The following is a 72,089-nucleotide window of genomic DNA, read 5'->3' on the forward strand; positions in this document are numbered from 1 at the left end:
GTTCCTAGTTCAGCTTGCAATTCATCATCCAAGGGGAGTTAGGTAGCAGAATGCCTAAGTTTCATACCTACAAGGACCAGGAAGAAAAAACCGGAGACCCGCAGTTCAAGTCCTTCCTACTACTGACTTGGGTTCCCTGCCCAAGATAACCAATGGGAGATACATAACAGGGGTGCATGGTAAGCCTCACCCCTCTCATGGAGACAGGGCTGCTAGGAGGCATAATGGTTAGGCCTCTTACCTGAGATGTGGGGATCCCAGGATCAATTCACCGCTCTCTGCTAGAGAAGGAGAAAGGATTGGAATGGGGGTCTCCCACCTCAGAGGTGAGTGCTCTAAACTCATTTCCTCTCGCTTCTCCTCTCTCCCTCCCCCCCATGTGACTATTTAAGTATTTATCCACAGTGGAACAGTCATTGGGTGATAGGGAGAGTGATTCTATAAGGTGGGAGACCCAGGGTCCAGTTCTGCAGCTCCAGTGAGTCTTTCATTAGTTATCCACAGTGGAACAATTTCATCAGGAGAAATTATGTTAGACTATCCCATAGCTCTGTGGTTTGGGCATTCTCCTGAGATTTGAGAGATGTAGGTTCAAATCCTCCTCTCACCCCCCTCCACCCCCGAGAGAGAAGGGGAAATTGAACCCTACTCTCACCGATCACAGGTAAGAGCTCTAATCACTGCACTAAAAGTTACAAAGTATGGCCATGGCCGCCATGGCCTCCTCCTCTGGCTGGATTTTGAATGGGACCTGAGCTGGTAGGCAGCCTCTGAGCATGCCTACCTGATTGGGCCCCACACATGACATAGGCAGACAAATGTCTGTCTTTCCCAATTCATGAATCTGTTTGGGGGCTTCGGTGGGAGACAGGTCTCTGGGTGCCTAGAGAAAGGTAACAGCACGTATGCCTAGAGGCAGAAACATAGGTACCAAGGGAACTTTTACTTTGAAAATGGGTGTCAAATGAGTTTGTTGTCTACCAGGTTCGGAAGGAGTTGTGTGGATGACAGTCCACCCAAAACTGAGACTTAGACACCTAAACTCGAGACAGGCTGCTTAATACCTTTCTGGATCTGGGCCTTCATGTATATAACTAAAACTAGAATGTGTGCTTCATAATTATGGTTCTGTGTGAAACAGGGCATAAAATTGAAAAGAAAATGTGTATATTCGCTATTGGCGAGAGCACATGTAGCTGTTTTTGAGTTTTTGACTGCATGACTGTTATGCACTGGTCATAATATAACAATTTTAATACTCATAATTAATTTTTAGAAATTATTAGTACAAGTGCAGAGAAGCTGAGAACAAAAGCAGGTGTCAAGCACTGTACAAACATAGTCAGAGACAGTCCTTGCCCTGAAGAGCTTACAACCATCTATATAGACAAACAGACAAAGAGTAGACGGGGAAACAGAGACACAAAGGGGTACAGTGACTTGTCTGTGGTCACACCTCAATTGAGTGTCAGAGCTAGCATGAGAAGTCAGATCTCTTGTCTGCCATGCCAGTGTCTTATCAATGAGACCACTCACGAGGCGTTGTATTTAGTTTACAATTCATTCAAACAATTCATTCTAGTCTTTTAATAGCCTTGGCTTTGTGGGACACAAAACAGCTTGTTAGTTTCTTTCAGGGGCACAATGGGAATAGGAGCTGCAAGAAATTTGCCTTCTAGAATCCCCTGCAAAGGGAACAGACCTTACTGCAGTTCATGTGCTGTTCTGTGCACAGGGACAGTACCCTGCCAATGCTCTCTGACATGCTGTTCACCCCAAAGAAAGCTAGGTGGGGCAGAGAGAAGACAAGTTTTTGGATTCTCCCATCACCACACAGTCTGCAGAGGGAGCCTATGTTATGCCCTCCCAATGAAGGGCTTGTTTCTCTGGCATGCCATGGAGCGCTGGGGCCCAGTACCTACTGGAGCCTCCCCACTGGGGGCAATGAATTTCTGCCCTATCCTCAACACAGGTCTATACAAATAGGCACAACCTGGCCCCATGTGTTGCCTCTCAACTGTTCTATGCTGCCTGACTCTCTCTCTGGCAGTGGGAGGCTGTGGGAGAAATGCTGGACAGAAGGAGGAGGAATAGAAGCAGCCCCTGCTGCCTGGACTACAGCAGTCACAGTGGCTCTTTATAACTAAAGACAGAGACTGCAGCAAAAATCTCTTCCCTCCCCGCAGCTGGGTAGAAATGTGGGACGTCAGCAAAGCTGTGGAAAGGCATGATGGTGGTGGTACGGAGAGTGCAGGGATTGTGTGAGCAACATAGCCAATGAGTGCAACTGGATGCTTATATCCCTGTTGGCCAGTTATTTGTTTCTAGTCAAACAATAAGAAAAATGTGAACATGCCCCTCTGCTTATTTCTGGCAACTGTGTGTTGAATTTTCTCTTATTGTTTTACAGTTGTCTAAGGAGAGGCTGCTGACACCATTACTCTGGGCTCTTGCCTGGCCCCGCTCTGAAGCACTGTGTGAAATTCAGTGCAGGTCAGGGAGCAGTACGCAGTGCACAGCAAGACTCATTCCGGGCCTGATTTTCACTTACCTATTTATTCCATCTGCCTCTGGCATCATGAAGGGGCTCTAAAGTAGGTGGTAACAGTCCACAGAGAGCCTGCTGGACAGAGCCTTCTTGGGTGGTCTAGAACCAACATAAGATCTTCATACCAGCCATGCTTCCAGCTGTAGTGCAGGGGTGTATTGGGAATGGGCCACAGACAACAGAGTACTATTATCTGCTTCCAATGGACATAACCAGAGTGCACAGCACTGCTATTACCTGCTTGCCAGGGCTTATAGGGGGCCAAGGGGAATGGAGCATAAGTTCTATCAGCCTTGAGTCTGCTCTACCCTACACCAAGGGGCAGGGCCCCAGGATACAGGGAGCATAGAGGTGGCTTAAAGCCACCATTTCCCCTCTTTTGGGTGCATGCTGCAAGGGCAGAGATGAAGTAACAGAGATTTGGGTCTGGATATTTCTGAAAAATATGCTTGTGCAGTGAAGGAGAGTGCTGGAAGTAGGACAAGAAGCTGCAGCAAGGAGGGGAACGGGAAAATATATTTGTATTTCAAATATTTGTACTAATTATAGCGTGAAACCGGGAGTGTGGGAGGCAGTCAGCAGCTCCTGGTAGAAGAAGGTGGGCAGAGCAAGAGGATTTGCATTTTAAGTTTGTTCGTGAAAAGATGGCTTAAAAGAGGAATGGGATGGGAAAGCACTGATGGGAAGGGCAAAAGAGGAACAATCTACAGACTTCTTAAAGATACGTTCACTTAAGCTTTAATGCACCACTGGGGGAGGAGTTGGGAGTATCTATCTCCATACACCAGCAAATGACATTAATGAATAGAGATTCACTTTAAATAAAAGTAGCAGGTCACTAAATGGAGCTTTCCAGACCCTCAGAGCTCTGCTTGTTTGTTGTTCTATTTCACTAACATCACAATTGCTCAATTACTAAACAGAAGTTACAGAGCTGTCTTTTTCAGTGATGCATCTGATGTAGCCAATCAGCTTAGAGAATGGGGTTCTGGGAGTGCTTCCCTCCCTCCTGGTGGTAAGTCAAAGGGCCACTGAGAAGGATGCAAAGCAGTTCTGCAAAGAGAAACAGAGAGTGTATTCTGCAAAGAAGAAGATGGAGCAGAACTGAAGAGGAAGAATTTTCAGGCAGTACAGCAGATACAGATAAGGTAAACTACTGCTCGGATCTGTGAAAAGTTACAAAAAATCTGGGGACAAAGATTCATATCTTGAGCTGAAGTAGAATCTGGTCTCTGCATTGTTAATAGCAAGTGCTCATTTACTGCTATTTTTGTTGTTAAGTATAACAACCTGCTTGGCACTTGTAGGGAAGAGTCCAAGTTGTAGGAGAAGGAACCAGGAGGTCAGTCTGTGTGCACATAGCTAGAATGCTAGCTGCAGTTACAGCATCTCTGGAATTACTTCTTTTTATTAAGAGCCAGTTTAGTTTTACTATCTTGGAGTCCTTTCATATGGCTATCCAGCATATGGTACATGAAACAGTTAGGCCAGATGAATGTAGGGAATCAAGTGCTGTCTGACTGTTTACATAGTGTAAATGGCAGCAAAATTGGAGAGGACACATGTGTTGCTGATCAGAGGGTGAAATTGTCATTAAAAAGGGTCTCCCTAATATATGTGTGCATATAGTTAAATCTGATTCTAACAGGAGTGCAGAGGTGCATAAAATCACACATGCAAAGATTTGGGGCCAGACTCAATAAGGCTGGGTCGACAACATGTAAAATTGCCTCTCCCTTTCACCCAGGCAGGGACAGCAGATAGTGTTTCCACTGCCACTGCACGACAGTTTTTCTGCTAGGGGCTGGACAAGGCAGCTGTGAACTCTGCCTCCCTTCTCCCACTTACCACAGCAGGAGAATGGTTGAAGCCACTTTGCACACCTGTAAAGACAACTGGCTGATTCTGCCATGGAGGACCTCTGCTGGGTCCTATGGTAACACCTGCCAAGCATAAACTCGAGCTGGAGGTGGCCTGCTGTGCTCTTTTATAGTTGCATTTGGAGTTCTAAGTGCTTTTCTGAAGGTAATTCTGTTGTGTGTGATTGTGTGTCTGCCCTTGATTGCTCACTTAAAATGGACTCTTCATAAATCTAGCCCATTAGTCAGTCTGAGGATGGATTCTAGACTTCTCTGCATATTGATTGTAATAGCAACCTGTTCCATTTCCCTTCAAGTACTCTCTCTCCTTCAACCACTTCTCAACACACTGTATAAAAGGGAAGTATTCATACCAAGGCTCAACTACTGGATGCGTTACTTAAAAGAACAAAATAAACTAGCAGCAATTTCCTAGCTGCTGCAGCCTCTTTATCTTAGCCAGGCAGGGTTGAGCGCTACATTATTTGTCAAATATATCTGAAATACAATAGAATTCCCTTAATTGCATCCTAACAGATAGAAAATTAACATCATGATAGATGATTAATTAGCATAAAAGCCAAGGAACAAGTTCAGTGCAAACTTCTTCAATGACTCTAAAAGACTGGGAAAATGACTTACTGAGTTGGTTTAATTCTCATGCTTGATCTGCTATGGTTTACAGGTGTAAGCTGGTTAACTAACATACATTTCCCACTGACTGTCCCTCTGTTCCACTTCCCTACTCTGCTTTGGGTAATAAAGTTAGATTAAATATACTTTGATTTTGAGTATTATGCTTTTTTTTTTAATGTAGTAATACTTAGACTCTTGCCACTAGGTTTCTCTAAATCTCCAGAATGGGGAATTTTCAGCTGTGCTAAAAAGTCTCTCATAATCTTTACTATGGCACTAGTTTCTAAACAGAACACAGACTGTAACATTCCAGGAGAGTTGTTAACTGTGCCTGGAGTACAGAGAGAAAAGTAACCCAACAGGAGGAAGGTTTTTACTTGAGGAAGGCTACCCTTATAAGTCTTCATGGATATTTAATATTTCTAGCTGTCTGTGTTTCCATTTCACTATTCTTTCTGTATTTTGCATTGTAACATTACAAAAAGGCATAGGTGCACACAGTGTGGGATTACAAACGTTTCTGTATTGGTTGCAATTCTGTTTCTGTACTGAGCTTGCTTGACTTATTATTTTCCTGTGTTTGTTAGGAACAAAGTTCTATATTTGTGAAAGGAATCTCTTCCCCTTCTTCAGCTTCTCATCCTCGCCGCATCTCCCAGCAAAATGTATTCCTGCAAGCCTGAAACCTGGCATAATCACTTACTAGACAAGTTTCTGTTTCCATCAGGGTGCTAACAAAGAGAAATCTGCTGCCCATCAAGTTTTTTTGAAGTATAGGACATGCACAGTAGATAAACTAAAGAACTGTTTCACAGTTCAGTCAAACTAGACTCATGATGTGCTAATGATATTCTGAGTGCATTAAGGAATGACGTTTGCAGTCCCAACACTGCAAAGTATCATAATACTTTCTCTTGTTAGATAATTTCATCTTGGTATAAAACTTTCTCCTATTTCTTCCTTCACCCTATAAAGTCTCCATGCATTCCCCCCATGCCTAGAACTCCCCTGCTAACCTGTTCCACCATGCTGCTACACTCTCTCCCTTCAAGCCTCTCGTAAAATCAAACTTCTTCTGTGAACTCTATATATCTTATTCTTTTCAGTGAGAAACAAACAAATGTCACGGGGGGAAAAGTTCATCCGTACCACCCATATTTCTTCAACCACACTCTAATATATGCCTATTGTCATTAGCACTAGTCAAAAAATGGGGATAACCAGGTCTTTTATGTGACAACTTTTGTTGAAATTTTTATTTTTGAGTGAAAGGGAATTAAGAAAAATGATTCTTATTTTTTTCACTTTTGCTGTCCCTTTTCCTTTAAAAAAACAAACTAAAACAAAACGGGAAAAAACATTTTTATTCCTCTCAATTAAAATCAAAATGAAAAGATTTCATTGTGAATCAATTCTAAATTATTATTTTTGTCTGTTTTAAATTTTATAAACAACAAATGGGAAAATGAAAAATTCTAACTGTCCTTTTCGTCTACTTACAGTGCAAGTTTTCTGGGGGTCTTTTATCTCCATGTCACTCTGTAGAAGTCCAAACACACTATTGGTGCTCAACATATATTAATCAAAATCATCTTATGGTAGGAAAGCATATGTATTAGAACTGGCTGAAGTTTTCAGAATTTTGAAATATTTGATATTTCAAAATTTGAAAAAAAAATCACAATATTTGTGCAATTTTTGTCTCCTAATTTTTGGACTCACTATAGAGCTGGTTGAAATAAAATTATTTTTTAAATAAAAATGATTTTTTTTGTTTTGTTTTGTTTTTTCAACTAGTTGTATTATGGGCACTGTTAAATTATTTAATCATTCAGACTTTCCAGATCAGGTGACCTTTTTTGAAGATCTAATATTGGAAATAAATGATAGGCACATATTTTGCCTTTTGCTTATATTCTATATCACACTGCACTGGATGATAAGGAAGGATGAAGCTACAGTTGTGAAACTTAGATTCCTAAAGCTAGACACCTATATCCATATTTTGGAATTTAAGTATGCAGCCTGATTTTAAGAACACAAGAACATAAGAACGGCCACACTGGGTCAGACCAAAGATCCATCTCGTCCAGTATCCTGTCTTCTGACAGTGGCCAATGCCAGGTGCTTCAGAGGCAGAGGTGCTGGAACAATTTTTATAATGGGGGTGCTGAGAGCCATTGAACCAAATTGTAAACTATATAATGGAAAATATAATGGAAACTACGTCAAGCAGCAGCACTACCTGCACACCCAGTTCCAGCACTTATGTTCCGAGGGAATGAACAGAACAAGTAATCATCAAGTGATCCATCCTCTGTTGCCCATTCCCAGCTTCTGGCAAACAGAGGCTAGGGACACCATCCCTGCCCATCTTGACTAATAGCCATTGATGAACCTATCCTCCATGAAGTGCTGAGTGCCCATTACAGCCAATGAAGTTGTCTATCCAAACTTTGGTGCAATATATAGGGCCTAATGTTTTTCAGAGGTGCTAAGCTCCTAGTTTCCAATTATTTGATTTGGAGTTGTAGGCACTCAATATTTCTCCAAATCAAGCCCATACTGAGTTTTGGGGAAATTTTCACCCACAGTGGGAGTTTTTGTATACTTGTGTAACCCCTTTAGAGGGGTGGTCCTGGAATACCACATTGAGCCTCTAGGGGACTTGCCCTGGACTACAGCAGCTATGGTGGCGGAGGTTCAGGACTCCACTTCCCAGACTGCCTTGGATATAGGGCGGCGATAGGATTGGCTAATAACACTACCAGTAACAATTATAAGCCAGAACTCAAAGACAAAGGGTTTAGTTTTACTTTTGGCTTTGTTTAGAGAGTTATCATGGAAAGAAGCATCATAGACCCTGCTACCTTCCACATTGCTACCCAAGGAAAGACTTTGAGTCCTTTTGGGATTTCTGGGACATTGAATGGTGTCAGCTCAGCAGAGAACCAAAACCCAGGAGGCTGACAAGAGTCATGGTCAGGCTACCAAGAGCCAGCCTAACTGCACACTGGAATCCAGACCAGAGAGTCACAAGGACCATGCGCTTGATTGTTTGTTTGAAAAGTGTAAATTGGGAGTGCTTTGTTCCAGGTGGGCCTTGAGTGGGCCTGACTGTTATAAAAGGCAGTCAGCAGTGAACCAGCTGAGCGGCGAGCAGTGGAGGCTAACAGAGGGAGTTTGCCTGGGATCTGTCCAAGAGGAGGTATGCTAAGTGCTGCATAGGTAGAATCTCCTTCCTTAGAGGTTTTTAAGGTCAGGCTTGACAAAGTCCTGGCTAGGAAGATTTAGTTGGGGATTGGTCCAGCTTTGAGCAGGGGGTTGGACTAGATGACCTTCTGAGGTTCCTTCCAACCCTGATATTCTATGATTCTATTCTATGATTCTATTTAACTTTGAGTCTGTGTCTTTCATGCTTTTCCCAGCTGAGAAAAAGTGAGAGGAAATATAAAAATATTTTAGGTCCTATGTTGTTATATACATGATGGAAGGCTGGGTGGCTGGGTTGCTGAACATAAATATTTTAATTGAAGTGTTTTAGTCTCTCCAGCAGATCAAATCTGGTTATATGCACTTGTATGTCTAGACGCTTCCCAGGTTAATTAGGTTTATAATGTAGAGTCCCTAGTGGATTTCTTGAGTCTTCTGCTCATCTCCCTTTTGTGGGAGAAGAAGGCCCTAGATAGGATATGTATTTTATTAGCGTTCCTCTTTAGCAATCTTTGCTAAACAGTAACTGAGGGCCTGAAGGAGGCCCATGACATCAATCTACAAATATTTATTAAAAGTGTAAACACCAAGAAAGGAGAGGGATTATTTATTCTGGTATACAGACATGTAACTCGAAGCAATGAGCTGAAATGCAAAAAGAACATTTAGGCTGAGCATTAGTCATTTCAGTTATACCATAAATTGCTCACAAGTAAAGTGTTGGAAGCCTGGTCATTTGGGATTTTTTAAAAAATAAATGGTACAAAATACAGGAAAATATACGGCAAGGAACGATTCTACAAGGTAAACTGGATCTAGGTACTCCTTCTATGAGTTTGTGGTTTCTCCTTTGATTGTGTTCCTTCACATTACAAAACATTTGTCTAGTTGCTGCACATCAGGAATCTTGATGAAGTGCCTGCGTTTGAAATAAAGATTTATTTTTCTGGAGTAGCATTTTATAAATAGCATTATTTTGAAATCCAGTCATTTCATTAGATATTTGTAGCTGTCTTTATAGATATAGGAAGAATTTGCCATCTTGATTTTACTGTTGCTTAATGCATATTTTTATCATGCTTAAAGAAAAGCTCATAAATAGTATTTGATTATTAAAAAGGATGCTGAACTTTATTTCTGTGTAAACTGCATGTTGAACAGCTGCTGGTGCCACCTTCGTACTGTCACCATGTTCTTTGTTGTTGGACTGAGAGAGAATTCATGATCAACCTTCTTTGCTGTTAGCAAATATCAGCTTCTGCCAAGTACCTTCTGAGCTAATCCTTGAAGTGAATACAATTTTTTCTTGCTCTGATGATCTGTCAGATACATCAGGGTCAGATCCTCAGCTGGTGTAAATAAATGCAGCATATTTAACCAACATGTTGTTCCAGCCATGATGTAGGGGCAGATTCTGCAACCTGTCTGAGTGTTTATTTCTCTATTTTTATTTTATATAGATGTAGTCATGTGAGTCGTCCCAAACACTTCAGTGGGACTACTCACTTGAGTAACAGTTATATAGCATAAGGGTTGCAGAATTTGGATGAAAGTCCGTTTTCCTGAACATGCATTTTGAAAGGGATCAGGTAAGAATGTCAAAAGATTGGGAATATTTTATATTCCTCCTTTATTCTATATTTAATAACTTATATTCTGAACGTTTGCATAATCTTCATCATCACTATCAACTGTGTTCTGAGATCAGCAGGCTGCCTTTGTGAATCATGACCTAATTATATCATCTTTTTCCAAGTCTCTTGGGTCCTGATCACCTCACGTGGGATACTCAATTACCTCAACTCCATCTGAAGTCATTTAGAAGTTCAGGCTGCTCAGCACAGCTCAGGATTGAGCCCGTAAATAACTTCAGACTGTGCTTCCACTGGCTTGGTACCCGACACCTTCTTCAACAGATTTTAAAAATAAGGTGATAACAGCAACAAAATCTGTTGCACACAAATTTAGGCTACTTGGACTGTTCACAACTACCCGGAGTCTTGTTCTAAATATTCAGACTTGTACCTTCTTTATTAACAATATAACCCTTATGAAACACTAACACCCTCTGTCAGTGTGGGACTGGAATAAAATTGTCACCAGTTTTTGGCTGGGTGAACTCTTACTCCATTGTAGATGACCTCGTGAATAATTCATTCCTCATTACATGTGTATGAGGCATTATTTCTTTTTAGAACAAAGCTCTGGAATCACAGGAGTCAGTGGAGGACTGCGTGGCTCAGGGTATTGACACTGAGCTATTGAAACCACTGGCTCAAACCTGGTAATGACCAGAAGTCATTCTCATCTTATTATTGTTTCCTGCTTGTATAAAATGAGTTGGTGGTATCCAGCTAACTGCTAGCAGGGACCACATCACAAAAATCACAACCACAAACATAATTGCTGGTAGCCTGAGTTGAGAAACCAAGGACTGAATCAGCATGGAGATTTCTCGAAGGATAAGAAGGTAGTTCAGAGAGTTGAAGGGACATTGTCAGGGCAGTGTGGGAAAGCTTAGGGCTTGTCTACACTACTTAATTCAATGTAACTTACATCCCTCAGGGGTGTGAAAAAAACCACCCCTCTGAGTGATGTAAGTTATATCGACGTAAAGCAGTGTCCACACTGTGCTATGTTGGCAGGAGATGCTCTCCCACTGACATAGCTTCTACCTCTCTTTGGGGTGGAGTAATTACATCGACAGGAGAGCGCTCTCTGTCAGCATAGTGCATCTTCACCAGACCCTCTACGTCGGTGCAGCTGCACTGATGTAGCGTGGTAGTGAAAACAAGCTCTTACACTGATGTTGATCACATATACATATTAAAGTATTTATATTTGAAATAGTAAAGTGTATAAAAAATGGTTCCGGGCCTTCTCTTAAAATGGTTCTATAACTTCATTCACAGAGGTAAAATGTAGCCATCTGAAATCAAGTGAAATAGATGATGGAGGAGCTTTATGATTACAAAGTGTTCAGTTTGGAACTGAGATCTGGCTGCACATACTTCCAAAAAAGATGGAATGACATGTTCTTTTAAGTCTGCTAGCTACATGCTGCACTCGGAATGGTATGTCTGGTTGGATACTTGTGTTCACAAGCGTTATATGTACCTTGTCCTTGAATGACCAAAGAAGGGGGTGGTTTCTCTAAAAGGTTGAGGTTTCAGAATTATTCCTTCACTTCTTCATGAGCTCCTGTCAAAAACAAGTGCCAGGACTTCACATAAAAACAGCATCACACAGAAGCTGTTTTAGGTGCATGGGCTCTGAGGAGATTGCTGCTGCTGTGTGATCTCAGAAATTTTTCAGGTAATTCGGGGCATGTCTACACTACAGACTTAAGTCGACCTATGTTGAGTTGACTTACAGCCACTGCAGTAATTACTGCAGTGGCTGATGTCTGAACTACCCTTCTTCTATCAGCGGTGCGCATCCTGACAGGGAGCACTTCCACTGACTGAAGAGAGGCAGTGTAGGGGTCTGAGAGCCAGGCTTTTCAGCTCCACTCAGCTCCCTGCATTCAGAGGGGAACAGAAGGCAGCCACCCAGGCTTCTCACCTCCCCATTCCCTGACAGGAGCAGGGGAGCAGCTTCCAGGGTTTCTCAGCTGCCTGAGATGGGAGCCAGGAGGGTGCAGCCTGGCTGGGAGTGGAAAGCCAGGGCCAATCAGGCTTTAGTTGCCTAGCTTTCTTGTCAACCTCACGGTTACACCAACATAAGCCCTACACCTCCCGTGGAGGTGGAGTTATTATGTTGGTGTAGCAGGTCTCTTACATCAGTGGGACAAGGCTGCAGTGTGTGCACTGAGGCCTGGACTACACTACACAGTTAGGTCAAGGTAAGGCAGCATATATCGAAGTATATACAAATTATGTCAGTGTACACACGACAGCCCTGTCCTGCTGATGTCACTTACATCTTTACTTACATTGGCTGTTGGCCAGGAACAAGGAGAGGAGAAACCTGGGAGGATGCTCCCCACTCCCGGCTGGGAGCAGGGAGCTGAGCAGAGCTGAAAGCCTTGTATCTCAGACCCCCACACTGCCCCTCTTCAGTCAGTGGAAGTGCCCGTGGCGATGAACACCACCACCAGTAGAAGGGTAGTGTGCACATCAGCCACTGCAGTAATTACTGTGGTGGGTGTAAGTCGTCCTAGCATAGGTCGACTTAAGTCTGTAGTGTAGATATGCTCTGACATAATTAGGTCAATGTAAGGCAGCTTACGTTGACCTAACTGTGTAGTGTAGACCAGGCCTCAGAGATCAGACTGTAAATGGCAGCATGAGTATCTTGTAGATGTGTGGCACCGATCTTTTTAAAGATAAAAAAGTAATTAACATTATTAGTCCTTCCTTTTCAGTTATGGTCCCTTCTTTTTCTTGCCCCTGCTCTTCTATTACTGTCATTCATTTTAAGGGCACACTACATTTCTATGTAAAAACAAAATGTAACAGAGCAATGCAACATATAAATGTTCATAACTGAAATATGCAACAGATGGGTTATATGCATCCATGTCGCTTTTTCCTATATTCCTATAATTATTAATAATTTAAACAGTATTCCAAGAATAGTTCAATGTATGTTACTAATTCATTATTGAGTTTTTCATTTGTGGAAATTTCCTTTAAAAAAACACTACAGATGGTACTACAGCATTTTGTGACACTTGGAATAAAACGAAAAGTATGTCACATCATAGTTTTTAGAAGAAGGGTACATGTTATAGTTTAAAAAGCCAGCTTGGAATCTGCCTTTATTTTTACTGAGGGGCATGCCCCATTCCATTGAATACTGCGACTCTAACAAACTGTTGATGTACATTGGTAGAACATTAGAGAGGCAATGAAGCCTAGTAGGCTAAGCATGAGACTGTGTTTTAAACCTAGTTCTCTCATTGTCTGTGTGGCCTTGAGCAAGTCACTTTTCCTCTTTGTCTATCCCCTACCTTATAAGGAAATATAGAGCTTGCTCATGGGTTTCCACTTGAAGGCCAAGATTATAAAAGGTGATTAGTGCCTCAATTTTTGGATGCCCAACTTAATGGGACCTAGTAGTCAAAGATTAGGTGCTCAGCACTGAGTCCATGCTCCAGTTACCACCACTCTCCCTGAAATCCATGGCCAGAACACAGTTTTAGGTAAAGCTAGGAGAGCCTAACTGGATAAGAGGGGAACATTTGTGGGAAGAGCTCAGCAGATTGTCTGCCTCAGTAAGTAGGGGCCTAGAGAAGCTTTTAAATATATACATATATTGTTGAGGAGAAACACTTTAGAAGTCCATACAATCAGTGCCAGTGCAGGAGGTCATCGGTCAGAAGAAAAGCCTCCATCTTTTGAAGCCTTTAAGAATAGCCCCATGAAAGAATTTTGATGAAATAATTGTGTTAGAAGATCCTGTCCTCTCAACACCTGTGGAAGGATATGGCCAACATGGCAAAGGTCAGCACCAAGGCGGAAGGAGGGGGACAGGTCTTCTTTAAGCTGGAGGCCAGAGAGGTGGGAAGGAAGAGCTGGAGGCATGGGTGGGTTGGGGAAGAAGAGATGGAATAATGGTTGTGAAGAAGAACTGGAGGTCTTGGGACAGATCACCTGGTCTTGTATATGTTGAAGAGTGGAGGAAAGCTGGATTTTGAGGGAAGAGAGAGGACATAAATCCTGGAGGCATGGGTAGGTGGGAGAAGAAGAGATGGAGGCCTGAGTGTGAAGGAGAGAAGAATGAGATAGGTATGGAGAAAGGCAAATGAACTGGAGGCATGCATACAGGAGGGGGAAGGAGCAAGAGGTAAGCATGGTTGGGAGTTGAAAGAAATGGAATTTAAAGCTGTGTATGGCTGAGAAAAGTCAAGAATGCACAGATAAGTAGGACTGGGAGAAGAGTTTAAGGTGTGTGTGTTGTGGAGGAGAAGTTGTGGAGGGACGCATTGCAGACGTGTGGTAGAAGGTAAAGAACTAGATATTTAGGGGTAAGGAAGAGAACAGCTGGGGGTGTGCAGTGTGGATGTGTACGAGGAAGAAGAAAGACAAGGTGGGTGAGGTAATATCTTTTATTGGACCATCTGTTGGTGACAGAGACAAGATTTCCAGCCACACACAGCTCTTCTTCAGGTCTCAAAAGCTTGTCTCTCTCACCAACATAAGTTAGTTCAATAAAAGACACTACCTCACCCACCTTGTCTCTCTAATATCCTGGGACCGACATGGCTCAACTATAGTGCATAAGAGGAAGAAGAGCAGAAGTCAGAGGCAAATGTCGAGTAGAATGGAAAATGACGCCATAGTGTTTGTGTGGAGGTGGTTGAAAAGGAGTACTAGAAAGGGAGAGGCTGCAGATGGTGGTTATGAATGGGCGGACCCCAATGACCAATATTTATCTAGCCCCTCCCATCTGAGGAAAACCTTCCAGCTCCAAAGCTAAGAGAGCCCAAAGCCTATTTCTCACATGGCTGTAAAAGATCTCAGAGTAGGTCGGGGTAGGCGGGCAAAGGAGCATCCAGGGCAAAGGAAGTCAGATTTTAGAAGTACCCTGTGGAGCAGCCACCACACACTTGGCAGTGCCAACCTGCCTAGGGAAGAAGCTGCACAGCAGAGGAATGGCATGCCTGCTTTCATGGGGCTTGGGAGGGAAGAGGTAGGGCCGGGGGAGGAAGTGCACAACCACTTTTCAAATTCATTCCTTTATTACCAAACTTGGCCTGTCGTCTGCACACTTACTCTCCTCTTTCATGTAGTCCCAGTGTATGGCTAAGTCACAGAATTAAAAGGTGCATTTTATTTTTCACAGCATGTAAAGCAACAGCTTAGCAAGAAAAAAAATCTATTCAAGGTCGCAGATTGCAGTGAAAAACTGTATTTAACCTACCATCATGAAGGTCCTGGTTTCTTTGGCTTAATTTGAACTCCTAAGGTTCATGAGCAGAAGGCAGATTTTTTTTTAAAGAACTGGTTCCCACAGGGTAATTTTGAATATTGTGGAGAAATAGCTAAAAAAATCTACTTCAAAGATCCAATTTGTTCCATAATGAAATCACATTAGCTTTCAAAGTTCAAGTCTACTTTACATTTTAAAGACATTTTCTTAAGGGAATATTTACTAGAAATAAAGGGCCTCATTTTTTTTAATCACTTACACCAGTATACTTCTCATGTATATAGGGATAAGCAAGAAAAGTCTGGCTCCGGGTGATTAAGCTTGGGTTATAAAACACTGAAGCACACGGAGTTAGATCTCCCAATCACTGTTAAAGTCATTAGGAGGTGTAAGCACAGTGGTGAAATATGTTTGGAATGTATATACTTGTACTTTATATAATGGCTCACAAGATAGACATGTTGTTTTGTAGAGACTCCTGTAAAGCTCCGTATTGAATAGTTTTTTTTTTATTAATTTGTTGTATTTCTACAGCATACTTGGCAGTGTACGCAAGACATAAGGCGATGTGCTCCCTGCCTAGAGGCACAGCTTAGGATGTCCTGGGACACTTGAAAGTACAGTATTATAAATGCCTGTACCCTATTTTACCATAATAGTTTAGTTTGCCTAAATAAAGACAATTCATCTGAATACGGAAGAATACTTTATATAACCAGAATAGTCAGATCTCGTACTAGGGAAGAACATTTTGTCGTGCAGGTGTTCTATTTCACAGCAGCTTGTTAGGGCCGGAGTGTAATGAGCTAGCCATTGACTTCAGTGGAACTATTTTCAAATTGAGGTACCACTCAGTGTGACTAAGGGGCTCACAATCTGGCCCTTAATAAATGCCCTTTAATAGCCCGATTTTCAAAAGAGCTCAGGGACAGATTTTCAAGTGTTCAACACCTGCCGTTGAGGCCAGAATTTCAAAACTTTCTCTAAAAGCTCTGTGTGAAAATGCATTTGCCAAGATGCCTGTTTATCTTCTTCCTTCAGTTTTAAAAGATAATTAGCCAGATCCTCTGCTGATGTAAATAAGCACTGTGCCACTGAAGCCAGCATGCCAACCTCAGGATCTGGTCCAATATTTTCAAGAGATCAGCTATCATTATGGCCACAAACCCAGTCAAATTTACATTTTATTACAATGTCATTTAAAAAAAAAAGACTGAAAAGACACTAATCAAGTCTGAAAACCTCCTCTAGTTTTTGTTGTTCACTTGTCATTGTTGAAAGGATGTTTAGCCTGAAATATCTGTTTGCTACTAAACCTTGAAGTGAAATATTGCATTATTCTACCTGCCCAAATCCCATGGGACCCAGCAGATTGATTCTTCTCCACCAGGGCTGCCAAGTGATTTCATTCATTTTAGAACAAGAGAATATGAAAAGGGCCATATAAATGAGCTAGTTTCAATTACAGGAAAACACATACCAACATTCAGCAACCAGAGGAGATTTATAATACATAAAAACTTTAAACTACAGCATTCTCACAAGATGCTGTGGAGGGAAAAAAACAGCATGCCTAGACTAGTGGTTAAAAGATTAACCCTTTGACACTGAACATCAGCAAGATCATTACAGGTATTAATTTTCCAATTAAAATTCTCTTTTGGGAAAAGAAAGGTCAAAACAACTTTATTAAGATTCCAAGACATATTTATTAACATTTGATTACTTGAAAGTAGTTCTCTTACTTTAAATCATGCAAACTTGTGAAATTTAATTATATAATATGTGTAAAAAGAAAATAATCTGGATCAACTCTTCTCTGAGCATCTCAGTTCACTGTAAATGCACGATCATGCCTACTTAAAGTCAATAGTTAATAACAAAAAGGTTGATTTTTTAAAGAGAACATTGATCAGAAGATGGCTATTGGAGCTGACTAAAATTTTACGGAAAAGTGCTTTTCTTTAAATTTTTGTATTAATATTTCCAAATACAACAAATGTACCAAAATACAAGATTCATCATAATACACAAGGTGGATAAGGGGAGGGAAGGGGAAGCGACATACCTACCTTCAGGATCTACTTTAATCATAGGCCCCTAAAAAGTCAGCCCAAATTGCTTTGAATTTTCTGGGCATTCCCCTTCTGCAGAATGCTAGTTGTTCATTAACTATGAGGTTAGTCATATCACTGACCCAAGCATCAATATTTGGTGGGGACCAACTTTTCCATTTTTTCAGGATTACTTTTTCAATTACCACAGATGCATGTTGAAACTATGCTGCCTTGTTACCATATAATCTCCAGATACCAGGAATATATCCAAGAATGAAACTTAAGGGAGAGGGCTCCAATTTAGCATTCAATATCAAATTGATCCTATGACCTACCGCATACCAAACATTCTTAATACAAGGACACTCCAAAAGCATATGAGACCATTCATTTTTAGTATATTAATTTTACCACACAAACTGAGGTTTAACAAACTCCATCTCCCCAAATCATTAGCCATTTGGGCAGTAAGTGGTTCTATATTTATCTTAAGGTTGTCCTGAATATTTTTGGGAATCAGTATTCCTAAATATTTCATATCAGAGGATTGCCATTGACACTCCTAATTTGAGAAAAGACCTTGGTGGGCATATCTGTTAATGCCTAAGATTTGATTTACCCTGATTAATTTTATATCTTGAGAGGAGATATAAATTTATATTATATATGAATTATATATTATATTATATTATTAATAGTGATTACAGGGTTAGGAATAGTAACTTGGAACTAATCAATTCTACTATAACTGTGGACTTCTTTCATCCACTAAGTCGAATTTGTCACACAGATCAACCAGACAAATTTCACTTCATCCACCACTGGCAAGCCATTGGAATGTCACATTTCCCTCCTCCATCCACCCCGGACACTCCCATTCGCCATTGTGAATACCCCCAATGTGGCCCTCCCTCGGGAAAATGCCGCATTGCCCGCCTCCTCCCGCCCGCCGCGCTCTTCCAAATCTCGCCCGCGAAATCTCCCACGCGCCCTTCGCGTCGCCCCTGCGGCGCGCCAGTTCGCTGCACGCTGCGCAACTCGCTGCTCGTGCCTCGCTGGCACCACAGTCTGCGTTACCGCGTCCACCGTCCACTGTCAGATGTCCGTCAGTCCAGAGAGGCAGCGGCGAAGGCTCTGCGCGGGCGCAGAGAGTGTGAGAGTGCTGCCAGATGGCTCAAGCAGCGCGTGAGTGCAGTGATCATGGTGGCAATGGGCAGAGTTCATGGTGTGGCTGGTGGGGGGCAGTGGGACACTGTGCAGACTGGTGGGACCGGGATGTGCTGCAGGTCTGGGATGACGTGAGTGGCTGAGACTCTTGGGATGCGATAAGGCACTTTCCTTGAACTGTGTGACTTGCTGTCCTGAAGCCCTGCCCTGCCAGGACACAAGGATGCGAGCAGCTCTGACACTGCTGCCTGGGCGCAAACTTGAGCCCAGACTTTGAACCACACGCAGGCTACGGTCAGTAGTGAACCCTGACTGTGCCACAAATCTACCGTGGGGATTGCTGCAACTCATCAGCCACGTAAACTTTGATCACTGTCTCTCATGCTTATCGAATCCCGATGTCCAGGTGTCCAATGCCAACTGCGCGCGGTGGGGTGCTAGATGGGGATGGGGGCTCAATCCTGGACTGGCACCAAACCCCCAGCCACATTACCAACAGCTCAGCCAAGCCATCAAGCACCAGCCCAGCTTTCAATGGTGCTGCAAACTGGTGCACTTTACTGGGGTGGCCACATGTTCAGACGGTGGGGGGGCACAGTTCATGTGGCACGTGGTGTGAGGAGCTGCTCTGTTTAGCCATTCTCAGGGCAGTTCTTTCTTCACCCGTGCCACAAAATTTCAGAGTTGGGGAGACAGTGGGCTACCCAATAATGCCTAGAATGCTCCTGGCACGCTATGCCCCCGCCTTGGAAGCCTGCCTGGGCCGCCTTGGACAACAGGCTTCATTCAACTACCGAATGGTGTGCAGAATGGTGGTGTGATGGTGTGCATGGACTGTCTCAAGGGGGATTCGGGGACCGAGTGCAGGGAGCGATTCTTAGCGAAAGGCCCTGCGTGCTGTGCTGCTTATGATGTGCTGCTTGCTGCCGCGAAGCCAAGGCGCAAGGAGGCTGAGGCAAAGTTGTGGTGCTTGCGCGAAATATTGAGGAGCATGGATGCTGAGAGTGTGCTGCAGCGCGATCAGGAGCCGATCAGTTCAGGAGGCTTTGAAAGCAGCGCAGATCAGGCAGGGAGGTTTGTGACTGTCCACTTGATTTTTTTACCTGATCATAACTGAAGTTTTTTTTTTGCTTCCTGGGACTAGTAAAATTTATTTTCTGTTTTAGTAATTAATTATAAATCTTTTCATTTTTTTACTTTTGTTTCTTCTTCGTCTTTGCATTTCTGAAGCATTCTGTTTTCGTGATGGGACACTGCATTGGTGGGTTTGTGTTTTTGTGGGGGGTGTCTGGTGATAGGGGTTAGTGTGGGAGTTGTGGGTTTTGGCGGGTGAGGGGGGGGGGGTGTGGCTGGGGGTGAGTGGGGTGAGGGGTAGGTTTGAAGGGTGGGAGGGGTGAGGGGGGAGGATGGGGGGGGCGGTCCAAATGCATGTGAATCAGGGGGCAAATGCATGTGGGGGGGAGCCTATGCACAGGACCCTACACTCCAGCACCGGGGGCACACCACACAGACAACAACTCCAGCACAGTACACTCTGTCTCCCTGTCTGTGTGCCCTGCACCCCTGCCTGCCTGTCCTGGGCTGCCTGTGTGTGCCTGCAGTGTGTGCCCCAATCCCCCCCCCACACACAAGTCTTCTCTGCCTGAGAAACGTGACGGAAACAGAGAAAACCTCCACATAATTTTTTAATAGCAGACAACAGGGGGGGATTTTGGATTTGGGACTGGGTGGTGTTGAAACTTGGATTTGGGACTGGGGGGTTTAACGTGTCTTGTACATTAGCGCTCTGCTGTGCTGCGGTCTGTGCACACTACGTTCCCCGCCTGCTTCTCACTCGCTTTTGGGTGGCCCCTACTCTTCTCACTTCTTTTGGAGTTGGCAGGACTGCACTGCCTTGGGCTCTTGGGCCCTGCCCCTGCCTGTGGTCTTGCCTCCTCCTGCCTGTGGCAGGGCGTCTCCGTTGCTCCTCATCCCTCAGCGCAGCTTTTGGTCTCCTGCCTGTCTGCCTGCCCCCACCGCCCAGGTCTGTTCCCTGTGTGTGCGATGCTTCCTCCCTCTTCTCTCCTCTGCTGCTGCCTGCTCCGCCTTTGCTGCTCTCTCTCTGGCCTCTCTGTCGCTGCTGATGCTGCTTTTTGGAACATTTCCAAGTGTGTCCAGCCTCTGCGCCTCGTCGGCGGGGCATGGTCTGCGGGGGGAAGCTGTGCAGGGCGAAAAAAGGGGGTCCGTGTGAGAGCCGAAATGTTTGCCAAAAACAAACACCAACAGGTCAACTTCAGCAGTCAAGACCAAACAGGAGAACCAGTCCAGGAGGAAAAACAGGGAAGAGAGTTCAGGAGATCTCGATCTCAAGGAGCATTTGAACTTGGCGCGGGGCACTGGACAGCGCACAAGCGCTGCATTGCACTGAGGAGAAGTTCTTGCATCCTCCTACAGTACAAAGTCTTTATCAGTGCTTGCTAAGACTCTTATGCTGCTGTGCTCGCTGTAAAGGAGCCTGCTGGCAAGCAGTAGAAACAAAGCAGAAAAGAGCAAAAGAAGGCCCCATCTCTGCTGCCTCCCGATGCACCCTGTTAAGCTTGTCTCTGGCCTCTGCCACGTGGCTGTGGCGACTGTTAAGCGAGGTCATTCTTATGCAAAAGTAAAACTCCGTTAAGCGAGGCTCAAAAGCTTGCAAAGTAAAAAAAACCATGCACCATAGTAACAGTACACTAACAACAGTAGTAGTAATTAACACTTCTACTTCCACACACAGCACTTCGCTCTTCGCACACAGAGAGAGTCAGGTACACACATGGAGCACAGACCAGGACCCAGAGCCCAGACCAGGACCCAGGACCCTCCTGCCCATACGTAGGGTCCCCTCCCCCTGAGGATGGATGACATGGTGCGCAACGGAGACCCAATAACCCACCTCTCCCAGCTCTCTCTTCCACCTCTTGCTGAGTGCTTCCAGCTGCTCTTGCTTTTTATTTTATCCCCAGATTGCTCCCATTGCTTTGCTGCTGTACCTGCTGTTTGTTTAGTTTTGTTTTTTTAAATATTTTATATATATTTATATTTTTTTTTTAATAAAAAAAAATTTAAAAAAAAATGTTTGTGTGTTTTTAGTGTTTTTAGCCCCCTCTTCCCCCTGATTCCGAGTCCTCCCGCGGGGGGGGGAGGTAGGGGGGATCTGTGAGGGTGATGAGGAGATCCTGCTCTGTCAGGAAAGGGGGGTGGGGAGTGGTTCGATGTCGCCTGCGCCTCCCCCTTCCTCACCCTCCCATCATGTCCATGGAGGAAGGGTCCTCGGACGTCATACTTCCATCCTCCAGTCCACTCACACACTGGTGGGGCACTGGCAGCAGACCAGACTATGGTGGCATGCAGTGCCTCGGGAGATGGGCATGGCTGGGTTGGGGCTCCGGCTGCTTGCTTGCTCGACTTTTTTGATACCCTTGTCTTAGGTCCTCACTTTCACGGCACACTGCATCCGCTATCATCTGTGCTTTATCCTTCTTCTTGGCTTAGCTTGAAAGGTTTTCTTCGTTCCGCTTTGTTGAGCGCGAGAGCACAGACACAGACTCCCCACGATCAGATCAGATCCTGGACTTCTCCAGTCCATGTCCTGGGGGTCTCTGGGGCCTCTCTGGGATTGCTCTCTCCTGCTGGCTGCTGCTCTTGAGCGCTGCGTGCGTGTGGGTGCGCGCGCCGCGAGCAGAACGTCGTCAGATTCAAATTCAACAAGACAAAAAATGAATTCAAAATTTTCGCGGTCATTTCTGTGTGGTGTGGCTGGCCAGAATCAAGCTCGGACTGCTGTCCAGAGAGCAACAGAGTGTGTGCACGGGGCTAGCTGCCCCGGAGCGTTACATTCACACCAAGCCCACACCAAGCCTAGCAGCTAATAGTAGCGTTATTACTCCTGCCGGGGTGGAGTACCATTTCGAACCAAAAAAAACCCTCTAGTTCAGTTAAATGGCTTTTCCTGTGGTGGGCGGTTGAGCGTTAGTTCAATATACGCTGATAAATTCGAATTAAAGTCCTAGTGTAGACCAGGCCTTAGATACAAATACAAGAGCACCACTGGCATATAGAGCATAATTTTATGCTCTGTTTGTTCCACCTTGATATCACAAATATGTTGATTTGCATGAATGGCAATGGTTAAATGTTCTAGAACTAAATCAAACAGAAGAGGAGAAAGGGGGCAGCCCTGCCTCGTACCTCTTTGTAATGGACATGGTAAAGAAATATCATCTTTGGTAAATACCCAGGAAGTCGGGGTAGAGTATAAAACCTTATTCCAAGCAATAAATTGATTTATTTTGCTAACACATGAAAAAGATAGCCCCAAACTACGTGGCCAAAGGCCTGTTCAGCATCTAAAGAAATGACAGCTAAGGGTTCTTTAGAATATCTCAAAGCAGCAATAATATCAATCAGTTGATGCAAATTATCTGAGGATATCAGTTCTGTGAGCTCTCCATTTCAGCATGGCAACCGATGAAGCGGTGGGAGCATTTGTTTTTTTAGTTCTAACTCCTGCTGGATAGAGTTAACAGATGATGTATCAAACAGCAGAGAGGTATTTAGTCTCCACATTGTAGCTGAGGGTGCACAACCTGGGGGCCTAAAAGACATCTGTGTAGAAGCATGGTCAGACATAACAATAGTACCAATGTCACAGTCAGTAACAGAATTGATCAAACCTTGTGACAGTAAGAAATAGTCCAATCTTGAATATGTTCAATGAGCTGCAGAAAAAGAACTATAGTGTCTGGCCATAGGATTACCCAATCTCCACTCATCTTGTAAGCCTCAGTCGGCCATGTATGTATGAAGTACGTGATGAGTATTAGTGTTTTTATATGGAGATGGAAAAGATTTATTAAGGACCAGGTCTAGAGTTTTGTTAAAGTCTCCAGAGGCTGGTGCCCTTGTCATTTATGCTCATTAAAAATTATGAGAAATTTGGGCTCATCCTGGTTTGGCCCACAGAGATTGGCAAAGATGATTATAGAATGGCCAATTTCAGCCTTAAGGGAAGTAAATCTGCCCTCACTGTCAGATCTTGTGCTCAGAATATTAAAATTCAACTTTTTATGTATTAAAATACAGACAGCCCTTGCTTCAGAATTAACGCAACTAGGAACTGGGAGGCCCACCCAATCTCTCTTTAGTTTACAAGCTTCATGTTCTGTCAGATGTGTCTCCTGGAACATGGCAATGTCAACATTCTCTTTTATAAAATATTGAATATAATTTTCTTTTAACAGAGTAATTAAAACCCTTTATATTCTAGGGGACACATTTAATTATCGGAGCCTTCATTGTTAAAATGTACCAGCTAAACTAGAAAGTTGCTCTGTGAATAAATACAAAATTGCAAATTTTCCTAAGCAGCACACAGCTCTTGCATATCTAAGCAACAAAAGTTATACAGTCCAGGGGTAGGTTGTCGCTTCCCAGGACATATTCTACAGGAGTGGGAAAGAAGCTCCCAGCATGACAGGGTGAGAAAGGGGAATTAAATAAGTGAAAAAAACAAAACAGAAAAAGATAGTGGAGAGAGAAATACATGTTCATACCATACAATCAAAAAGAAGAATCTGTTTAAACAGTCCAAAAATATACACTTAACACCCAAAGGGGGAGGCTGCATTTTGTGAAACTTGGAGATTTTCACAGTCCCTGGGGTCCCAATCATTAAAACTACAGTAATCATCTACTACCAATAGAAGCTTGATACTTTAGTCTATAAGGAAGCACCATCTAATGAAACAATGCCAAATATACATAATCACTAATCAAATGGTAGATTTTACATTGATGCTCTTTTTCTGTAAGTTAAGGCAATAGGAAGTAAATTGGTAATAACCCTTCTACCCCAGTGAGAGAGAAAAGAAAAGAAACTAAACTAACATATCAGTATCAACTAGCACCCATCAATTTGTTTAGACACACATATCACATCTCAGAGAACAATACATACATTCCATATGGTTGTATCATTCCATAGATAACTCCTTTTACAAGGGAGGAGGTTGCAGATTTTTTAAAGATATTATTCTGCTTCCTGGGAGGAATGGAATGATACTATCTTATCATTTTTAATATGGAGCATTGCAGAGTATTTAATACAATACTTCAAGTCCATCTTCCTGGCCAATTGTTCTGCTTGATTAAAAGCTGCATTCACTGCAACCATATCACGTTCATAATCTTGAACAAAGCAGTATTTTAAGTGCAGGTTCTCCCCAAAACAGTTTCTTTTCTTCCCTCTGGATTTCTGCAATATACATCCTTAGTGGTAAACTTCAGGAACTTCACAATCAATACTCTAGGCTGACTTCCTGGAGCTGGCTTGAGGGCAAGAGCCCAGTGTGCTTGCACTATATCAAAACAAGTATCAGAGGGGTAGCCGTGTTAGTCTGGATCTGTAAAAGCAACAAAGAATCCTGTGGCACCTTATAGACTAACAGACGTTTTGCAGCATGAGCTTTCGTGGGTGAATACCCACTTCTTCGGATGCAAGTCATCCGGATGCTTGCATCCGAAGAAGTGGGTATTCACCCACGAAAGCTCATGCTGCAAAACGTCTGTTATATCAAAACAAAAATCCAACAATAGATCCATCAATTTAGTTAGAAGTTTAGGGACAAATTCAGGGGGGTTATATTTCTCTATTCCCTCAGGAATACCCAAAATCTTGATGTTGTTCCCTTGTCATGAGCAGTTTGCTAGATCAATTAGCTTGGTTTTAGTAGTCTTTATACCATTACAGTTCTTCAGCACCTGTAAACTGTTCTCTTTAAAATCATCTTCCACTTCAGAAATTCTGTGTTCTGCTTCACTCATCCATCTGGATAGAGCTTGTAGCACGCTCAGAATCTCAATCATGGTGTTCTGTAGGATGGAAACTTTAGGTTTAATTTAATTACTATCTGCAGCCACCTATTTTATTACATCCATCAGCTGCTTTCCATCTGGCTCAGACACCATTTTGTTTGTAAAAGTCAGGGAGGCAGATCTCTGTTGTTGTTTTCTTAGTGCTTTTGGATTCAGAGAGGAAGATGCAGAGCTAGAGGGCATCCTGAGGGTTTCAGAAATCAGGTGCAATATTTCTTGGGGTTGGATGGTGCGGTTCAGGAGAGGATGTTTGGGGATTCCCGTGGGCCACTTCAGAGCTATCGCAACCTGCGTCCCCCTTGGTCGCTGCATTCTTTGGCATCCTGAAAAGTATGTCTTAGTATTTATCTTTTCATCATTGCATCCCATTCTTACAGGATGTGAAAGTGACAGTGAAAAATGGATGGTTTTATTGATAGTGAATAGTAAGATCTTAATCACAAATTCCACATCTCAAAAAGAATATCCTTCTACTGCAAAATAAAGGTGTGTGGCACTGCTGTGGTGATAGTCTTGAAAAAATTAGAGTATTAGGGAAATATTAAATCTCTTTTCCCAACGTGAAAATCCTTTGTAGAACTTGAATGCTACTCTTCATTTGTATATATTTCTTAAAATATGTTTGGGTAACCAACAGATTGATAAAGTGACAAAGTCTGTGACTTCTAGAATAGTCATTCAAGTCCTGATTGGTAATAGCCAAAAACTTACTATGTGATGGTTATTCAATGGTAGTAATATTTGTTTGGTTTCATTCCAGTAACCACTGGATTGGTGTCCACATCAGAACAATCACCACTGTAATTGGGACCCTGGTTTCCAGACTTACTGGAGAGGTCAAGGACTGAGTAGGCATGGACAGCATCTATCTTAAAGTCTCCAGGTGAAATCCTGACCCTTTTGAAGCCAATGGAGTCAGATCATCACTCTCCAGATCAGAACTGAGGCATATTAGCATGGCCATACAAGTAAGCTTGTTCAGTTGTTGCATGTGCTGTATCCACTCTGTGGAGAAATATAGGGCTTTGTCTCCAAGTCTATGAGACCAGCACATCCCCACTGTAGTCATGTGCCTTATAATCTGTTCTAAGGAACTTCAACTCTGATTCAGAAAGGCATTTAAGCAGCTACACATGTGCATAAGTCCCATTGACATTAATGGAATTTAAGCACATGCTTAAAGATAAGTACCTGCTTATGTGTTTTTCTGAATAATGGACCTTTGTGTCTATTAGTGTATTTCTGACCATGCTCAAACCTTTCCAAAGTTCCCTGAAGAAAATATTTGAGCTCATAAGTGCACTGAGGTTTTGTCAGATGTGTTTTAAATGCAAGATTGGTAGATTGCTTTCCCTTCTGTGTGCATGATTAATAAAAAATGAAAGTCTAAAATAACACTTATCATAGGTTAATAGCTACTAAAACTCACACCAATGCTATGAGGATAGATTCAGTACCTAGAGATGAGGAATTGAGAAGAGCTACCAGCCAGTTGGATTTTAAAAGCATCTAATACTGATACAAACAATGGTATTAGTATTTTTCAGTAGTATAGTGCTCTTTCAAAAATGTTATAATTGGTATAATAGGATATATAGTATTTATCACATTGCTAAAGACACTTTTTAAGTATTAAAAATGTTACTTGATGGATTTTTTAAATCAGGGAATTAACATTCTAGGCCATGCCAAAGTGTTGTCTAATATATTAATATCAACAAAAGTGTTGACACTTATCAGATGTCCTACTACTCACCAAGGCATGCATGATTTAGTAGTGTACGGGATAACTTCTCAAGAGTAAAGGATAACATAAGCGGGATGGGCGCTATAGGCACCATTTTCAAACTTGAGCACAGATATAGCTAGGAATCTAGTTCCATGTTTTGGTACTTAAATAACAGTGGCCTGATTTTTCAGAGGTCATAAGCAATCTGTCACTCCCAACTAAGTCAAGCATAGGCCTCTTGGGGCTAGTCTACACTTACCAGCCGGGTCGACACGGTGAGTTCGACTTCTCGGAGTTTGAACTATCGCGTCTAATGTGGACGCGATAGTTCGAACTCCGGAAGCACCGCGGTCGACTCCGGTACTCCACCACTGCAAACGGCGGTGGTGGAGTCGACCTTGGAGCCACGGACTTCAATTCCGCGGCGTCTGGACGGGTGAGTAGTTCAAACTAGGGTACTTTGAATTCAACTACGCTATTCACGTAGCTGAACTTGCGTACCCTAGTTCGACCCCGCTTCTTAGTGTGGACCAGCCCTTGGTTAGGAAACTTCATATGGATATTGAAACTGAACCCTGGGCACCCAAACTCAAACATGGTATGATCTGATTTTCAGAAGTGCTGAGTACCAGCAATTCCATTGACTTCAGTGTGAGCTTTTCAGTGGAGCTGAGCACCCAATTCAGATGGTAAACCTGAATCTCTAAGAAGAAAATTTCTAGTCCACTAAATTTACCTAGTTACAAAAATAAACAGGGTTTGGTGTTTACATTTATGGAAACAAACATTGAGCTGAGGAGAGTGAAAGGGATAAAAATTTCCAGACAGTATGACAAGATTCAATATGGTGCAGTAGTTGTATTGGTTTTGGCTTTCAATTGCTTGAGCTAGAAGTCCTGATGTTAAACAAACAGTCCATATGCCTCACTCTTTCTATTCATATATCTTTAGCCAAGAGTTAAGTCTTACAAAAGTTAGTTCTCAGAGGGGAAGCCCTCTGGATAGATTTTATTGTCCCTTTGTAAAGTTAAACATAAGAAGAAGTTGAGGCAAAACCAATGAGGCAAAGAAGATGAGCCGTTTATGCTGGAAAGTTTTACTAACCATCATTTTTGTAACCTAGAGAGAGCATCCCGTGGCATGTAAGTTTCTAAGTGAATTAATCTCCATCCATCCCATTTATAAAGAAGTAGCTGAGAGGAGAAGGAGGCTTGACCACACTCCAAAGGAATCTTTCCATGGTAGGAAAAGGCCCTCTATAGCAAATGGGTGGTTTCTTCCAAACAATCTCATACCCCCACCTACAGTGAATGAATGAAAAGGTCCAGACTTTTCTCTTAGCTGAACAATCTCCACTCTGTCATTGGAAAAATAACATCAATTCATTTCAATATTTGCAAATCCAGTTACTTTAGCCTCAGCTTTCAATGACTGGAGGCAATTGGGTTAAGAATCCAGGAATAGTTTTCTTTGCATCCTGGACCTCTCTTTACCTCTTCTCTTCTGTGCACTGTCACATCCACACATGCATGGAAATAGCCTGTCACACCACTGAAAGTCCTGAGATTTGGGTGACAGTCCTGAGTGTGTGAGAAATCCCCTGCAACATCCTGAGTCTCTTGTCAAATCCCTGAAGGTAAAGAACTATGCACTCCCAGATGTTTTCTTTTACAGTTTTGCACAGTCAGAACAGATGGTGTTCCCACTCATAATGATGCAGGGAATTTACACCAGCCAGCCGTAAGAGTTACATTAATTCCCACAGTTTGCATGGCTGCAAGTACCAACAGATTGATACTCAGTGGCCTAAAATCCAGTCCAGCAGAGCACACAAGGTGGGAAGTTCATTTCCATGAGCTCTTCTCTCCCCCACACAACTTGCCACCACAGACCTGTGAGTTAATTTTCTTGAATGCTTCAGACTTCCATTTAGCCAGCTCCCAGGGTGTCCTGGGCTCTGAGTATGCTATCAGTGGAGTCAAGCAATTCGATTATAGGTATAGAGAAATAAGACAGATTTTACTTTCTATAGTGGAGCTATACTGCTAAGAACCTGCTCTGTCATGCCTCTAGCTTCTTCTTTTTCAAGTCAATTCTAAAAATACACCTCTTCAACAGGCCTAGAAACCCTCATTCTCCCTTCTATATAGAGTTATCATAAGATGAGTGAGGTAATGCGAGTGTGAGGGTAACAAAGGTAAATATTACATTAAAAATATCATGGACCTAATTATTGTTAAGGCTACCATTTTGTCATGGAGGCCACAGAAACTGTGAATTAGAATTAAGTCCATGAAATGCCCCCAGATTGAGCGGCATTGTGACCTAGCACACAAGATCTGTAGATGGAGATAGAGGAGTGGAGACTCCAAACCTGAATGGAGTAGTGGCCACATGAGCCAGGTTGCAACACCCAGAGCAGGGAGCCCAGCCCAGTCCTCTGGGACAGGAGCCACCACTGCAGGGCAGGGTTCACTCTACAACCCCACCTCCCCATAGTTCCCCACTTTTCCACTTCCTGTGACATATTGTTGTTTTCCCATACCTCTGTCATGAAATGTATTAAAAATTGGCATGACAAAATCATAGTGCTAATTATTGTTGGTGATCACTTGTATTACTCTAATGCCCAACTGAGACGGGGGCCCCCCACTGTGCTCAGCTCTGTTCTACCCACCATGAGAGACATGAGAGTCCTACTGGCCCTGAAGAACTTACAGTCTAAAAAGAGAAGACAAAGGGCAGGAAGGTAAACGGATGCAGAATAGGGAAGTAACTTGCCCGAAGTCCCACTCACAGTTCAAGTCAGTGGCAGAACTGGGACTCCCAGTCCAGTGGCCTATCCATTAGACCAAGCTGTCTACCCTAATGTGACTTTTGCCTAACTGCAGCAGCTTTTGTTACTCTCTTTTTGACTCTCTTTTTGTTTGTTTCAAATGTATATTCTTTGGGGCTGGGACCATGTTACTGTTTTTGGTCCTTGAAGCACCTAGCATGATAAAAAATCTATAGCAGTGTAGCAAGGTCTCAGTTGGTCTGCTGAGCCTCTGGGGGGTAGTGGGGAGCTACTGCCTTGCCGAAAGGCCTTGGTCACACCTCTCCATCAACGAGGAATTAGCAGAGGGAGGTGTGTCGTCGCAGTTGGCGCAACACAGGAGTACCGGCCAGAGTTCATGGCACACCCCTCAGGCAGGGAAGCACCAGTAAGAGTCTGTGGCGCGCCTCTCAGGCAGGGGAGCGCCAGCCAGAGTCCTTAGCTCTTTATTGGGGTTCTGCCACCCCAAAGCGGGGTGGCAGGGGTAGGGGAACACAGGCCCACCCAACTCCACTGCATTCCAGCCCAGAGCCCTGACAGTGGTGGGAGGAGAGGGTCCCGCCACTGGGTCAGCAGGGATCTGTCCGCCACACGCTGACCAAACACTAACTCACCACACTGTCCAGTTCCACCCCTGGGCTACTTCCTACCCAGTCTCTCGAGTGGGTCCCTCTGGTTCCTAAACTAGTCGGGGTATTCAGTCCCCGGTAGCTCCAGCTCACCCTCAACATTGGGCTCACTTAGGCTCCAGTTGCTGCCCGGCTCCTCCAGTTTCTCAGGGTACTCTGCGGCCAGCAGTCCTGGTAGCCCGAGTCCTTCCTCTGGGTCAGGCTTCCCCTGGTCCAGGGTGTCCCCTGGTTCAGCAGCAGGGTCTACAGGGAACAGCCGGAAGCCTGTGTCTGTCTCCCTCCCTGGTGCTGCCCTGACTGAGCTAAGGGCCCCGCCCCTTGTACTTCCTGTTCTATCCCTCCCCTTCTGGGGGATGGAGTAAGCTTGGCCTGGCTCCGCCCACTCAGGCTGAGAGAGTGGCTCTTTACCCTCTGGTTGAGAGGGAGGCCATCCTGACTCCCTACAAGTGGTAATAAGAAGAAACACATTTTCAATAAACATTAAAACAAAACTCTGTCTTTTTGTTTATCCTTGATAGTTGGAAGTATTTCAAATTGCATAAGTAAAAGAGAATAATCTGTCACCTGCTTAGATAGCTACTTAGAAGCTGCTTAGATGGACTGATTTAAATAACAAAAGGTGCAAGAAGCTTTTTCAGCCTAATGTGGTGAAATAGGTATAAATCAGGGAATGGCAACCTTTGGCACGTGGCCCATCAGGGAAATCCGCTGGTGGGCTGGGACGGTTTGTTTACCTGCAGTGTCTGCAGGTTAGGCTGATCGCAGCTCCCACTGGCCACAGTTCGCCGTTCCAGGCCAATGCGGGCGGCGGGAAGCGGTGTGGGCTGAGGTATATGTGCACCACCACTTCCCACAGCCCCCGTTGGACTGGAACGGCAAACTGTGGCCAGTGGAAGATGTGATCAGCCAAACCTGTGGATGCTGCAGGTAAGCAAACCGTCCCAGCCTGACAGCAGATTTCCCTGACGGGCTGCGTGCCAAAGGTTTTTGATCCCTGGTATAAATCATTTACTATGAAACAGTGCAATGGAAAGCTGATAAAAGCCTGGCCACAGAATGCTATTTAAAATATATATAGTCTAGTTTTAGAACAGATTTCACTTTATTATTCATGCTTTTATGCTCTGGTATAAAGAATTATAACAGATCTTATTCTCTCTTTTATATTTTGACACAATATATGCTTGCAGTACTTTTATTCTTTGCAGGTAAGTAGTCATTTTAGGGTTGTGATTATTGGCAAATTCACTATTTAGTATTTTCTGCTTTGGAGTGTAATTATATGGTTTTTACATTTAAACATTTATTAAGAGGATTGCAGCGAATTTCCCTCAGGATTACATAATTTAAGCTATTTTAAAGTATATACAGATATCATACATAGAAAATATTTTTAAAATATTCCTTTGCGTCCCCCACTGTGTTATAGAAATACGTAACTGGAGACAGAGAGCAATTAGTGCACTCAGCTGCACCTTATAGGGTGGGCCAGGCCCAATTAAAGATGGGTCCCAGCTGAGAGGGCCAGCAGTCACTAATAAAGAAAGGAGTTCAGGGCAGTAGGAAGGAAGATGGCCCAGGTGGAGAGTAGGCCTTGGGATCCTCTGCCAAGAAGGGAACTCTGGAAATGGCCAGAAGAGATATTGGGAAGATGTGTGGAGCAAGCTTTGTGGAAAGGGCAGGAACCTGACCTCCAGGGAGCAAATCTAGGAGGTGTTGCCCATTACAAGAGCTGGAAAGAACTCTGCAGAACATGTAAAGGGCGCAGGGGGGAAAAAGCCTAGAGACAGGCATGACATCCCCCAGGATACAATCTGAACCACTGTGCCCCCTTAACTCTCCAGACCAGGGTGTCTCTTACACTGCTTTGGTAGTGAAAAGCAGCCTCTCCAAGCTCTGCCCACACAGCCTTTATTATGTGAAAAAAAATCCAGCAAAGTTATATGAATTCTCTCCCAGTCACTCATGAACTATGTACAGCGTGATACTCGAAAATTCTTAAAACCAGCCTTGCACCTCAGAAATGTGCATCTTGTACCATCCAGCACACTACTGAACAGAGCAAGCTCATTAATAGTTTGTCATTTTATCAAAGAAAATGATTATGCCGTAGCCTTTGTTTACCTGAGTTGAGATTCTCCAAACACTGAGTTGAGATTCTTCAACCGAAACACACTGGTTTAGCTAAGACAGTAAAACAAGTTTATTAACTATAGAAAGATAGATTTTAAGTGATTATAAGTGATAAATCCATAAAAGTCAAAACAGTTACAAAAGAATTAAAAAGATAAAACAGCAAACTAATTCCTAAACTTTACCAAGCTGAAGAAGATTTGAAAGCAAAAGGATTTATCTCACCCCAAAACTTTCAGCAGTCCATGCTAATCGGAAAGCCTTCCAGTTAGTACCACTTCCCCCCAGTTCAATGATGGTTCTTTGTGTTTCAAATGATCTTGCTGCTGTGACTAGAGATGGTGGAGGAGAGGTAATCTGTGTGTTCTCCCTTCTTATATTCCAGCCCCTGAGGTTAGGCAGTTCCATTGCATAATGCTCTGCAATCAGTCCTTCATATGAATTGTAAATTTTTTTGTTATCCTTCCCCCCATTTCTGTTGAATTTCCAATTAAACAGGTAATTGCTCCAGCATTTTGTTGGCAAGCCAGTGTGCCTTCACTTCTGAGAAATTGGCTTGTGAGTGTCCCCCAGAATTACAGCACATTTCAGTAACAATCATTCTGTAAAATCTCATAGTTTTACACACAGTGTTGTTACACACATTTTTACAAGACAATGATATTCAGCAGATTGAGTTTTCAAATGAAACCTCATAAGGCATACTTTGTACAAAATATCCCATAACTATATAAAAGTGTTGAATACAGGGGCCTAATGGGTGTTACATGGTATACAGTGTATCACAACAGGTCAAGATAGAAAGTAGTCTAGGGAGACATCAAGGAGTCTGAAGGGGCAGACCTGACTCATCTCTACAGGTTTCTGGAGTAGAACCCAGAGTAGAGGAAGAGTCTGTGTTGCCCTACCAGCCACTAAGGAAAGTGTCATGGAGCTCCTCTCCCCTTCCTCCTCGATACAATAGGTATGGAGTATTAGAAGCATTGAGGTAAGCTCCGTGTCTTTCCACATCCCTATGGGCTATGAGGCTGCCTTAAGATGTCAGGCAAAGCCATCCAAAGGCTTAGACAGGGGCTTAGAGCTAAGAAATGCTAGTTATCAACACCCTAGATGTATTCTAAGGCTTCCAGAAAATGACTTGGTTCAGCTTATAAATGAAATAACTTGTCTGCATCCAGAGCGGAGGGGCACATGTGGAATGAAAGTGGCACCATCCCACAGCTGTCCTTAGCCAAGGCCAGAAAGGCTCACTTATTCCCAGATGAATGATGCTATCAGTGGCGATGCGTAAGCATATGTGCCATCTCAGCTCTTCCACCAGTGAGCAAGGCTGCTTGGGTTCAGCCCCAATAGCCTAATGGATAAATCAGTGGCCTCCTAAAATAAGGATTGTGGATTTAATCCCACTTGGGGTTCTTTGTGCTTCTTCATTGTGCTCACTGCCCTTCCCTTGGGAAGACAAGGCATTTGTCAAGCCCCTGGTATGGCTTGGAAGATACCTTATATACACACCCTATAAAAGAAGCACCCGCCCTCAGAGACTCTTGCAGGAAAGGTGGGCCTCTCCTGCCTCCAAGGACTGAAGACAAAGTGGGCTGTTTGTCTCTCTTGATTCACCATGGAAAGATGGTCCTAAGGAAGGCAGGACTTGGAAGAAGACCTAATTCAGGAAGCCCTTGCAAGTAGACAGCACTCCAAGGTGTCACAGGAGAAGCAAAGGGCCTTGGCCAAATCCAGAGGTCTGTCTGTTACTTTTGGAAATCTTAAGGCAAGCATGCAAAGGGGATGGTTCATAGACAGTAGGATTCAAACCTACACAGGAATTGCCCAGTGGAGTTCTACTCTGTTGCCATAGCTTCTCAGCCACAACTACATTGCAACATTTGTGAGAGATCCTACAAGGCCTGACCCTTTGACTGTGAAGCAAAGCACTTTCTCCCCCTCGTCCAGCATCATATCTCAGTTTCTTTCTATATCCCCAGAGTGGATAAGACTGCCCTAAGGTAGCAGGTGAAGCCATCCCAAGACAAAGGCCAGAGCCTTAGATCCAAGAAGAGCTAGCAATAGATATCCTAGAAGTATGCCCTGGCTCATCTTGAAAATGAAAGAGCTTGTCTGGGTTGAAGGTGGCAGCATCTCGCAGTTGTCCTTGGAGAAGTCTGGAAAAGCTTGCTCCTGCCCTCTCCAGCTGAATGAGACCATCAGTGGTGTTGCAGCAGCTGGTATGTGATCTTAGCTCTTTCACAGGTGGGGGCAGCATCTTCCAATTCAGCAGCAGTGTCCTAAAGAGTAGGTATAGGTGGTCTAAATCAGGAATTGTGGGTTCAAATCCCAGCTGGGGTGCTCATTTTAGCCTCTCCCTTGTTCTCTTTGCCCTTCCCTGGGGAAAATAAGGCATTTGGTAAGCTCCTGTTGCTGGCATGGCTTGGCAGGCACCTGCCGTCCCCTAGAAAAGTAGAAGTCTGCCTTGGAGTCTCTGCAGGTGGGGCTCTCCCACCTCCATGGGCTGCTGACAAGGGGGGCTGTCTGGCTCTCTTGAGTTGTCAGGGAAAGACGGCCCCAAAGAAGGCAGGACATGGAGGAAGACCAAACAGTGACCACCACCCTCTTCTACTTCAGGAAACCCTGCCTGGCAAGTACAAAATTGGAAGCAAGTGGCTCTGCAAGGCACCACAGGAGCAACAAAGGGTCCTAACAAATGAAACTGAGGTCCAGAGGCCTGTATGCTATTTTTTGGAAAGCTCAAGGCCAGCAAAAGTAGAGCACACAAAGTGGAAAGCCCATAGTCATAAGGATTCAAAGCTGTGTGGCTATTGTTCAGTAGATTTATAGTCTATCACCATAACCTCTCAGCCCTGACTACCCAAGTGCAACTGAGCTACAGCCTACGTGAGAGAATCTGCAAGACCTGACCCTCTCTATCCAAGCAGCTTGCTCTCCCCCTCTTGCAGTGTCTCACCTCGGTGTCTTTCTATATCCCCAGAATGGATGAGGCTGCCTTAAGATGACAGGCAAAGTCATCCCAAGAGAAAGACCAGAGCCTTAGATCCGAGAAAAGATAGTCATCAACACCCTAGAAATATGGCAAGGCTTCCAGAAAATGACCTGGTTTAGTTTGCAAATGAAAGAACTTGTCTGTATCCAGAGCGGAGGGACATGCATGGACTGAAGTGGCAGTATCCCACAACTGTCCTTGGTCAAGATATCAACCCCAGTGGCCTAATAGACAAGCTATTGGCCTTCTAAGCCAAGATTTGTGGGTTTAAGTCCCATCTGGGGTACTCTTCTCTGAGCTTCTGCATTAGCCTTCCCTGAGGAAGTCAAGGTACTTAACCACCCCTCTGCCGTTAGCATAGATCAAGAGGTCCCTGCTCTCCCCTGGGAAAATAGAAAGCTGCCTCAGAAACTTGGTCTTCTCTAAGCAGGGTCTCTTCTTTTCTTGCTCTCTCACCTCTGTGGGCTTCAGAGAAGGTGCACTGTCTGGCTCTCTTGGGTCATCAAGGAAAGATGGCCCCACGGATGGCAGGGATGTACAGACCACTGGGCCAGGGGCGAAGCCACTGGTGGGCCTGGATGGAATGCAGCCCCTCTCACTTAGCATCCAGGTCCACCAAATCCAAAGTGCTGCCAAAAGGAGCAGCAGCCAAAGCAGCCAGCAGCCTCACTGGACTGTGTCCACCCTTGACTCAGTGTCCACCCTTCCAGCAGCTATGCTCTACCAGCTCCCCAGCCTGCCCCAGCCCACCAGCCAGCCCAGCCAGCAGCAGAAGTGTGGTGGGGGGGGGGGCACCAGGGCTATGAAGAGGGCATGGGGGGGGGGGAGGGGCTGAGCGAGTCAGCACAGTCTGTCCCATCCATCCATCTCAAAGTCCCCCACCCCCAATTTCACTTCTAGCTATGCCACTGCACTGGGCTGAGAGTTGGAAACCAAAGATCTGACTGAAGGCCATTGGACTATTTGTTGGTAGGACTTTCTGTTACCCTGGTAGGGCTGGGACACAAGAAAGAGTGGACCATTGCAAGGTCGGAGTGGCTGTCAGCACCAGAGGAGGAGAACCTGCCTCTTCTGCCATGAGGGGGCACACCAGCTGGTGAATCATTCTTCTACACCATCCAGTGATGTGTAGCTAGGCTGACAAATAGCACATTGAATGCTGCTCAGCAGAATGGAGAGCTGAGAGTAGACAGTTATGGGCAAGGACACTAAACTTGCAAAAAGTACCATTGATTCTTTAAAGTGCATGCTATACAGCAAAGAGAGAACTTGGATTTTAAGATACCCACACAATAAAGTTTTGAGAATTCAATATATTTAAACTTGGGACTGTAGGAAATAAGGCTGACTTGACCCAGACAGGCTTGGAACATCAGGTTCCAAACTAAGTATTTCAGACTAATGCTTAGATGCTTAATACAACACTGGAGAGGATTACATATCTGGAAATTATACCATCATGGCACCTATTCTGAATAGAAGATTAATGACTAATTTTGAGAGTAACATTTTAAGTTAGTCCTGCATTTTAACATAATTGTGCAAACATTGTATCTATAAATTGTTAACATTGTTTAGCTATGCACATATAAATTATTATAATTCAGAGTTCAATTCATTAATGTAATCAGGTTTACTGCTTACTCATGACAGCATGAGATAATCAGAAAGGAAACCCATCCTTGAAAGATAATTACACTTTTAGAATTAAAATCATACTGTTCATTTTGCCATAAATCACTGTCAGCTATCTAGCTATATCTCTTCAGGAAATGGCTCATGCCTTTTATATGACTAGCTAGGCTGAATGCTTAAAAATGGTAAACTGACAAAAACATTGCAAAGTTTGATTCATTGTAGTTATTCCAAAAGACTGATGGAAGGAAGTAATAGTTTTATATTCTTACAAGCAATATCTAGGTGAAAATTATACCATGCTGATTTCAAACCATTCTGAAGGCAGTGATGATTGTGGTATTCTTATTTAACTTGTGAAAAAAAAGAGATTAGTTTACAGCTAGGTAGAAAAAGGCTTTTGATATCTCAGATACAGGCAATCGGATGATTAATAAAAAATGAAAGTCTAAAATAACACTCATTAAAATTTTAGCTTAAGAAATTGGGTTAAAAGTGACTTAGGTATTTGAGACCTAAATCTCATTGAAAGTCAATGGGACAGAGGTACTTAAGTCATTTGGTACTTTTGAGAATTGTACCCCAGCTTATTAAAATCTGGCCTTTTCTTTTTCCATCCCCAAATTGTGGTCACAATATTGCATTCACACTAATGGATGCCACTAATTTTTACAAAATGCTAAGGGCCTATCCTCTGGAAAAAGAGACCCCTTCAATATGTTTCAAGTTGGCCATTGAAAAAAATCAAGACACACAAACTTAGTAGTCATTTTGAAAATCTTGACCATATTATCTAATTATACATTTCTATGCATAGATACATTAAATATATTATATACACATCCCACTGTATATTGCATTTTCCATTTCACACAGAAAATGGCTTTTGTCAGCTTTCTCTAAATAAACATATGTTCTGTATGGATTCTACTCTCTCCTAAGCCATACAAGAAGTTGACTTATATTTTACTGAACCAACATTGTCCTCTTCCTTCGCTCTCTGTTCTAGCCAGTGAAATACAGCTTGCTTAGAAATCATGCTGCTATTGGCTCTCCATCACAGAACATGCTTGCACACTGCTCTGGGGGTGAACTATGAAGTGAAAGTTATGCTACATTAAATTCCATGTGTTTTCTCTTGGAAATCTGCTGTAGTTAGAGTGGAGCGTGCCACCTGGGTTAGCTGGTCCCTTCCTACTTCTAAACCACAGATATCCCAGCCACAAAATATGCCTCAGAAGAGGCTCTTGCAGGCGATGGAAAGGTGGAAGCATGTCATGAAGCAGCTGCTCACCTTTTCTGCATTCACTGCAGATTTTCTGACTGCTTTTTCTCCACTCTGGTCTATCTGAGTGGAGGGAAGCATGCAGCCCTAGCTTATTGTCTTGCATGAGATGATGCAGCATAAAAGAATCTGCTGTGACAGAAATGAAGCTGGGTTGGAAGTCAAATTACTTCTGGGGTGGTCATGTTAGTTGAATATTTTTGTCCGCATATGTAACACCGACAGACTCCAGTTGTCAGCAGGCAGGATTGAACCTGGGACCTTTGCTAAATGCATGAGTTTCTACTGCATGAGCTAAAAATGCCAGGGCAGACTCATTAAGATCTCTTGGAGTGGTCTCAATGCCACTAGATAGGACAGAGCACCACACCCAGGAGGTGTGTGGGTTACACATGGGTAAGAGATCATGTTCTAAAGCTGGGGCTGGTGCGAACTGCATTAACAGAAGGATATAAATGAGTGGAGTGCAGATTTATACTTTTAAATCAAATTGATAAGTGCCTGATTATTATTTATGACTATACAAGATGTGGTCTTGAGATCAACTTGTATGTATTTCAGAATGCTGAATTGTAAATGGTAAAATTGAAAATGGTAAAATTGACACAGAAAGATAATAAAAAGGCTACTGTAGAAGAGGGAGATCTTTACAGGTCTCTGCATACATGTGTACATGTTTTAAACTGTTATGTCATATATCAGCATTTAATTTCATATTAATAGAGAATGGTGAGCATTAATTTTAAGACCATTCTTGCAGATCTGCTGTGTGTCAGGGCAAGTGGGAAGCTGCTTCCCACAAGAAAAAACATGACTGTATTCCAATTCCTTGCCTTTACATTATAAGTAAAAACCAATACAGTATAGAGAAATTGCTTTTTCTGAATGTCAACAGGACAAGAATACAATGAAGTAAAATTGCTATAGTGAAGAATTTTGGATGAAAGAGCCCTTTACTTCTGCAAGATTCAAAACATAGCAAGGAACAGTATTACATTTACCAGTACAGAAATATCCACATAAAATCTTATCTTATTGCAGACTTTAAAAGCTAGCTATTATTTATAGCTGTCCATTAGGACTGAGGACCTACTTGATGTGCATATGTTACATATCTCTCAGCTTTGATTTAGCTGGTTTAAACTGAAGTTTACCATACATGTAAAAATGCTCTTCCTCTTTTAAAAAAATAATAATGTATGCCCCTTTTCCCGTCTTGTGAAATGTGACCAGTTTCCCGAAATTTTAAGATGATTTTATGAAGCCGGGGAACTAAATCTGGGCATCCATTCTTTAACATTTCAGCAGAACTGCTCTCAAGGACAGGTGATTTGCCATTTCATAATTCTTGACCATAAGTATCATTACCTTTAATGTCACTGGCAAAATATTCACACCAATGCTTAAGTTGAGCACCAATATCCTGGCAGTATTTTTCATTTTTGTCCTTCCTTGGTGGTGTCTGTTACAGCTGCCTCCCTGCTGCATTCCTTTTTTTGTTTTCCTCTCTGTGTGGCCGCCCCTCCCGGCCATGGGGCTAGCAAGAGTCATGGCCTGGCCCTGCTCAGTGGAATGGCCTTTGCAGACTAACCGGAGCCATTGCTCTGCTCAGGTGGGGGTGGGCCCCTGCCTCCTTTGTTCAGACCTGGGCTCGGTGTAGGGGGCACTGCCCAAGAATGCAAGACCTTATATGGCCACATAGCTGAGCATGTAAGTCATGCCTGTGACTTAGGACTAGCCCGGACATGTCTGTGCACACCTGAAGACTTTTCCCTGCTTTCTCTCCTCCCCTCTAAGAAGGGGAACCAATCAATGTTACTTGCGGGAAACTGCCTAAGTCTGCCTATATAACCAGACATTTTCTAAGAAGACCTCGGAGAAGGTCCTTGCCTTGCCACCTGGTCTGATCAGCTAGGGGTCTTTGGGAGGCCCTCTCCCCGCTCTCGTTTGTTTTTTGAGCGTACCCCCGTTTTTAAACTCCCCTCCCACGAGCAACGAATTTTGCCTGGAGATCTCCTGATTATTGTGAACGAATTGAGTCCTCTCTGCATCCTCTGATGCTGAAACTGCTGTGCCTGCCTCTGCTGTTGTCCTGGGGATTGGTAAGAACTCTCTCTTGCAGACCCTCCCTGTTCTAGCTGCTGGCTTTTCTTTCCCCAACAGACAGACCCAAGTTAACTCCTTGGTCTGCATCGGTAATCTTTTTCTGGTTCTGCAGCTCCTTTGCTGCTAGAAATAAACCTGTGCCTCCCTGGATTCTATCCTGGGCAGCTCACTTGCAGTTGCTCCACTGCTGCAGCCACACCCTTGGAGAACCACCCCTAGTATAAGGTGCACTCATTAGGTTAAATTAGGTTTAGCATTATACTCTGTAAATTAGGCTTAGAGAATTGTTGCATTGTGTTTTGTTACTTGCTAATTTGTGTAGTCTTGGCTAAGTTAGATCATAGATAAGATTTTGCTGTGTTTTGTATAATTGTGGTTAAGTCTGTCTTTCCACTGAACCCCCCCCCCCCCCAGCTTCTTTGTGTCTCTCTGACTCCTTACAGTCTGTCTGTTCTCTGTGTCTCTCTAAGTTTAAATCTCCCTCTGCTCCACCACGTGCTCCTCTCCCCCCATCCCAATCTGGCATAAAACCCCATTGGTTACTTTTTTCCTCTCTGATACACCTCACATTCTATATTTACACCACTGTGACACATTTTTACCTAAAATTGTTTGTTATTTAACATATTTTTCCATAACTGTTATTTGATTATATGCTGCTGTGATACACCTTTTTTACATAGAAATTGTTAGCTACCTGTTACATTTATACCTCAGTGTTAATTGTTTACCAACTGCATTGTGCCCCACTATTGAAACCCCCTATACTGTTCACCAAAAGAAACCCCTCCCCAATTGTCTACCTTAACAAACCCCACACCCCTCACTATTGAATTCTCCCTGTTTTTGCATTTTCTTAATAAAGTTTATTTTGCACCCCACCTGTGTGGTAATTGCTCCCCAAGATCCCATATACCTGCTGGCAGGGACAGGTGGAATCTGTGAGAATGGACATCCGATTAGGACATTCAAAGGCTCAGATGTATTTCTGGTCATGCCTTTCAGAGACTTCCTCAATGTGCTGTGCCATACTAACCCACCACTGATTAGGGTCATTCCAACAGCCCCTCTTAACTGCTCATTCAAGACATTTATTGCCCATTTCCTCAATTGCCCATTTACTCCTCTCTTCACTAACTCACCTGTGACCATCCATTCAACACTGTCTCTTTCTCTCCCCTCACCCTAGTTTTGATGGTATCATCTGTAATCCAGATTTGCTTTTTCATGCTCCTTAATCCTCCTTGTTCCCTAACAATCTCTGTAACAGAATCCTGAAATAAAGTCCACTCTTCCTATGCATAAGACAGCTAGTCATCCAAAATAGAATATCTATTGGCAATCCCCACCTCATAAATGTTAGCGATTGCTTCATCATGAAGCATTTTGATGCAGTAGATACTAGTCCAGCATTTCTCAAATGCAGCCACCAGGGGCTTTTCTTGTGGCGACAGAGTCCTGGGCTGTAATCAGGGGAGGGAAGGAGTGGCCCCTTTTCCAGGGCTACCAGTGGGGGTTGGGCCTTGCCCCCCTATGGAGACACAAATGCTGGAGGTGCAGGTAGCTGGTGAATTCCTCACTTCGCTGGGGTGTGGGGAGCAGGCTTCGGCCACAGGGCTTCAGGCTTCATCCATGCAATAGCAGGCTCTTGTTCCAGTCTCTGGTCCCAGGCTCATCACCCATGCCATCATCCCTGGGCCCTGCGGCCTCCCTGCCCACCTCCCCATCCAGGGCTTAAATTGTCCCAGAGCTTGCTGGGGCTGAGTAAGTCTGCTGTGAAAAGTGATATTAACAAATATCTCTTTTCACAGCAGCAGACTTATTATCTAGCAAGTTGGTTTAAAAAAAAAAGCAACCAAAAAAGCAAAAGAAACAACAAAAAGACAAGAACATGCAAAGCACCCTATATGTGTTTCTATTCTGTTTAGGTCCAGTAAAGAGTAGAGACCACTGTACATTATTTTTATTACTAAGTCTGAAAAACCCCTACATAAATAAATTATAATGATTTGGACATGTATATGTGCATATTTACTTGTTTTTCCTAAAGTAAATTAAGTAGTTTTGGAAAAATTGTCAGCACGGCCACCACCAAGAGCTGGTGGCCGCACTCTGAGGCCACAAAAAATTGTGTTGTGAGAACCCCTGTACTAGTCTATGAAACTTTATTAAATGGAACATCATTGTTGCTATTAGGAGTCAATGTTCAGATTATGGAGCAAGATCAAAACTAAAGTTTCCAAACTAAAATGTGATGCATTGTTGCCCCAGGGATACTGAAATGTACACTTGTGGCAATTCCTGTGCTGAAACCGAGCATCTTTCCTGACTCTGAATTCAAAGCCATGAATGGTCTCTTGGAGTTTGCTGCCTAACTGACAAATCCCCTCACCATTAGGTTATGGAGTCTCTCTGGCCTAGTGAATATTTAAATATTTTATACAAAGTGGGACTTCAACCGTGGAGCTAGAAACCTATCCCAGCCTATTCTATAGCCCAGTGGTTAGGGCACTCATGAGAGATATGTGAGTTCAAGACACTGCTCTGAGAGGAGTGGGGATTTAAACCTGGGTCTCCCCCTCTAACTTGAGATGTGGTCTCCAGGAGCAACAGAATTTTAGGCACCTTCAGGGGTAGGCAGCAGCTGAGCAGGAGTTTTGAGGTTTTAACTTTTGGACTTAGGTGCCTAAAGTGGCGGTTAAGCACAGAAAACTCTTTGTAAATCTAGCCCAAAGTAATCTGCAATAGTTAGTAAAATGTTGACTACATTTTTTTTTCTGAAGACATACATTTTTTCTTAAAACTCTTAAGGATGAATTTTCAAACTCAGTCAGTGTTGGCCTAATGCAACACTCATTGAAGTAAGTGGTAAAACTCCCCTTTTAACATCCAATGGGAGCAGAGTTAGGCCAATGAAGAGCACTTTAAAAATTCCTGACCTTATTTTGAAACAATAGTTGTCGCCACATTTCAATATCTATAAAAGGCTTTTTCTTCTACCTCCTGCCGTCCTCATCCCCAAACCTCATGAAGTTGATCCATGCTGAGTGATTTGCAAATATAACTCCTTCCCTATAATCACATTACATCCCATCAGAGTATTTCACGCTATTCATATATGGTCCTAACTCACACATATAGCAGCAAAGTGGCCAAGTCACAATCTAATAGGATTATCTTTCATGGAGTGTTTGGATGTTATCTCATTAATATTTTAATCATAGTGTATATTTTAGCTGTTACTAATGGTTCTGAATAAACAATGTACTGTACCTTCAAGATAAAAGATGGAGGCAATGTATAGCCTGGAGTAACTGGATGTAAACAATTCAGCAAGAGTCAGTTGCAAAACCATTCAGTGAAGTTTATAGAGTACTTGATGGGGTTCTGTTTATACAAATTGATTTTATTGTTGTTTCTTAATTTACAGATTATATATGCCTATGTTGTTGTTTTCAAAAACGATCCACCAATCTGTTGATCAGATTTAAAGATGGGGAGGCAAGAAGAAGCTGTGTTAAGGCTGTATTCTTACCTGACTCCAAAGCACACATTTTCCATGAGAGATGGTTTGAAGGAGCCAAGTCCCTTGCCCTAGCCAGTCCAGCTCTACTCGTAAATTACACAGCAACAGGGATCTCATTGAATCCCTTTTTAAATCAACAGGATTTTTTCCACTGGAGTTAGAACAGGCCCCAACAAATCTTTGGGCTTTGCTCTCTCTCTCTCTCTCTCTCTCTCAGGTTTACCCAGTGAATCCAAATGGCTGTGGAGCCATTGGTTACACCCATGTCCCTTCTCTGACCCCTCTGCCTCCAATGCTATCCCTTTGCTCTTTGGTGTGGAGAGAAAAGACTTCTAAAACTCTAAAGGAGCAGCACACAAAAAACTAAACCAAAATAGTTACATGGTGACATGCATTGCACTAGTGAATAATTTTGTAAAAGTCATGATGTTTTAGTAACCTGAGGCCTCCGCACAGTGCTGAGAAGTGGAAGCATTATATCAGTAATAATGTTAGACTCTGTAGGTTAGACTGAAGCTACATTACATTACAATCCCAGCCTTCATAAATACATTACTACTCTCAACCAGATGATGGCTACCTAATTCAAAACAGATCTATAATTCATTAAGTAACTCAACTAATTACCCAGAGCTTTCTCTGTTTCACATGGGGCTGCATGTGAGATACTTTATAATGCAATTTAGATGAAACTATCATAACCAGCCCCAATAACTAAACAGAACAGGAATGGAATACCAACATTAATAATGTGTGCTTTCATTTCCAAAAGCACTGAATTTTCACTATTGGTTTCACATGTCAGATCAATAAACCATGTGTCAGTGAAGAACTGGCTGACAACATTTTGCACTTTCCAGAGATATTTGAGTCCAAATAATATACGTATGTCAAAGACAGAGAATATGCTGTCACTGGCACATCTTTGGTAGTTTCAAAATATTTTGCTTTCATTGTAAAATATTTGTATGTTTCATCTAATATAGGACTTAGGTAAATTTCAATTCAGAGTCTGGTGTTTTAACGGGGCATTTCTGAAACTGTAGTTTCACTATCATCCATAGATGCCATGGATAGCAAATAATGTGTTCATGTCTGCACAGGTTGGTGGTGGGGATAGGAAGAGTTTGATCAAAGAGAAATATGGTCCTGGGCAGCATATTGCAGTGCTTGTTTTCAGATAAGGGATTTTAGCATAATTCAGGCATGGTAACAAGAAGGCATGACACAGGCCAGAGAACTTCCCCGAAATAATTCCTAGAGCATATCTTTTAGAAAAATGTCTCATCGGTAATGGAGAATTCACTACAACCCTTGGCAAATTGTTCCAATGGTTAATTACTCTTACATTAAAAATTACCCCTTATTTCCTGACGCTACCCTTTTTGGGTGGCAAGGCTATTGGCACCATGATGGAGAAACATCTCTTGCAATGTCTGGAGTCTTCTGTTACCTTAGATCCATCAATGTAATTGAAAGCCTTAATATGGTATTAAAGACTTCACTAGTTTCATTGGCATTATGATCTCCTCTCAGACTGAGGTGGCAGAGCTGCTGTCATTGGCTCTTGTCATAGTCTAAGAGCTCCCAGGTGTTGAGGTCAACATTGCCAGATTGAAGGTTGGCCTTGAGAGTGTCTTTGTAATGTTTTCTTGGTTTGCCCCTAAAACGAGTGCCTGTCTGCAATTCTCCATAAAAGACTGCCTTTAGTATTCTACTCTCATGTATATGGACCACATAATTTCAGCAAAGAATAAGGACCATAGACCATCCCAAAGGTTGTTTGAATTGGTACTAGGGTGTGCATGACTAGTTGACCTCTCTTGTCCTTGTTGTCCATTTCGTCCAGTAGGGGAGAAGGTGGCAGTAGGTGTGTCAGCTGACAAACGAAGATGCAGCAGTTTGTGAGGTGCAAGTGAAGTAGTTTAGACAGTCTCATGCAGAACCCTTAAAGGCCAAAGTGACCACAGCCAACTGCCTGGGCTGTGCAGCTGTGCCAAAGCTTGCTTGCTATTGCCACTGTAGACTGAAGCAGAGAGCCATTGTTCCACTGAGGTTCATTGCCCATGATTGGCTAGCAGGCTGGACAGCCCATTTTGAATACAGAGTATATCTTCTCCTAGACAAACTCCCTGCCGGGGCTAAGGAGTCTGGTCAACCACAATAATGGACTGATTTTTTTCTGGTCCCTAACCTCTAACCTGTCTGGCTGGAGTGGCCATACCAGGGGTTAAACTCCTGCCGGGATAGCTATCAGGGTCATTGGAACTCACAAACTTGCTCATCGAGTCAAGGTGCAGCCCCCAGGGAAGGAGACAGCATTGTAGATAGCTTATTTTCCAACACAAACATTTTCTCTTGCAGATGAATGTGCAATCTATTGCCATCAATACATGGGGAGACACAGCTTTATAAAGCCTTCTCAACTGACCCAGATGTTGCAGTACCTCCATGCTGGATTGGCTTGCTAAATGATGCATCAAGAAGGAGATAAAATGTTTAGGATGTATCAACGTACACCAAAATAAATCAAAAACAGCCCAACAACTTATAGGTAGAGCTTGTTGAGACGGTGCAAAATTATTAGGAATTGCAATGATTGATTTGGATAAATGTGGCAAGCATGAGTTTGGTATGGCTTGGTATGTCTGAACCTACTAGAGGATTCTGGGAGCAGGATCCTCTTAGCATTAGACAAATGGAGTGGAATACTACTGAAGGTACTGAAACTGCACTGGAATGGTTAATAATGGCTCGATGGGCGTGTGTGTTTTAACCCCGAATTTTGGAATATATCAGCAGAGAACCTGCTCAAAAAGTGAAAAACACATAAGATCATGTGATCAGTGAGCTTGGTGACATGGCTGACATGGGTCAGAATTACCCTTTTTGGATAACCTCACGCTAAGAGCTTGAGTGAATGATTTATGAGAGGATAAACTATGGATGAGCTTTGTTCTGTCTGTGTGTCCGCTTTGCAATCCCTTCCAAAATTATGAAGTAAACCAGTAATAAATGCCTACGAGGCATATTTCTGGACCATGTGACTCCTTTGAGAACAAAAAAGATATATAAATGCTAAGCAAAGTGAATGAAATCAGATCAATTCCCCAATTAACATCTGAAGAGGTTCAAGATTGTGAGACAGAAGTCGTCGGGGTAACCAAGGTTCCGCCTCTCAAGAGACCTTAGAACCAGAGGTTTTCATGGTAGCCAAGGCCCTACTTTGAGGGACGGACCAAGTGTCTGAGAGGGGAAAGAAGAAAAAGAAGTAGCCTCCGATCTGGTAGAGATATCTGCTTTGTTTGCCAATCAGAATACTGTGTAAAGCCAACATAGTTACTGAGAAATTATGCTTGGGGAACTGAAGCTTATGGAAAATAATGTATACTAATTAACCTTAACTGTTTGTGTGATTCTCTCTCAAATAAATGACTGTGCATTAAGCATATTGGTTTCCAAATTCTCACTGGTATTGGCAAACACCTGCCCAACTGTGGGCCATTAAAAAATCCACTTCAACAGAGACGTCACTCATTATCCAAGAACAATCAAGTTATTTACAACTAATTCTTAAGGCTTCCATCCTAAAATTATTTCTATCCTTTTTTCCCCAGGCTTCTGCTGGGCTTTGAAGATATATGGCAGAAGTCTTATGTTTCCTCAGATTCTGCCGATTGCAAATGCTTGCACCTGTACCCTTCATCTAACCAAAGTTGGGCAAGTTAGGTTCTAATGACTGCTCATAACTAATAAATATCTGGTAAATTCCCTTTCCAGACCTGGACACAGAATGTACACAGAGACCACCTTGTTACATTCCCTGCCCCTTAATAGGACAAATCGATTTCTGATTTTCTCATTTCTTCAGACCCATCCAAGTACATGATCTGTGCTTTTGTGCTTGTTTCCCTTTCTATGCCTCACCTTGCACTGTTTAGATTGTAGTTCTAAAAACCACTTGGCAATGCATGCTTTTTTGCCCCACTTCTTATTAATTCCAGTGAGTGGACGGTGATCTGTAATAATTGTGAAAGTGATGCCTAGGAAGTAATAACTCAACATTGCCACTTCAAAATAAGACATTATTTTCAGCTCTACTGTACTGTTTCTTCATTAGTCAACAATTTTCTGTACGGCAGAGGATATTGATCTTCTCCTTTCTCCTGGCACAAAACTGCTTCCAAACCTACCTCAAATGTGTTTGCCTGCTCTGTGAAATGTTTAGTACAGTCCAACTTAATAAAAAGAGATTCTGAATTCAGAGTCTCTTTCAGAGTATCACAAATTATGTGGTATTCCTTTGTCCAGCTTGCCGCTTTCCTCTTTTAAGCTCATCCATTAAAAGTGGAGGCTGTCGGCTAAGTGACACAGAGATATATTTATGTCAGCCACTGGAGTGACTACCTTGTATTTCAGATTTGTTATAATAATATTGTATTGTTTACATTTTGCAGATACAATGGGTGCATTTCTTAAATTGGAATTAAAGAGCCATGGCTTTATTTCCAAACACATAAATAAAACCATAGCTAACCATTCAGCTGTTGAAAGGCTGCCATAAAAGAGATGGAGAAAAATTGTTTTCTCTTGCCATGGAGGGCAGGACAAGAAGCAATGGGTTCAAACTACAGCATAGCAAATTTATATTAAATCTCAAGCAAAACTTCCTTACTGCAAGAACAGCAGGACAATGGAACAGGCTGCTTAAGGAGGTTATGGAAACTCTTTCATCAGAGGTGCTGGAACTAAGGGTGCTGGGGGTCCTGCCGCACCCCCTGGCTTGAAGTGGTAATAACAACCCACTTACATGGTTTCTGCCTTTAGCATCCCTCTAGAAACACTGATCAGCACCACTGTCCTTCACTGCAGGTTTTCAAAAGGAAGCTGGATACCCTAAGCCATGCAAGACAGGCGGCTATGTCTATACTACCCACCAGATCAGTGGGTAGTGTTCAATGTATCAGGGATTGATTTATCGTGTCTCGTCTGGATGCGATAAATCAATCCGCTAATCGACGCCCGTACTCCACCTCGGCAGGGGGAATAAGCGGAGTCAACGGGGAAGCTGCAGCAGTCGACTTGCCGCCATGAAGACAGCCAGGTAAGTTGAACTAAGATACTTCGACTTCAGCTTCACACTAGTGTAGCTCAGGAACAAATCCTGCATTTTGACAGGGGGTTAGACTCAGTGACCCTTGCAGTCCCTTCGAGCACTATGGTTCTATGATTTTATACCAGTGAATCAATCTCAAGCACTTTCCAGAATACATACAATGGGGAGTGGACAGAGAGAAGGGGCTTGACTTTCTCTCTTACATATGATTCTTACTGATTGATTAGAGGCTTTTCTCTTGATTGAGAAAGGTCAGGGCTTGGGACAATTCTCCTGAAGTCTGTGGCAAAGCTCCCATGACCCTTTCAGTCCTACATTTCTGTGATTCTGTGTACTGCACTGAGACCTATATTGGGCACCAGTGATTCTGATACATTTGCTGCTTCTATCAGCCTTTCTTGTCCAGCTAAATAGAACACTTAGTGCAGTGAAGGTTAATAGCTTGTTGCTGCAGTGCATTCAAATGGAATTCCCTGTCCTACCTGTCTTAACCTGCAAACAACATATATTCTGAGTTTCAGATGTTGCTTTCATCTGGTGCATCTTCTATGGACTCTGTCATTTTATCTTCAAAGGGTAACAACATTGATTTGCTGTGTTTAAGGAGCAGCTGTGGATCAAAACCACAGCCTCTCCTCCCTGGAAAGAATGTGCATTTGAAGCGCTAGAGACTGGAAAGAGGTAGATTATTGCAGATCTTTTGATGTTTTCATGTTTAAAACAGCAAACCACTTCACCTGTAATAATTGGGTATCTAGTGTATACCTACACAGTGTAAGAAGGTATACGCTCGAAAGTTAGTCTGTGCCCAAGAACATGTGTTATTTTTTATTAATATGCATTTACCCAAACCATCAGACTGTATGGCATAAGTGCCTAGGGTTCACTTTTATGCAGTCTCCCTCACCAGTGAATGTGCCATTCACATTCTGGTTCATTTTATTCCTAATCCACAGCAAATTGTTTCTTATGCAAAGAATATTTTAATTTTTTTATATAAATCAGGTCCCAAGACTAATTCAGATACATTTTACCTGCATCTCATTTACTCACCCATTTTAATATTCAATAAACCTAGATATTCTGCCTCCTAATTCTTTTCCCTTTCAAATTAAATTGCTTTATTTCTTGCAGCCTGTTAATGATGCTCAGCCCAACAGGGACTGAGATTGTATCTTCCTGGAAGCTCTGCTCTGCATCATCTTCAATGCATATATGTCTTATGACAAGTTTGCTTTTCAGCACCTTTCACATTCCGGGAAAAGTGATCTCCTTAGTAGAGTTCTGAGGCTTAATACTGTGCTTTGTGTACATCTGACTAATTAACAGCTGGCTGGTATTGCAAGATTGTAGCTCACTATTAGTTTGGCTTCAGAGAATATTAACAACTACTCTAATGAGCTAATTCATTTCTTAAAAGTAAACAAAAGGATTTTTGCTGAGGGTGTGATAGTGAATTGATAATACATTTCGCACACTTCATTTGAAAAGATAAATGAATTTCAGAGACATTAATCCACATGGAGATCCAGTTTAGGAGAAGATTTAAAATGAAACCCTCAAAGACAGACATGGAGAATGTCCATCTTTATCAATATAAGAAACAAATATAAATGTGTCTCTGTGCAAGAATGTATCCCTAACCTAAAATGCCGCATCTCCAAAGGCACTTAGGAACTATGTGTTTGTGCACTGCCTCACACAATGGGAGCTTGATCTCAGCTGGTGCCTCTGGGCCAGGGGTCAGCAGCCTTTCAGAAGTGCTGTGCCGAGTCTTCATTTATTCACTCTAATTTAAGGTTTCGCGTGCCGGTAATACATTTTAACATTTTTAGAAGGTCTCTTTCTATAAGTCTATTATATGGACTTTCTATAAGTCTATATGGCACGCATGCTATAGGTTGCCTACTCCTGCTCTAGGTGCTACAGTAATACAAATAATAACCACTAACAGAAGGGGAGAAACAATGTATTTTGAAATCCATGCAACACTGTGCTTCATTTCAGAATATCGCTACCAAAAACAAAACCACATTAGGTCCGTTGTCACACACAATTTGTGACAAGTGGCTTATCCAAACTGATATCCATTTGTAGCAATTAGGGATGGAAAAGACTTCTTAAATTGTCAGTCCATTCCCTCAGGGAATAGTTCGTCATATGCACAATGATCAAACATCAGATCTTTGGCCCAAGTTGTAAATAGCTCTGATGCTGCCTCTCAGACACAAACAATACTAAAGATAAGATCTGTCTTTCTGACAATATAAATGGAAAGGAGTTGCATAGTGCTCTCACTGTGCAGATGTCTCCAAGTTACACATTGCTGTTACCATAATTATGCTGCTCAAAGGAAGCTACACTCTCTCCAGCAGAAGTTGCCCATAAGGATAATTGTTTAAAGGTAACATTACATGATAAGGCAGGAATTCAGTTTTTGCTACACTAAATTGAAATGATAGGCAATCGGCTACCAAAGAGTAGCTGGTTTGGAGGTTTAGAGAGTAATCCTGACAGTATGCAGTCCTAAAATGAAGCAATTATGAGTTTTCTCAGCACTTTAAAAAGTAATTGCCTAACTACGCTGAAGCAGAAATGGATCTAACCAACAGTGTTTTTAATTCACCCATTCAAGTGATGAGGTGCTATATATTGCTTGTCTTCCAAAAATTCCCACCAAATTTAGTGCTGGGGGTTCTGCTGCCAAATAGTATCTTCAAATATAGTTACCCTATTGCTAGCAATCAATGATCAGAGCTCCAGTGGTGCTGAAGTGACCTGTCTGAATAAGCTTACCAGAATATCAGTGCTACTTGCAGGCCTCCAAATACCCTCATGTAGGAGGTTCCTTCACCACCACCATCTCATCTGCACTATAAATGGCAATAAGCCTTTCTATGGAAAATCATTCATTGTATTAATTTCATGGCAAGTGAAAGCTTAAAACAATGTGAAATAGTGATACTTATTTGAAAACCTGTTTTTTTTTCTTTTTTGCTCCATATATTGCCGCCTCTTAGATGCATTAACGTGTTCAGACTTTTAAGGATTTAGAACTTATAATGATCAATAGGACAGAGAAAATTAGATTTAGAAGCTACTAAAATCAATGCCCAGTATAATCTGTAAAACTTGAAATAGGCTACATAACAGAGGAAAACTGGGAATATTGTCAGCAAGCACTTTCAAATCATCTGACTTGATTGGCTGCCTGCTGACCAAACTGCCAAAAATTTGTGAAGGTTTGTTCTTGGCAGCAATATTTTGCTCAAATAAATATGTAGTACTGTCCAGATTTCCTGTAGGAGACGCAGCAATGAGCAGTTAGTTACCCTGAAATCACTGCTGACACTAACATTCATCATGGTAACACCAGAGCTCCTCTTTGATATCATCTTGCCAAATGGAATGTTACCTTTTACACATCCTAGTGTGTAGGGTCAGCTTAGTTTTCATGTTTATTTAATACAGGATCTCTGTGGGTGAGAGAGAATTAGATTAAGTAGCAGTCACCATCAACCTACTGTCAAGGAAATTAAGATTTGTTTTTTGAGCACCTGTGTTCTTCGATGTTTGAATCATTTATGCCTCTTTACGCACCTGAAATTTTAAGTGTTTCGCAGCTGGAATGAATTTGAAGGTAATCTTGTTAATTGTTTAATACAAATATCTCCTGAGCAAAATGCTGTGTTATTTGAAGGGTGGACCTTTGTTTTATCAACACTTCTAAATTGAAATGTTTGGTAAATATTGTAAAAAGAAAGAGACTTTAGCCAGAGGAAGGAAAGAAAAACACAGGAAAAGAGATTGGGAGTGCCTATAGTTCATGCCCATAGAGATATTGACCGTGTTTGTGTCTGTACTGTGATAAAGTGATCCTTCTGGCCTAAGTGTGGGCCTGGTGACCGCCTGTTACAATGCCATTTAAAAAGCCTGCGTCTGTTACCTGCCACATAAAAAGGGGCAGCATATGATGTCACATTAATCAGGGAAATAAAGGGCTTGAACAGGAAAAAATACAGGTCTTGTCATAGCCAAACCCAGATTCAGACTCAAGGTAGTTAGAATGGCTTTTAATTTTCTATCTATATGAAAGGCAAAGAAAAGTCCAACTTCTTTCTGACTTGGGAAGCAAATTAAACAGTGTTGGCTGGGATTTTCACAAGAACCTTAGTGAGTTAGATCCCCAATTCCCTCTGAAATCCAGTGGGAGTTGGGAACCTAACTCTCCTTAGGCTGGGATTTTCAAAGTACAGAATTAGAGACCAAGTGTGCTCCAAAGGCAGCTGTCCTCCATTCCAAGGCAATAACATTTTATCATTGTTTTAGAAAGGGACTCCCAGAAACATTCCACTCAACCTGGGCCTGTTCAAAGCCCACTGAGAGAGTTTTCCCACTAAGTTCAGTGGACTTTGGATAAGGTCCCTACTCCATTTGCTTGCAAGGAAATAGGGTGAAAGAGTGGGAATCTGTGTATTTGTTGTCCCATTTATAAAAACATTTAGTCTTCACCAAAGGAGAAGGCAAAGCACTTAGGCAAACATATTAAGGGTATTGTAGGGCAAAGTTTGTAACACAAAATATACAGATAGTACAGCACACAATGCAACCTGTTCAATTTCAAAAGAAAGTTAACGTTCCTTTTCAAAGTAAAGGAGGGCAGGGCTTGGAGGCAGGGTCTTATTATTTTTATGCAATCTGGTGCATTTCGAAAGCAAAATGTTTACTCTTCTAAAATGTTTTCTGAGCCTTAGGAAAGTTCTCCCTGGATTTAACAGTATACAGAGAAAGCTGAACTGAATCAGAACCAGGAAATTATACAATTATGCTTTCATTTTGATAGAGTGAATTTCAACAGGGGGCACCCAAGAGCTGCTTCTGGCACACCGTAGTTCCTGGGGGAGGAAGTATTTCATGTTCCTTAATAATAAGGATGGCTTTGCATTTGGATCTGGAATATACTCAGATTCAGAGGTCCCAATATTCAGGTACCTGCATCTAAGTATTATGGTATTGTTGTGGATTGGATTAAACCTTGTTGTTATGAGTCTGGCATAACTGCCACTTTTCATTCAGGATAAATGTAAAGATGCCATTGTAAGCAAGTGGATCAAACAATAGGAGTAGCACATGGAAAAGCCCAAATAGAAGCTGAACCATTCGGCATCAGGAGTTTCCCAGGGTACTGACAGCAAATGCAGGGACTAGGGCTTTGACTGGTGGAAATGTTTTGGATATCTGTTCAAGTGAAAAAGAGATAAAAGTTATTTATCCAAATCTCTCTCTCTCTCTCTCTTTCTCTCTCTCTCTCTGTTACCCAGAGATAAAGCCTGCATTTTCCAGGTAATATTGTGGGAAACAATTCTACATAAAGAAGAACATAGAAAAAGCAGGAATTTTTTGACATACAATTGGCTTATCAGAGATCACTGACACAATGTTTAAAGTATGCAGACAGTATGTGGGCTTTTTGGCTTCCCCTTATCTACAGTAAGTTAGCAAAGTCACCACTTGAGATTTGTAATGAGTCATTCTCCATCTAAATACTGCTCCTTGGTCACCAAGGCTTGGTGTCAGACTGATTCATAAGCAGGAAAATTCTTTGTCTTGTATCTTCTAGACCTACAGTTTCATAAGAAGTTACTGCAGAAATCCCTTACTAACACATTGGATGCCATTTTGCCTCATAATTGCTATGGCTGACTGATCTTACTTCAATATCATTTTAATGAGTCTTTCTCCATCTAAATACTGCTTCTTGGTGTCAAACTGATTCATAAGCAGGAAAATTCTTTGTCTTGTATCTTCTAGACCTACAGTTTCATAAGAAGTTACTGCATAAACCCTTTAATAACACATTGGATACTATTTTGCCTCATAATTGCTACTGCTGACTGATCTTACTTCAATATCAAATAGTTTTGAGCATGCAACTGACCAGTTTGGCTTTATCTAATTTTAAAGTCACATTTGTAAGGGTTGATCAGTATTTATTCCATGGCTGCCAAAGAGACCTCTGCTGCATGGAGTTAATACAGGAATTTTCCAGATTTAACTTCAGTTATCATTTGATAAAACCGAGCAGCATTTTTTACTAGAAATCACATACTTCTATTATGGTTAAATATAAAGCTATATGATATCTTCAAATGTTGCTTTCTCTGTTCCAGGAAAAAATTCACACATTGTATGGAGTTTTATACTACTGATTATTTTTAGCATATTTATACACTGTAAAAAGCTCAAATAAATATCTCATCTAGCTAAACTGCTGGGCATGCATACTTATTGTACTTCTAATAAAAAAGTATATAAGGGCACTTTGCAATAATCTTTTTATTTATATGAGCCTTATTGCCATAGTATCTGAGCATCTCACAACTTTTAGTAGATTTATCCTCACAACACCTGTTGTGGATAATTGGACCTACACATGTACACTCTGGGTATGTCTATACTATGAAATTAGGTCGATTTTATAGAAGTTGATTTTTAGAAATCGATTTTTTACAGTCGATTGCGTATATCCCCACTGAGCGCATTAATTCGGCATAGTATGTCCTCACTACCATGGCTAGCATCAACTTACAGAGTGGTGCACTGTGAGTAGGTATCCCACAGTTCCCACAGTCTCCGCTGCCCATTGGAATTCTGGGTTAAGCTCCCAATGCCTGATGGGGCGAAAACATTGTCGCAGGTGGTTTTGGATACATGTCATCAGTCGCCCCTCCCTCCATGGAAGCAACGTCAGACAATCGTTTCGCGCCTTTTTTCCTGGGTTACCCATGCAGACGCCATAGCACGGCAAGCATAGAGCCCGCTCAGCTCACTGTCACTGCTGCTATTGTGAGCATTGTAAACACCTCGCACATTATCCAGGAGTATATGCAGAACCGGGCTAAGAGATGCCAGCACGAGGAGGATTTTGATGAGAACATGGACACAGACGTTCCTGAAAGCACGGGCTGTGGCAATTGGGGCATCATGGCAGCACTGGGGCTGGTTGATACAGAGGAACACTGATTCTGGATCAGGCAAACAAGCACAGACTGATGGGACTGCTTAGTGTTGCAGGTATGGGATGATTCACAGTGGCTGTGAAACTTGCGCATGCATAAGGCTACTTTCCTGGAACTCTGTGAGTTGCTTTTCCCCACCCTGAAGTGCAGGAATACCAAGATGAGAGCTGCCCTAACAGTTGAGAAGAGAGTGGTGATAGCCCCATGGAAGCTTGCAACTCCTGACTGCTATGAGTCAGTCAGGAATCAATTTGGAGTGGACAAGTCTATTGTGGGGGATGCTGTGATCCAAGTAGCCAATGCAATCACTGACATTCTGTTATCAAGGGTAGTGACTCTGGGAAATGTGCAGGTCATACTGGATGGCTTTGCTGCAATGGGGTTCCCTAACTGTGGTGGGGCGATAGACAGAATGCATATCCCCTTCTTGGCACCCGACCACCTTGCCAACCAGTACGTGGATCACAACTGATGTTTCACTGACATCAATGTGAGATGGCCAGGAAAGATGCATGACGCTCACATATTTAGGAACTCCGGGCTGTTCGAGCAGCTGCAAGAAGAGACTTACTTGCCAGATCATAAAATTAATGTTGGGGATGTTGAAATGCCAATAGTTATCCTTGGGGACCCAGCCTACCCCTTGCTCCCATGGCTCATGAAGCCGTACACAGGCAGCCTGGACAGTAGTAAGGAGCAGTTCAACTATAGGCTGAGCAAGTGCAGAATGGTGGTACAATGTGCCTTTGGAGGTTTAAAAGCTCGCTGGCGCTGTTTGCTGACTAGGTCAGATCTCAGCACAAACAACATTCCCACTGTTATTGCTGCTTGCTGTGTGCTCCATGATATCTGTGAGACTAAGGGGGAGATGTTTATGGTGGGGTGGGATGCTGAGGCAAACCACCTGGCATCCGATTTTGAGCAGCCAGACACCAGGGCTATTAAAAGAGCACAGCAAAGCACGCTGCGCATCAGATAGGCTTTTATGACTGGCCAGGCTTTGGTGTAACAGTTGTATGTGTTTCTCCCTGATGCAAACCCACCCCCTTTGTTGATTTTAATTCCCTTTAAGCCAATCACCCTTCCCCCTTTGAAATAAAGTAACTATTGTTTTGAAACTATGCATTCTTTATTAATTCAAAAATAAAAAATAAGATAATGGACAAGGTAGCCTGGGTGGGGTGGGGGAGGAGGGAAGGACAAGGCCACATTGTTTATTGTAGCCACACTAAAAATCAAATTGTTTGAATGGCAGCCTTCTGTTGCTTGGGCCAGCATCTGGAGTGGAGTGGTTGGGTGCCCAGAGCCTCCCCCTGCACCGCGTTCTTGGGCATCTGGGTGAGGCAGATATGGAACTTGGGGAGGAGGGCATGCAGTTATACAGTGGATGCAGTGGGGGTCTGTGCTTTTGTTGGCTTTCCTGCAGCTCCAACAGATGCTTCATCATGTCCATTTTCTCCCCCAACAGACACTTCATCATGTCCGTTTGCTCCCCCATTAGCCTCAGCATCGTGTCCTGCCTCCGTTTTTTGCGCTCACTTAATTCTTTCCTGGCCTCTGCCACTGAATGCCTCCATCCATTAAGCTGTGTCCTATCAGTGCTGGGAGGACTGCATGAGCTCGGAAAACATGTCATCACAAGTGTGTTTTTTTCACCTTCTAATCTGCAATAACCTCAGGAACGGAGGTGATAGGGGGAGCGCAGAAACATTTGCACCTGAGGGAAGATAAAAAGAGAGAGTAAATTTTAAGATGATGTATTTCTGAGAACAAAAGGGAGACTCCTTCACAGTGAATTAAGCAATTCATATCAGACAGCACATTGCTTTAGGTACAAGGTCGCATTTTGCCTTTTATATTAAGCACCTGCCGGTATGGTGACACATCACACATGGCTGGGCAACAGAATTTGGTTTCCAGGAGCCATGGTAAGCCTTTTGGTACATGGGGTTGGCTTCTTACGCCTTCATAACATGTGGCAATACTTTCCCAGAGCAAGCAATGGGTTGGGTTTCACATTTGAAAGGAGGGGATGTGGTTTTTGGGTGGATGTGCAACACACACCTACCCCCACCCCACCACGTGGCTATTCTGCGGGATGATCCCTTCACCCCTCCCCAGACATGTGAACAGACTTTTCCAGTAGCTGTACTGGCTGTGAATGCATCCCAATTCTTCAGGGCAAATCAAACACTAAACACTATTGCAAAGGGCCCTGCAGCGCTTTAATGTCCCTGCCCCATTGCCTCCCCCCTCCCCCGCAGCCTCTGATGGGCGGGGCGGGGGCAAAGGGAGCAGTTGCCCTGGGGCCAGCGATTTAAAAGGGCCCAGGGCTCCGGACGCTGCTGCTGGGCCCTTTAAATCAGCACAAGAGCCCCGGGTTGGGGGATGCTGACCCCCAGCCCCACCCCTTCTGCCTGAGCCCCTGCTCCTTTGTAGGGATATTAAAGAAGGTACTAACAGTGATTCCCCCAAGTGACAGTGACACCCCACCCCCCAGTTTCACCAAGTACAAAAATCTTTTAGTTCTTCTGTTAAAACTTGTAAGTTCCTGTCTGCAGAAAACATTGATTGTATCTGTCCTGTAAAAGATACTCTATTACTATGTAAAACTTACAAACAAGTTAATTGACTTTGTTCTTGAAGTGAACGCTGTGAGCCTTAGGCTGTAATTGATACAATGTAAACAAACACTCACTTCATTGTAGCGGCAACGGCTCCTAGGCACACACCCCGAAAGTGATGGAGACAGTAAATTAAAATATGGCTAAGATATGGAATGTATGTTGATGAATGCTTGATGTGCATGAATGGTTAGGGAGGTGCCAGCCTAGAAAAGGAGTATCCATTGGCCAAAGAATGTGTCAAGCAGACCACCAGACAACCCCCGGAGGGTAAACTGGGATCCACCCCAACACCTGGAAGGATGAGAAACACAAACTTTGAACAGTGTGGAACCACCAGGAATGTGCCATCTGCTGATTGAGTCAGCAACAGCACGATGAAACAACTCCCATAGACTAACATAGGAATTAATTCCTATAAGAATGAACTCCAAAGACTGAGGACTTTGAGCCAACCTCCAGGAGCATCAGGTGCATCTGACACAGACTCGGCTCCATCCTCATGGCCAAGATACCTGTCATGAGCAACTTCTAGGCTGGTAACTATAACATCTATACAGAACTTGAATGAATGATCGTGTGAATGAATATATATGTATATATATGTGTGTGTGTATATAAGGAATAAGTAGTAATAGGAATTAGTCAAACAACATTGTTTACTTTTATCTTTTGCTTTATTATTATATTTACAATAAATGTGGCATCTTTGCCTTATCCCTCTTAATAAGATCCTGCTGGTTTTTATTATATTGGTATAACACCTTCTGGGGGCCAAAGCCCCCCCCCCAGCCTATACTGGTAAGTGGCCTAACTTACTTTCACCCCTGTGGGGAGGTGAGCTGGTGGCCCGAACAACAGATATCATGAGCAACCTGCCAACCCAAAGCATCTGTCTGTGACTGACCAGCCACCCTGCATCCTGAGAAAATCAGCAAAAGGTGTATTTTCCTCATTTTTATTATCTTTCCTTTCTGTGTCTGTCTGTTTGATCTAAGGTAGGAATGTGACTACAATTCTCAATTTAGAATTAAGCAATAAAACTAACCCTTTCTCCATCACCAAGAAGGGCTGTTTGAATCAATAAGAAACATTCACTGTCCCCAGAATGGACTTGGATAGGTTTTGATTAAGTTTGTTTTGCATAAACAATCAATTTCAGTCCCAGTGCTACCTCTCTTCAATTCTATTCCTTTTGTGTATTTTAAATTAATGAATTTCTAGTCTGACTTTCTTAGTGTGTTTGCCATGGCATTAAGCAGGCTCTAGTCTCTATATATCAAACCCCTGGCCTTACTTAATACTGTTTAATGTTGAGTAGTGACTGAGTTAACAGCTTTAGCCCATGTTCTCCAAATAAATTAATGCAACACACCCCTGTGCTGCTATCCCCATTTTACAGATAGCAAGTTGAGACACAGAAGGACTGTGACACACAAGGTCACATGGCAGAGCAGGGCATTGGAACCCAGCTCTCCCATGTGCCAAGTTCATGTAATACCCTCTGGGTGATACTTCCTCACTGATGAAATCCACATTCTCCTTGCACTGAAATTTGGAAAGCTGTTCAGGGAAATCATTTCAGGTTTTACTTTCAGAGGTTTCATCTCTTTGCTCTGCTGGCTTTAGAAAAAAGGGTTTCTCAGCAGCCGTACATAGGCTTTAGGTTTGTTGCATTATTATTTTTTCGTATCAAGGATATTAGCATGAAAACAGGTTCCTTGTTTCATATAAGTTCACTTCTGCATAATGCCTCTTGTGCGCATACAACCACATTCTGTTGTCTGTTAATGAGCCATCCCAGTTTGCTGTGTAAGCAATAACCAAATTGCCTGGAGATGGTGCAGTAGTGCCCAGAATCAGCAATCAGGATCAGGGCTGTTTGGCATTGCATACTGTAAGAAAACATATCTGCCACAAGGTACTAAGATGCTAAGTTCCCAGTCCTGCAATGAGCTCCATGCAGGTGGGTAGCTGGAGCCCCTCTGACTTCTTTGGGGTTGGCCCTCCTGGAGCTAATCGTAGGATCAAGGGACTAAGAATAGGTTGGACAAACACCTGTCAGGGATGGTCTTGGTTAGGGTGCTCAGATAGCAACTGTGAAAAAACAGGACAGGGGGTGAGGGGTAATAGGCACCTATATAAGAAAAAGTCCCAAAAACTGGGACTGTCCCTTTAAAAATGAGACATCTGGTCACCCTAGTCTTGGTACATTTCCCCACTGCTTCAGTGCAGGGGGCTAGACTAGATGACCTTTCAAGATCTCTTCCAGCCCTATATTTCTATGATACAGTCTGACTAAGGAAACAAATAACTTGTAAGGGGGTGGAGGGAAGGAATAGAATCAAACATATTCAGTTTTTATATTTTATATATTATACACTTGCATTTCATACATATATGAAAAAATCCCAGCTATCCATATTTGCCCCTCAACCTAGCCATCATTAACTGGCTGGCTTCTTATGGACATTGTGGCACAGGTGTATTATGGTCACTATCATCTTTTTTTTTTTAAATGTAATCATTACCACCCACTGTGGTGTCAAACTCACAGGATTCCAGTCATCCCACTTGTTGCTTGTGTCTTTTCTATGGAAAATCATTCTATGGTTAGAGAGGCAGAATTCTTTCTATACATAGTGTTTTATAAAGTTGCCATAGAGTATCAGCATCTCTTTATGCTAGGATTAAGAAGAGAATACAGAGGAGTTTCTATACGTGAAAGATTTTCTGCTGCTATCCAGAGATAGTCTCTCTTAGTTTTTAAGAGGTCATTTTGACCTATTAATATTATTTTACAGGTCAGTGCTGTCAAGCCAAGTGAATATGAAAGACATTAGGTCACATCACCCATGTATTTTGGAAATTCTATAAACTAAAGAAAAAAGAACATAAAATATCAGCAAGTCTCACTGTGTCTGGGTTCTAATCCAACTAAAATTCAGCAAATTTGAAGGTCCCCCTATGCTCTGGAGATAGGACCTTAAAGTGCTAACACAATGAATTGGTATTGATGTCATAAGGAAAATACTTTCCTGGCAGAACACTGTCTACTGAATTCAGACTTGTAAAGTTCACATTCATTCTTGACAAACTCCAGTGTGGCTAGTTTAAATTCCATTCACCCAGAACTAAAATAAAGGAGCATAATTTCTTTATTACTACATGTTTTAGGGGCATTAGTTGAAGTTTGGCCTATCATGTTCAGGAAAATTTGGATATTTCCAAATATAGAGGTATCCACATAAAGTAATAGAGTAGCGTGTTTATCCAATTGATCAATCCTTGCAGTAGTAGCATGACAGCGCCTTAAATGACACCACTACAGGAAGTATTGTTTTTAGAAGTTGTCATGGATCCCCAGGACCGGTTCTTGGAAAAGCCTCTGGGTGGAACTTCATCAGTATGCCAGACCAGCTAGGGGGTCTCACTCTTCCTCTAGTGTAAGCCAGGCAGCTTCACCACCTCCTTAGGCTGGACCTCTGCTCCTTCAGCTCCCAGCTTCACACCGTGAGCTCCGTTCATCAAATCCAACTGAGACAAACCCCTGGAGGAAACTTGTACAAGCTTAGGGAGCAATGCACCACAACATTTGCAGTAGCCAGGGGCGGTTCCAGGCCCCAGCACGCCAAGTGCGTGCTTGGGGCAGCATGCTGCGGGGGGCGATCTGCTGGTTGCCGGGAGGGCGGCAGGTGGCTCCAGTGGACCTCCCGCAGGCGTCCTTGCAGCGGGTCCGCTGGTCCCGCAGCTTCAGTGGAGCATCCGCAGGCACGCTTGCGGGAGGTCCACCGGAGCCGCGGGACCGGCGACCGGCAGAGCGCCCCCCGCGGTGTGCCGCCGTGCTTGGGGCGGCGAAATGGCTAGAGCCGCCCCGGCAGTAGCACTCTGCCAGCATTGTAAAAACAATAGAGTTTATTAGTCAATTGGGCACAGCGTAAGAAGTCCTTGGTTAGCATAGAGAAAAGAAAGTTAGCATAGTTCCTTTTGGTTAACTCGGAGCCCCAGCTAAGCTGTAGAGAACTCCTGGGCTCCCACTCTGTCTTTCTCTCTGCTGTTTGTCCCAGTTCCCAGGTGAGTATCCCCCATCTGGTCTCTTCTCACTCCTTTGTTCTCCAGCTGGTCAAACACTGTTGGCTTCTTAAGGAGGATGGTCCATCCATGGTGGTTAGTTCAAATCTCTCAGTGACTTGCCATGGTCTTCACAGACTCTCCATTGACCTGGGCCCCAAACCCAAGAGAGGCAGGCATCAGTCACACCTGCATCTCTGGACCTGTGCAGAAGGTAAACAGCCCTTTCCCACCACCTAGTTAACAATGCAGCATATAAGGGAAACCGAGGCACACATGGTATTCATACAAATATTACAGAAAATTACCACTCCATCACAGAAGCAATAGTTCTTTCCTTGACATCGATATAGATTTCAGGGTGGGCTGCATGGAGATATGTAGATATTTAAAGGATAGCTGTAGATAACCAAGTAGAATGGATACAATGCTAAGGGTATGTCTACATTGCAAATAAAGCCCCATGGCAGCGAGTCTAAGAGACTGGGTCAATTGATTTGGGCTCACACCGTGGGACTAAAATTAGCAGTGTAGACGTTTCCTTCCCCACCTGGCAATTTCAGAGTCCAGGCTCCAGCTCAAGTGGAAGCATCTACACTGCTATTGTTAGCCTCATAATGTAAGCCCGAGTCAGTTGACCTGGGCTCCAAGACTCTCTGCCCACCCGGTTTGTGTGTCTGTTTTTTGCAGTGTAGACTGACTGACCATCTTTTAATTAGGATTTCTGCCTTCCTAGAAAGCCCTGTCAGATTTGACAAAGAGATATGAACATTTTAGTGTCTAACAACTGAAATCAGGCAATTACAGGAACACATTTCCTTCCTGGAATAATTTTGAAGCAAGGTCAGCATCAATATTTTGTTCTTAGCTTAAAAAAGATTTTTATCTCCAGCTGCATACCACATAATGTGCAACAGCACTCCTCATGGGAGCCTACAGTGCTCATCTCCTGCAACTGCATTCATTCTGCTCTAAGTGAGCAATCTGCGATCATTTTGGAAAAGAGTATTTAGGCTGAGCTTTGTTTTGGTTGAGAAGCTTTTTCCTTGGGGACCACAATGATTGCAAATGTGGTAAAATCTAAAACTGAGATACAAAAAGGCCTGGGCAGGTGCGTGTCTGTGATGGAGAGAGCACATGCTTGATTCATCTTATTTAGCTGCTCTATTTCTTTCTACTTGCTCTGCCAGCCAGCCATCCTTCTTCAAATCTGAAAGGGCTCATTTTCTTCTTTATCCTCTTCTGCACCATGGCCTTCTCTAGGAGCCAGGACTGTCAGTCACTTTGGTTGATTCTGTATTTTATTTCCCCTCCCTGTTTTTTGTTGTTGTTGTTTACCTCAGAGCATAAATAAATAGGATTAAAAATACTGGATCCTTAGGGCATGTGGTGGGGAGGCCAGATCCTGCAAACCCTTTCTTACCTGAGCAATAGCCCTGACTCGTGGGAGTTAGCACATTCACTGCAAGGCCTCTATTTGCATCAGTCAGGAGGAGAACTCATGTGAGAAAGTATTTGCAGGAAAATGCTCAGTATTTTTATCCTTATACTCTAAGGCCCTGTCTTACCATGAGGCTCTGCCTAGACTAAGACTATGTCTACATTACACAGCTTCTAGCAACATGGTTGTGTCGCCACAGCCGTGCCACTCAAAGTCGCACAGTGGAGCCGCTGTTTGTCGACTCTCCTGCAGACAAAAAACTTTTACCCCCAATGACTAGCTGTCCACATTGGCACTTGTCGCAGCAAAACTTTTGTCTTTTGGGGATGGGGTTAACACCTCTGAAAGACAAAAGTTTTGTTGTTCAATTGCCAGTGTAGACATAGGGTTTGTCTATTCTTTGTCTATACTTAGGCTTTGTCTATACTTCACTTTCATCGGTAAAACTTTTGTCACTCAGAGGTGTGAAAAAACATATCCCTGACCGACAAAAGTTTTACCGACGAAAAGTGCTGATGTGGACAGTGCTTTGTCAGTGGCAGACGCTCTCCCGCCTACAAAGCTACATCCCCTCATGGGGGGGTGGGGGTATTTTGTTGGCACGAGAGCTCTCTCCTGCCGACAAAGAGCAGCTACACTACAATGGAAAGGCTTTAGCAGCACAGCTGTGCCGCTGCAAGGTGCACCGTGTAGCCATAGCCTAAGAAAATGAAGGAGTAACCAGCTGGCACTATCTTTGTCAAAAGTAGCAGGTGTTTAAAAACGTGTTGAGTTAGCATGGGTTGGGTCACATTTTCTGAAATACCTCATTTTCTTAGTCTAGGCAAGGCCTAAAATGGGTGAAATTCACCCCAGTCTCAGAGGCCAATACAATGCACCACTAACCCTTAAAATAGGTAATTCTCAGCCTAAATATTATGGGACTTAGAGGTGAATGTCACCCAGTATGAACACAATCTTTAGGCTAGTGTTCACTAGGAAATACACATTTTTGTAATGAAACATACAGGCATTTTGTACCAAAGCATTTTGCTGTGTTGTGGTAATATTTAGAAATATTCTGCCTGAGGATTGTGTTCACTTTGAGAAAGGGAAGCACCCACCAAGAGTTAATCCTTCCTTAGTATCTGCATGTTCAAAAGGACAGTGCTTAAACAAGATTTACTGCCAGATCCTCAGCTATTCTAAATCAGCATAGAGGCATTAACGTCAAAGAACCTACACTGATTTACACTGTCTGAAAATCTGGCATGTCTATATGAGAAAAAGACTTAGCTGAATTTGTTAAAGGGCCAGATTTTCAGCCAGTGCAAATCAGTATAGGCCCCTTGACATTAATTGTTCTATGGTGATTTACACCAGCTGCAGATCTGTTCCTAAAACTTATGAACACTGTACAAAAGAGGTTCTGTTTAGTTTATCAGCTACTCCACCATGTGAGATGTCCCAAACATCAGATTTAATCCGTTCAACTCAGATAAGCATCACACCAACCTCTACACTTCTTGATCCTGCCTGTGCACACTGGATGCAAGCCTGATTTCACCACTCCCATCATAGCCTAATTTTCCCAATTCCCAGTCCTAAATCCTCTGCTCCTTTCCTATTTCTGCTTCCTCTGCACCTACCTTTGATAATCTGGTCTAACAACGCTACTGGGTCCAAAACTTCTGTGAGCTTCCATTTCCCTGTACTAACAAACTTTGAACTTTCTTATTACTTACGCCACAGAATGTACTGACACCAGTGAAGTCAATGGAATTAGGCTGCTTTACGGAAGTAGGGAATTTCATCCTTGGTGCTTTGTTTTTTACACGGGTTAGGATATTATTGGTTTGTTTAGGTCATTAGTTTATCTCATTACTTACTCTATGTTGTGTGTGTTATTCCCAAAACTGGATTTCCCAATAAAGAAATAATAACTTCCAAGTTTATTATGATTCTTTGGAGCAAACAAGAAATTATTAGCTTCTTTCTCAGCTTCAACTTCAAAGCTCAAAACTTAGACTAAAACTAGTCTTTTTGTTCCTGAGTTGGGCTGTCCCTTCCCACTGAGGGGCTGGGCAGACCTGGCTCATCATCGACCCAACAAACAGCTTGTCCATATCACCCTATGCAAAAGCCTCCTAATTAGCCTCGGCAGGAGTTTCTACTTCATTCTGACCCTCACCCCTCACTTCACACATGCTGCAGTCCGAGGCCTCTGAGAGCCATTATTGTTGTTGTCCATCGAGGCTCAGTCCAGAGTTCCAGGAGCTGGCAAACTCTGTGGGTGTTATGTATGAATCCCTGGGAACATGCCAGGTTTGGACATTCAGATCTTGTAGCTAACCCCATCCCCCGAAGCAGAAAGCTAGGGGAGCACTGTGAGACGATCTCCATGGAGTGTTCTTCCACCAGAGCTGCCTCCTACAAGTTCTACCCTGAAAAGAGAGGATCAGGCCTAAGAATTCAAAAATGTTTTTGATCATCATATAATGTACTTAATATATCACATTAAAAATGCATACTGTAAAACAGGTATACAGATGTACTTGCATATTCTTTTAAGGGATGATCACAAAGGTGCAGTTATATCATATACTTTTCTAAATGTCAGGCAAAAAATATTTTTTAAAAAAAAAAATTTTTGTTTACAAAAAACACATTAAACACATACACACGTGAAACACAATAAATGTCGTGCGCTAGTTGGTGATTGTGGTGCCCGCATTTCTGAGCTGGTAGCTATTATCCCATAGTTTCCAAGGTCCCCCGCCTTCCTTCCCTCCTTCCGCCCCCCTCCTCCTGATCCCTGAAAAATTGGGTCTGATGTTGCAAAATTGGGGTCTAAAAGTCGTTCGCCTCAAAAAGTCTGTGTCGGGTGCGAAGTCAACACTTCCCTTTTTTCCCAGCAGCAGACCCCTCATCTGCCAGGCCATGCAGCATATTGTTGCTGGCGCTGCAGTTTGACAGTTTGTTTGTTGATGTTTCTCATGTGTCACAGCACGTATGCAGCGTAGAGCAGCAAGCATGCTTGACAGCAGCAGCGACAGCATGCTTATGCTTTGCAGCACAGCAGAGAGCCAGCATATCCATATTGCTTAAATTGAGGATGATCATGGCTCCATTCATTGTACCGCTACCCTACCAGTGCACCAGGCCAGCAGCCAGGCCCAAGCCAAGAGCCTAAAGCCACCAAGCCATATTATCCAGCCCATCACCTTCCACCATCTTGTACCACCATTAGCTGCTGGCCGATCAGCCAGGGCCGAAAAGTGCCCTGTGCATCACTCCTGGGGCAATCCTCCTGAGTCAAAAAAAAAATCAATAAGTGCTGCCTAATATAATAAATGGTGCAGAATAGCCAGAGAACATAGAACCCATAGAGAAGACTGCCATCATGAGAGCACAGCTGCAGAAATTCTGATCTAGCTTATCTACATTATTATATGCTATGTGCTATCCCTATCCCCAGCCCTGTACAGCCCTTCCCCAGTATTTCCCTTTTTCTTGCATTGTCCCCCATGATGAAATCCAGAAAATAAAGAAACAAGAATATGACACACAAATAGTTGTTAGTGAGAATGAGGTGAGATGGCTGACATGCTAGTCCAGACAGTCCACAAAGCACCCAAGTCAGCCCAGCAGAGAGAAGCCACAGCATCCCACTGCTAGTCCAGGGGCAACTGAAGGGCTTGATTTCTTTGTGGGGCCACATGGAGGATGGGCCCAGATGTGCATGGATGAGGTTGATACCACAGCCATATTGCACCATCATCCCACCAGAAAAAAATAGGCCAATGATGTGATGATGAAGGATGGATCCAGCTTTTTGGATGAGATGATGATGATGATGGATGAGGATGGATGCCCACCATATTGTCCCCATGGGCGCCAATGTTGGGGCTGGTGTTGTTGTTGAGTGCTGCACTATCTAGCGCATAGTGCAGCAGTGAGTAAGTGACATGTAAGATAGTAAAGAGTCAGAGATTGTTTTTTGGGGGTCTGGTGGGGGGTGGGTGGGGTGTGGGGTGCCCTGCCCAAGGGCTGCCTGACCATGACCTGTGGTATTTTTTGACGTGTAGATTAAGCAGGAGCCAAGAAGCCAAAGCAGAAAATGGGAGCTGGCAGCAGTCAGGAGTCCATGCGCATCCAGTCATCCGCATCCATTTTCATTTTTGGCTTTGGCTTTCCTGCGAGTCGCTGCGTCTGCGCTGCTGCTCCTGGCGTCTGTTTTGAGATTTAAAAAGGATTCTGAATTCTGTCTCGGAACGCGGGAAACGGAGCTGATGATTTGCCCTGCCCCTACGATCACATCCGCGCATGCATGGTCATTCTTTTTTTTTATTTGATTTTTTTGACATCGCCGCCACCTTGATGATCGGAGCTCGCTGAGCAAACAGGAAATATTCAAAAGTTTTCGGGCTTTTCCTGTTTACCCTGACCACTGCATCCAGTTTCAGATTCAGTCCAGTCGGGCGCACACTGTGCACTGTGGATAGCTCGGAGGCCAATACCAAATACAGCCGCCCACCAAACCTAATCCGATATGTTAATATAATATACTAGCGTTTCTCTCTCCTCGTTAGAGTACAGAAACCGGTTTAAAGAGCCATTAAAATTGATATAAGGTGCCTCCTAGTGTGGACGGTTTTGGCGTTAAATCGGTTTTATGCTCCTAAAACCGATTTAAACGCCTAGTGTAGACCAGGCCTTAGTGTGAGAAGCTACTAGACAATACTATATCACCAGAAAAGTGAGCTAGAGCACAGGTCTTAGACAACTACTGGTACGTAAATGCCTCCCAATAAATCATGCCATTGTGGATGGGGGGCTTTTTATTTTAAACAATAATAATCTGTCATGAACTTCTCAGTCAGGACAGCTTGAAATGGCAAAAAATATAGTTTATGCTTCCCAGGCATGTCTTATGTTAGATGGATAAATTTCCTCACATCTCCTATTCCAAACAAGTGTCAGATGAAATCTCATGCAATTGTTTTTCAAAGGGAGTTGACTGCTTTTAATGTCAAACAGTTATAAACTTTTCTGTTAGCATCCTAGTTTATTCTGTTCATTGTTCACAACAGAAGGTGCGGGAACAAAGTTATGAAGTTTACAGTCTAAACAGGTTGTTTTTCCAAACACTCATATGCATTTTAGCAACAGGACACTAAAAAAAGAGGTTGGTTTTTTTAAAGAAAAAAAGGTAGAAAACAGGAATAATGAAAACAACATTTCCATTCTAGGGTAAGGTAAGCATCTTACAGAGGAAAGATGAACAGATAGCATCAGTCTTTCCAGATCGTAGCTTCCCTGCTTGCTCCCATGGTAGTGGCATGAAAAGTGCCAGTGACTGCCTGATTATTTTGAAATAAAAACTGACATTGTTCTTTTGCGTGGATCTCACACACCTTTAGTAAAACTGACCTCAAACTCTGTTTCATATACTAGCATATGTGACTAAACAGTTGCCTGCTGTGAACAACAGGTCTAGGAAAAGGTGTGTGCCTATTCCATTGGAGCCACTGATGTAGAGAATGATGTAAAAAATAACAACAATACACCGATATTTTTTATAATCATGGCCCAGAACTGCAATAGTTCTACTGTGAGCTGTACTGTTTTGAACCTTTACTAAAGAAAGTGCGTATTTAAAAAAAATAAAGAGTAGCAGCATATTGAGTTGAACTAAAGATAAATATTTTAAAAGGTTTCTCGAAGCGAGAAAGTATGTCTGGTTTTGGTATCTGTCTGTAACACGTTGTTTTTAAAGTCACCTCTACAATCTTCTCATTCCCATTTTTTCCCACCTTTTGACGCTGTGTAGCTGAGTGAGGCTCCATGAGCTGTAAGTGTATAACTAATCTTGAGCTCACAAATATCAGACAATTGGAGGGAGGGGGGGCAGTGAGGAAACTATCAGAAAGAGAAGCTTCCTGACAGCAAGTCCTGCAAGTCTCTCTAATGTAGACGGTGCAGGTTCCTTCCCCTTGAAATCCCTAGACCCACAACTGTTAAACAATCAACTACATAAGACTTTGATGGAGCAGGTGCCACCTAATCTAATTTGCCATGTGCTGCTCAGTTTGCTGAGAATGCTGTGGGAGTTGGATAATTATTTAGCATTCAGAGGGCGTGGGAGTTGTGTCTCTTCATTCAAGCACTGAGTGAGGTATGGAAAAGGATTCTTAATTATAATTATTATCTTGGTGCCAGTAGATGTAGGTAACTCTCTTTTTTGGTTCACTAACAAGTAAATACAAGATGAAACATCTGCCTGCCAGTCATTCAGAACTGTAGTGTGTGCCAGTGCCGTCCTTTGTGAGAAGGCTCTGGGCCTGTGGAGGGAGAGTGATCATCACAACACGGTTCAAAATAATTCCCACTCCTCTCATTTTATCCCTTTCCATAGTCCAAAGAAGCGTGTGTAGTGGGGAATTCCACCTTCTGATCTTCCTGTGTCAGCAGTAAGTAAAGGTAAAGAGAGTACAGCCAGCATTGGCCCTGGTCCCTCTCCCACTGAAGTCAAAGCTAAAGCATCCATTGGGAGCAGGATTGGGACCTTGGCTTAATATAAGAATGTCACCCTATATCAACCCTCAATTAGGGTTGCCAGACCTCCAGTATTGCCCTGGAGTCTCCAGGAATTACAGATGAATCTTTAATTAGAGATTATGTCATGTGATGAAACCTCCAGGAATACCTCCAACCAAAATTGGCAACCCTACCTCAATATAGATAACTATACCAACAATGAATGCAACAGCAAAAACATAATCTGAGTCCTCTCTCTCCAGCCCTGCTCTCCCTCCCTCCTCAGAGTCCCTACCAGAGAGATGTCCTGAAGATCCACATATTCAGGCTATTTCTGAGCAATTAGTGTTCATAAAACACTGATATCAGGGTCTTTGTCTGAAGAGATCTTCAGACCGGTGCAATAAAATGTGATTTATTATTTTAAAATGCTACATATGTGAAATTACACTACTACTGTATTTCATTTCAGATCTGCAGAAAGTGGCCTTACAAACTTTCACCCTGTTCAATATGAAATGCATATTTTCTTTTTCTTTCTTTCTTTTAGTGACTGATATTGAGTTTAATATTCTACCCTCCCCCTGAAGTAGAGACTCTCCCTGGGGTACCATAGGCAGACTCTGGAGTCTGATGGATGTGATCAAGCTGCTCCAGCTTCGGCAAGTGGTCTACTTCCACGTAAACTGGATGTCTCACGAGGCAAGATGGGTGTCCTATGTATTTCTATACTGTGTACATTGTACATTTTGCTTGCACATTTTTTCTCTTAACTGCAAATCATGGAGTGATCCCTGAAGCTGAAATAAAGGAGGTGAATGTGAAAAACAAGATGGAGGAATGCTGTGTATTTTTGGCACACCTAGCAAGAAAGCGATTGTACTTATCCTTGTCCATCTCATCCCATGGCATCGCTATTGGGTATAATTCTTGCAGCCTTTAATTACTTGAATTAGCTTCAGGGCATCTCGTCATAGGAGTAAGGGCTGCAGGATCAGGCCTGCTATTTGTCCCCGATTACTATTTGCTGCTTAATGACAATCACATTAGCTTCTCTGTGCAACAGTGACCTGCCACTGGGAAATGCAGCAATAAAGATGATCGATCTAAATTCCTTAGTATTGCATCATTGTCTCCTGGCATTTTTTTTCCTGCTTAAATTCTATCTTTTGGGGATGCATCTTGGATTCATCTTAGAA

The 72,089-nt window shown here is 42.9% G+C and overlaps 1 long non-coding RNA gene across 1 annotated transcript; it reads left to right on the plus strand.

Moving 5' to 3' along the window:
* The first annotated feature begins 3,567 nt into the window (after positions 1–3,567).
* LOC120395724 lies at positions 3,568–46,587 on the plus strand. Its single transcript, XR_005592754.1, has 3 exons — positions 3,568–3,696; positions 26,008–26,215; positions 46,465–46,587. It is a non-coding gene; the product is annotated as an uncharacterized LOC120395724 (long non-coding RNA).
* The last annotated feature ends 25,502 nt before the right edge of the window (positions 46,588–72,089 follow it).

Source organism: Mauremys reevesii, linkage group 1, assembly GCF_016161935.1.
Source record: "Mauremys reevesii isolate NIE-2019 linkage group 1, ASM1616193v1, whole genome shotgun sequence".
Taxonomy (NCBI): domain Eukaryota; kingdom Metazoa; phylum Chordata; order Testudines; family Geoemydidae; genus Mauremys; species Mauremys reevesii.